The sequence below is a fragment of the Nerophis ophidion genome, linkage group LG10, assembly GCF_033978795.1.
Source record: "Nerophis ophidion isolate RoL-2023_Sa linkage group LG10, RoL_Noph_v1.0, whole genome shotgun sequence".
Classification (NCBI taxonomy): Eukaryota; Metazoa; Chordata; class Actinopteri; order Syngnathiformes; family Syngnathidae; genus Nerophis; species Nerophis ophidion.
The window spans coordinates 16,781,445-16,853,533 of NC_084620.1; the positions used below are offsets into that span (position 1 = coordinate 16,781,445).

Below are 72,089 nucleotides of genomic sequence, written 5' to 3' on the forward strand. Positions count from 1 at the left end.
GGCCATGTTTCGTGAGATTTTGAGCCAAAACCTCCTTCCATCAGTGAGAGCTTTGAATGGTTGACCAAATACTTATTTTCCACCATAATTTACAAATAAATTCTTTAAAATTCATACAATATGAATTCCTGGAATTTTTTTCACATTCTGTCTCTCACAGTTGAAGTGTACCTATGATGAAAATTACAAACCTCTGTCATCATTTTAAGTGGGAGAACTTGCACAATCGGTGGCGGACTAAATACTTTTTTGCCCCACTGTATGTGGCATTGTGCTGTGAAATTAAAAAAAGCATTTTGTCGTGGCCTTTAATTATGACAAAACTGTGCAGTAATCATTCTGTATGGGTTATCTCAGCAAATGAGAAGTGCTCACTGACACACAGACATGTTTGTGAGATAATAGGGCTTTTGGGTGCATAGAAAAAAGTTTTACACTGAGTTCAATTCAAGTTCATGGAAATTCAAACCTGAACATTTTAAATCAAACACAATTCAACTTATTTCTTTCAACAGGGAGTACCTCTGGGAGGTCATAAAAAACAAAGCAGTTGATTAGTTGTTACGATCAGCAAAAAACAAAGTTGATCTCATTAGGAGAACAGATACGCTCTGAGCAAGAAGAAGGAGCTTTCTACTGACGCCGCCGAGACATTATTACCGCGTTTGCATTTCTTTTGTGTTTGGAGGACGGATTCTTATCAAAGTTTGCCATCGAAGCCGCGACAGATCAATACTCATCTATTTAGAGAACTTCTCCACTGAAAGTATTTCCTCCAGGGGGATTGGAAACGCACGCCAATTAGGCAAAGTTCACTCCGCGTGGGAGAGGATTAGAATGAAGCAGATGTTTTACTTGAGTTATTAAAACTTGACGTGACGCATCTTTACCAAAACCTGAGATTTTACGTGACACACGAAAGAAATTAAATGGGTGACAGTCCAATTGAAAATGGGTAAAAAAAGATGGACAGGCAACTCATGTTGTTTGAGATAAACTAGACCGGTCTGACCTAATTTCTTTATTCAACAATAGATTAGACTTAACCCAAACCTTGTTTTGCTCTCAGTTCCTGTAGAAGCCCTTTTAGGCAGGAAACTAGTCAGGCCTGACTTAATTGCACTTTTGCCTAATTAAAATTTAATTTGATTGTATTTCCTATGCTACAACAGATTGGAAACAACCATTTTTTCTGTTTATTTTACTTTCTGTTCTTGCAGCAGCCCTTTTATAAGAAACTAGTCGGGCTTGACTTAATCGCACCCCTTCCTGACGAAAACTTTATTTTATTGTATTTCTTATACTATAACAGGCAACTCATGTTGTTTGAGATAAACTAGACAGGTCTGACTTAATTTCTTCATTCAACAATAGATTAGACTCAACCCAAACCTTGTTTTGCTTTCAGTTCCTGCAGAAGCCCTTTTGGGCACGAAACTAGTCAGGCCTGACTTAATTGCACCCCTTCTTGATTAAAACTTTATTTTATTTTATTTCCCATGCTACAATAGATTGTACTCAACATTTGGGTATTTCACTTTAAATTTCTACAGCAGCCCTTTTAGGCAGGCCTGACTTAATTGCACCCCTTCCTAATGAAAAGTTTATTTTATTTCTTATGCTACAACAAATTGTATTTGTTTGTGTATTTCACTTTCAGTTTCTACAGCAGCCCTTTTATGCAGGAAAATAGTCGGGCCTGACTTAATTGCACCCCATTCCTAATAAAAACTTTGTCTTTCCTACCCAACAACATTGTATTCATCCTTTGTTTATTTCACTTTCAGTTTCTACAGCAGCCCTTTTCTGGTACAAACCATTTTGGACTGACTTAAAATGTGCCGCTGGCTGAGGATAATTTTGTCTTATTGCTCTTACTTCTTATGCTACAACAAATTAGGCATAACCAGGATCGTGTTTATGTTTTTTACATTTCCGACAACAACCCTTATATTGTTATATATGTCCTAAAAGGGATTACTGTGCAGTTTTTCTTTTTAATTCCAATACAGCCCGCTTAAGCAACAAACTAGTCAGGCCTGATTTACAGTATGTGTGTCACTCGGTTCCTAATACTACATGTTACTAGGGCTGGGGGATATCGATATACTCGATATATAGCGGGTTTGTCTATGTGCGATTTAGAAAATGACTATCGTGATATTCGAGTATACGTCCTCACGCAGTTGCTTTTAGCTGCGGGCATTACACTGTATGCGTTTTTCACGGTTTCATGTGTCTCCTCACTGAGAGTTAAAACAAGTGTTTTTTTTTTTTTAACATACATCACAAAGTTGACGCGCGCCCAACGTCACTCACCCTCGCCGAGCAGAGAGGTAGCGACTAGGGTAACATTAGCAGTGGTGCTAACAGAGCAGTGTCAGTTGAAATACGAGAGAAAGAAGGTGCGAATTTGGTAACAATGAAGGAAGAATTAATTCCCAAGAAAAACAGCACGTAGTCAATCGTCTGGCGGTGGTTTGGCTTCAAGCGGGAAGATGTTGAACAAGTATGTGGCAAAAGCGTTGCTACAAAAAGTAGCACCACTGCTGATTTGTAGCATCATTTGAAAAGTCACCCGCTAGAGAATGAAGATTGCTTGAAACTCCGCATGTCAACATCTCCGGCCGGTGCAACAGCCAACAAAATGCCCAAGCAACCATTTCCACATGTACACCATATAACAAAAACAGTATAAAACAGAAGGAGATAACGTCCGCAGTAATCTAGCACATAGCGAAGGACATACACTGTTGGATTACCTATTATGCAGGTAATTTTTTTTTTACAGTAATTGTAATATCTTGTGTGACATCATGCACAAAAGTGCACTTTATATGTTTTAAACTATTGTAATGGCATTCTGTACAAAAAGTTAACTTTAATTTAGTGTTGTTTTGATATGTCATCTTTGTGACATCATGCTCAAAAGTGCACTAATAGCTTGTTTTAAAATGTCTGACAATCTTGCACTTTCTGTTTTGGGAATTTATATGAATGTTTGTGCCACTGCTTGATAACTGTTTAATAAATACAGTTTTGGTAAATTGACTTAGTTGTTATTTCCTTCTCTGCATGAAAGTTTAAAATGAGCATATATGAATGCAGTATGAAGAATAATGTTTTAATGTAGACACATAGAATCATCATACTGGTTCAAGGCTAAGAAAAAAATATCTAGATATATATCGTGTATCGTGACATGGCCTAAGAATATTGAGATATTATTAAAAGGCCATATCGCCCAGCCCTTTATGTTACTTTACTGTAGTTTAATTCTAAGGTTTCAGCAAGGTTCACTTTTGTTTTGATTTTACTGTCATTTCCTACAACAGCCTTTTTAGGCAGCAACTTAGACATAAATGATAAATGAATAAGTCAAAGTCAACCAAAGAGATGATACCCTGTGGCAGGAAATAGTGTGACATACTCAGGGGAGCTCCTGGCTAAATTTGGGTCCTAATCATATGTTATTTAAAACAGAATATGAAAATAAATGAACATAAAATTCCATTTAATTTTCCAAATTATTATTTAATTGAATGTATTTAAAATGGCAACTATCCAAATGAGTTATTTGTATATGCAACATCAAAGGAGAACAACGCTCTCTAGTGGCAGTAGAATATACAGCAGGAAAAGTGGCATTTATATGCGATACATCCATCCATTCATCCATTTTCTACCGGGCGTGTCCTGACTTGTGCATATAAATAATCTAGTCCATCATCAATAGAGCTGCAGCCCATCAAGTCATAACCCCAGGCTAAAATAAACAGAGTGCAATAAAACCTACAATGGCCTTGTTGTTGCCTTCAGTCACGGCTGGGAATGAAAAAGTGCAGGGAAGCCTTTCGCCAGCAGATGGAGCCAAACACCATGACTTGCTGCTGTTGGAAGTGTACTTTATAGTCTTTTAGGACAGTGGTTCTCAACCTGATGTACCCTCCTGTGAACATTTTTTTAATTCAAGTACCCCCTTATCAGAGCAAAGCATTTTTGGTTGAAAAAAAAGAGATAAAGAAGTAAAATACAGCACTATGTCATCAGTTTCTGAATTGTTAAATTGTATAACAGTGCAAAATATTGTTAATTTGTAGTGGTCTTTCTTGAATTATTTGGAAAAAAGATATAAAAATAACTAGTGATTCAATTATAAATAAACATTTCTATACATAGAATAAATCATCAACATAAAGTGCCCTCTTTGGGGATTGTAATAGAGATCCATCTGTTTCATGAACTTAATTCTTAACATTTCTTCCCAAAAAAAGAAATCTTTAACATCAATATTTATGGAACATGTCCACAAAAAATCTAGCTGTCAACACTGAATATTGCATTGTTGCATTTCTTTTCACAGTTTATGAACTTACAATCATATTTTGTTGTAGTATTATTCAATAAATATATTTATAAAGGATTTTTGAATTGTTGTTATTTTTAGGATATTTAAAAAAAAAATCTCAAGTAGCCCTTGGCATTTATTATTTTTTTTTTTAACCTTCAAGTACCCCCAGGGGTACGCATACCCCCATTTGAGATCCACTGTTTTAGGACATGGAGGACTTCATGCGGTTTACTTTCTATTCTGGACCACGTTTCTCTTTAGTTGACGCTTTTTGTTTCCTTCTAGGACTTCAAATGTAATTTCTTTCATGGCTTATTGACATGTTGTGTAACTTCATGTTTTATTGCACATGTTTTAGGTAAGGGGACACATTAAGAGTCAAGGTATCTCCCTCATATTCTAATTATTCACTAAATTATAACACAGTCAACTTGTGTATTACATCATCAAATATGTTTTTTTCATTTATTACATACTGTGATCCCTCATTACATTACTTTTATCTTGATTTTTCATGAACAACATCGTCTTCATTGTAACATATCACCTGGTACATGACAACAGCAACAACAAAATTGATGAATCTGACAAAATCTCACATTTAGACATCTTGTGTAACAAACAGGTTGTGGAGAGGCGCAGCCGACGGGCCGACAGCGGGCAGAGAGAGACAGCCCTGGCTAGGATGAAGGCCAGGAGGCTGGGCGTGCGGCGGGGAGGAGAGCACGCGGAGCTGCACGAGAGCGGCAATTTAAGTCAGGTGCGTACACCACCCACACACCTGCTCACAATCTCTCCATCTGCTGCTAGACTATAAGAGAGCCGAAGGGGGGCACGAGCGAGAGGCAGCACGGTGGAGGAAACCACGGGCAGCAGACCAAGAGCGCGACAATCCATACCACGAGCGAGATGATGCACCCCTGCAGCGGACGCAAGCCCCAGACGCCAAAAGGCATGCAACGGCGACAAGCAGACACAACGCGCGCACTGAAAAGTGGCGTGACCGGCGCACTAGAAATGGGCGCGCCCGACTGGCCCGAAGACAGACTTAACGAAGCAATAATGCTGACTCAAACCTGCTATGATGCGTCCTGTGTCAAGTGTCCCCGCAACCCACACGGTGATGGCAGGAAGTCTGTCACACAGGTTATGTAAAATCTGCTCTTGTTATTCATTTTTAAACGCACCATTCTTTTTGAAGCAACTACAATTGGACATTTATGCTTTTTGCTGAGAGCCCTAAATAAATAACATACTCCCCTCTGAAAACTAAATTTTTTACTTTGAAATTACCAAGCGAGGGAAGAAAAAAGTTTCTCGCCGATAGGAAAAGAACTGTCACATATCTGGGAAAGTTTGACGACTGATGCCATCCAATGATGTCGTTGCCAAGCAGGCACAAGACATTGAAACAACGTTGTGAACTGGTTGACATAGGTCCTGACGTTGAGCAACGTTGAGACAACATGTTTTTTGACTACCTTTAATCAATGTTGGGTTCTGATGATGATTTAACCATTGAATTTTGGTAATTTCCCAACCAATATTCAACAACATAAATATAACGTTGAAACAACATACTTTTTGAAAACGTTTCTTCAATATCAGGTTGTGACGTCGATTTGACCATCGATATTTGGTCATTTCCCAACCAACAAAGTGGATCCAACATTAGACATCATCGTTTTCTCAATTACAACTATTTTGCAACGTTTTTTTAAAAGACATAATAATAATAATGGATTAGATTTATATCGCGCTTTTGTATTGTTAGATACTCAAAGCGCTCACAGAGAAGTGGGAACCCATTATTCATTAACACCTGGTGGTGGTAAGCTACATCTGTAGCTACAGCTGCCCTGGGGTAGACTGACGGAAGCGTGGCTGCCAGTTTGCGCCTACGGCCCCTCCGACCACCACCTATCATTCATTCATCATTCATTCACCAGTGTGAGCGGCACCGGGGGCAAAGGGTGAAGTGTCCTGCCCAAAGACACAACGGCAGCGATGTCAATAGGTGGGAAGCGAACCTGCAACCCTCAGGTTTCTGGCACAGCCGCTCTACCCACTACGCCATTCCCCCTGTATGTGTAATCAACGTAAACCAGAAGCGCTCTACTCCCGACACTACAGTTTTTGACCCCCCCAAAAAAAATTTCCGACTACTGATTGCATGTTAACATATTCGACTTCAACTCTGCCCAGCGGCAGGAACAGATTCGCTAAAATAAGCAAACCAAAAGTGCCAGAGAGCTTGGGGTTAACTAACTAAATGCTATCTCAAAGCCGTTGCCTAGTAACCCAATGCTAAACAACAAAAAGGAAGGAATTGGACATTGTTAAAAGTGTAACTGTTAATAATTATAATTGGTTTTATTTCTCTAAAAACAGAAAAAGTTAAATTCATAAAAAGGGAATTTAAATCAAAATGTATAAAAGTTCATAACAAGGCTTTATTTAAGTTAGTATGGTTAAAAATGTAATTTCATGCCTTTTTGTCGGGTTTGTGGGCATGCGTTTGTTTTGAAGTGTCTCGATTGGTCTGTGAACGGATATAAGGAAGCTACTTCCGGGTATGAGTGAACATCTGTTTGATGCAATGAGAAGGGATGTAGAGAGCGACTGATGGTTACAAGGACTAAAAAGTGTCACAAGGACTTTCAGCGTTTGGGCTACAAGAGCCAGAAGATCACAATTTCCTCCTAAAAGAAGCATGCAGGCCAACGAGGTATTTGTCATTTCTGTTTGTATTTTACTTCGGTAAAATGTTTGAGCCACATGCTGTGCATGTTATGTTTACGTTTGTAACGTGCTTTATTTTATTAACAGTTTACACGATGAATTGAAGAGAAAGGAAGCCTTCAATAAATCAGTCAAAGAAAGCCATTGTGTCAGTGCTATGTGGAGGGAGTTACAAAAAGCTTCTGACCACACACGTGATCTAAAAGAAAGGTGGACATGCAAAATTACGTGGGAAAAACCTCCAAAAAACCCCCCAAAAAACACAATATAGCAGCAGCCTGCCGCAGAAGTGGACAACACCAACACCACTTCGCTGCTGAGCAACCATGAGCACAACAAAAAGCCGCCAATGGGGCGATACACCGTTACCAGGGGTGGAACCCGACTTGAAAGAGTCAGTAGGAACTCTACAAAGCAAGGTCAACACTCTCCAGGAACAGATGATCAACAGTGTACAAAAAGATGTTGCAGATATCCAAGAACAGATAATCAAAGTCAGAAAAGAAAATGGTAAAGACATGGAGAAATGTATAATGTTCAGAGAATAAATGAATGCATCAAAACAGCCGGTGGAGAAGCTGAACGAGGAGAATGCATTGTTGTGCCAACATTTGCAAGCCATACAACAAGATAACACCCCTTGGGACAATAGCAGTGTTGTGGACACCATTAAAATGGAGATAGCAGCAACAGCAGCAGCAGCAGCAGCAGCAGCGCGCCAACACTGGCATGCCAAGCAACAAGATAACACTGATTTCAAGAACTTCAGAGCGGAGATGGCTGCATTGAGCCAACAGACCCAATGCCAGACAACAAGATGTCACTGTGGAGGGGTGTGGTCGACGTGTGCCCTGCGGGCGGGGCACACGTGAGGAGGTGAGGAGATTTCTCAGCTGGAACGAGTTGTCTAATCAACTGTCTCTTATCAGGGGCGCTGGAGACCATGAGAGGGGCGAGATTCCACGACGGAGAGACGCTGGCCAGAAAGCGTGACTAAAGATACTGCTGAAAAGCAAAAGCAATCAAACCGAAAAAACTTTGAGAGAAAGAAGAATCTTTTGTTGGAAAGAATAAAAGACTTGTAAACTTGGAACCAGCCTGGCTGTGCTCTGTCGTGCCAACAACGCAACTCCACGGCTCCAGACCTTCCACAGTCACCAATCTGGGGAATATCACTGTTTTGGAAAACTTCAAAGAGGAAATGGATCAGTTAACACAACAGAATGACATCATCATTGCAGGGCTACACATCAGTCCTATGCAAGAGCAGTTGAAACAGATGAGAACCAGAAAACATGGATGCTGCTTCAACGGAGCAACAAGTGGTCAACTTTCTGCAATCAAAAGGAATTGATATGGATATTAACTCCATTGATCCATGTATTCCATATACATCCATCCATCCATCCATTTCCTACCGCTTATTCCCTTTGGGGTCGCGTGGGTCGCTGGTGCCTATCTCAGCATAAATAATTAATAATAATAATAACAATAATAATTAATCTCACCAATAAGAAAACCAAAATGGCAATACTGGCAATTTTTATTGAAATTAGTAAAAAAAAAAAAAACATTCGTGTGAGCAGACTTCAACATTGACTTCTTGAACCCTAGCAAACAAAAGCCCATTGATGACATTATAGACACAATCTATAGCCTGAGTTTATATCTGATAATCACAAGGCTAAGCAGAATCTCAGGATACAGTGCTGCACCTATTGATAATATTTTTACTAATGGTTTTGATAACAATACCACAAGTGGTCTGCTAATATCCGACATCAATGGTAAATGGGTTGCACAAACCCCATTTCCATATGATTTGGGAAATTGTGTTAAATGTAAATATAAACGGAATACAATGATCTGCAAATCCTTTTTAACCCATATTCAATTGAATGTACAACAACGACAAGATATTTGATGTTCAAACTCAAAAACTCATAAACACTTGCCAAAGTAGTTGGGAAAGGGCATGTTCACCACGGTGTTACATCACCTTTTCTTTTAACAACACTCAATAAATGTTTGGGAACGGAGGAGACACATTTTTTAAGCTTTTCAGGTGGAATTCTTTCCCATTCTTGCTTGATGTACAGCTTAAGTTATTTAACAGTTCGGGGTCTCTGCTGTCGTATTTTAGGCTTCAACATTTTCAATGGGAGACAGGTCTGGACTACAGGCAGGCCAGTCTAGTACCCGCACTCTTTTACTATGAAGCCGCGCTGTTGTAACACGAGGTGTGGTATTGTCTTGCTGAAATAAGAAGGGGCGTCCATGATAACGTTGCTTGATTGGCAGCATATGTTGCTCCAAAACCTGTATGTACCTTTCAGCCTTAATGGTGCCTTCACAGATATGTAAGTTACCCATGCCTTGGGCACTAACACACACCCATACCATCACAGATGCTGGCTTTTGAACTTTGCGCCTATAACAATCCGGATGGTGCATTTCCTCTTTGTTCCCGAGGACACAAATGTCCACAGTTTCCAAAAACAATTTGAAATGTGGACTCGTCAGACCACAGAACACTTTTCCACTTTGCATCAGTCCATCTTAGATGATCTCGGGCCCAGAGAAGCCGGAGGCGTTTCTGAATGTTGTTGATAAATGGCTTTCGCTTTGCATAGTAGAGCTTTAACTTGTACTTACAGATGTAGCGACAAACTGTATATAATGACAGTGGTTTTCTGAAGTGTTCCTGAGCCCATGTGGTGATATCCTTTAGAGATTGACGTCGGTTTTTGATACAGTGCCGTCTGAGGGATCGAAGGTCACGGTCAATCCATGTTGGTTTCCGGCCATGCCGCTTACGTGGAGTGATTTCTCCAGATTCTCTGAACCTTTTGATGAAATTATGGACCGGAGATGTTGAAATCCCTAAATTTCTTGCAATTGCACTTTGAGAAACCTTGTTCTTAAACTGTTTGACTATTTGCTCACGCAGTTGTGAACAAAAAGGTGTACCTCGCCCCATCCTTTCTTGTGAAGGACTGAGCACTTTTTGGGAAGCTGTTTTTATACCCAATCATGGCACCCACCTGTTCCCAAATAGCCTGCACACCTGTGGGATGTTCCAAATAAGTGTTTGATGAGCATTCCTCAACTTTATCAGTATTTATTGCCACTTTTCCCAACTTCTTTGTCACGTGTTGCTGGCATCAAATTGTAAAGTTAATAATTATTTGCAAAAAAAAAATGTTTATCAGTTTGAACATCAAATATGTTGTCTTTGTAGCATATTCAACTGAGTATGGGTTGAAAATGATTCGCAAATCATTGTATTCTGTTTATATTTACATCTAACACAATTTCCCAACTCACATGGAAACGGGGTTTGTACTTGTATAGTGCTTTTCTACCCCTTTTAAAAGGAGCCCAAAGCGCTTTAACAGTATTTCCAAATTCACCCATTCACAGACACATTCACACACTGACGGCGGGAGCTGCGATGCAAGGCGCTCACCAGGACCCATCAGGAGCAAGGGTGAAGTGTCTTGCCCAAGGGCACAACGGACGTGACTAGGATGGTAGAAGGTGGGGATTGAACCAGTAACCCTCAGATTGCTGGCACTGCCACTCTACCAACTTTGCCACGCCCTCCCCAATTACATCAGTAATTAATCTGCCAGTTTTCATAACTTTTCAAAGAATATGTACTGAACAAAGAATGACAGCTTTCAAAAATAATCTGAGAAAACGGAGTTGGCACAATGTCTACAGTAAAAATTATGTAGAAGATGCATACGTATATTTTTTTTTTAAAAGAAAGAAAAACATGAAAGACCCAAAAAAGACAATAAGTGTCGTGACCTGCATATAAGATGACCCCACATTTCCAAGACACTTTAAAGTACCAATGATTGTCTCACACACACAAACACACACACACACACTAGGTGTGGCAAAATTTGTCCTCTGCATTTGACCCATTCCCTTATTCACCCCCAGGAAGGTAAAGGGAGCAGTGAGCAGCAGCGGTGGCCGCGCCCGGAAATAAAATTTTTGGTGACCCAACCCCCAATTCCAACCCTTGATGCTGAATGCCAAACAGGGAGGTAATGGGTCCCAATTTTATAGTCTTTGGTATTACTCGGCCGGGGTTTGAACTCACAATCTACCGATTTCAGGGCGGACACTCTGACCACTAGGCCACTGAGTAGGTCGGAATATTTTTGGGCAAAATCAAAGACAACAAAAATACTGACTAGTATAAGACGCCGTCTGTTTTTCAAGCCCTGAAAAATACTTTTAAAGCCAAAATTATCATATTGACTTGAACGCTAAGATGACATTTTAAGACTTTTTTGCAAGGGGAAAAAACACTCTTACATTTACTTATACTACGTCATATATTGGGGTTTACGCGTCTCAAGTAAGAATAAATACAAGTGAGCCAACCTTTCATGTTTATCGACACACCAACAAAAAACAAAAGTCAGCATCTTTGACGCAACCTTTAACATAAATGTTACTCCTGCCTGGCTTTTTGAAGATAAACGCACCTTTATTGCTGATACGTGCGAGGCGAGCGCACGTATCAGTCCCACATCGTTTAAATATCTCGTCTCGTCCATCACAGTACGAGGCAAAATTCCCATTGGCTGCTCATCTCTCTGGTCTTCTTTGTTCATGGATGGATGCGGAGGGGGGGGGGCGCTTCAAAGACATGTTAATGGGGCGCTGTGTGGAGATGCCAGGAGGCCAATTACGCGTGTGAGGCTACACTTCAGCACATTGCTCACATGTGCTTAGTAATAACTCACATTTCTTCAGCTGACCTTAAAGGGGATTGGCACTTTTTTTTTAAAGCTTGCCCATCGTTCACAATCTTTATGTAAGAAAAGAACACATTTGTTTTGTTTTCTTATGCATTCTAACTTGTAAGTAAACGGGAGCAAAAGTTATCTAACAATGGAGCCAACACAAGTTTCTCCATTCTGCCTCTAAAGCAGGGGCGTCGCCAGAGATATTTTACTGGGGCACGTGCCCCACTGTTGATCTGCAGTGCCCCAGTAAAAATTTCACCAATAAAAAAAAAACGCTTCAGAGTTTTAAGTCTACATAACATAGACAACAGCGCACATACTACTTAGTATGGTAATTGATTGCTACTGTATTCACTCCACGAAACAGTGAGCATGTGGCTACTTAATATGGTCATTTATTCACGTGTGGATCGAGACTTCTGTTGAGAGAGAGAGAGAGAGAGAGAGAGAGGAGGGATTCAAATCACTGCGTGAGGTAGGTAACGTTAGCCAAAAACAATTTGCTAATTACAATATTTTGATTTTGATTTGACTCAAACTGTAACTCCTAGATGGATTTAAGAATTTTATTCACCCGCAGCAGAGAAGAAGCGAGGAATGAGAGATGTAAGTGAAGTCCTAGCTAGCTAGGCAACATCATTGTCTTAAGTTGATGCTAAGTTAGCTAACGTTATTCCTTGTATCAAGACAAACATATTCATTTGCTGTACGAGCTGTCGGGGGAATTTCCAATGAACATGAAACATAATGTTGGTTATTGTCTGCTGGTTCTGCATCAATGATGATTTGGAGTAAGCATGTGTGAGTTGAGTGCTTCTCAAATGGTTTATCTTCAGGAAGAAAAACATCTTTCCATATCATCAAGTCGTGAGCCAAATTTTTAAATCATTCAAGTTTATTTCACAGAAAAATAGCACAGTAGACTTGTCTTGTTAATCGGTGCGACTTTGACTAAAATAATTTTGTTTTGTCACCAGAAAAATGGCTACAGCTAAAGCATCTGGTTTTGTTTCCAGAAAAAATAGTAACATTTCCGTATTTGTTTTCAGAAAGATGGGTGAAAATATCAGGGTTTGTTGCCCCATTAAGATTTTTTTTAAATATATTTCCATGTCTGTCCTGAGTCCTCCTCCAACTTGTTAGTCAGTTTGCCTTTTGCTAAAATACTCACTAATAGTCACTGGAAAAAAGGCTAAAATAATCTGGTTTTGTTGCCACATTTTGATTTTTTCAACCCTAAACTTTTTTTTTTTCATGCACACATCTGACTGCGACTCACTGAAAATGACACACAATCCACTTTTATGTCACGACCCGGCAGTTGGGAACCACTGGTCAACTGTATAACAGTTACTGTAATATTTCCATGTCTGTCCAGAGTGATTGACCACTTTGCAAAAATGAAAACGAGACATTACAGTTTACTTCTCAGAAAATGATTCCCTGAACAGACACACAACAGTTGTTCATTTATTCTACTACTGTGGCTTTATTGTTTTGTGTATATTTTATAGTTTTGTGTATCTGAAATAGGATTAGCCACATTGCCATAAATGGAAATTAAATAATATAAAAGAACCCAGAGATGTAGGGGTGCTTTATTTTTTGTTTTACTTTTGTGGATGTTAAATTTGCAGATTATTACTGCAATATATATTTCAAAAAGATTCATTGCTCTTCCTTTTTGCTTTTACCAGTAGCAGTTTAGAAGTCTGGAGTAAAAAAGTGCACAAGTAGGTCAAATGCATTAGTTAATTTCAGGTGGTTAATCAAAGATCCATACAACATAATCTAATATGATTTCATAGTTTAAAGCACTATTTATGTATTTTTTATGATAAATAAGTGCTAAAAATGTTTTTGCTTGCACACTTTGCACGCTCACATGAATTATTTGTGCCCCAGGTGTGCCTCAGTACAGTATTAGGTCTAGTGACGCCCCTGCTCTAAAGCACACTAAAGAATATCCAAATCCTCCATCATCGTTTTATATACACGCTGTAACTACATGTAATGTAGTAACAAGCACATTCATAAGAATATTTTGGTGATTTTAGGCATATGGTGCATATTGATTTCACAGACTCATTACAATATTCGCTTTTCAGTAACAACAACCCGAGTGTGCATCAAGCTTAAGAATCAGGCAGCCGTATTAAAGGCCCACTGAAATGAGATTTTCTTATTTAAACGGGGATAGCAGGTCCATTCTATGTGTCATACTTGATCATTTCGCGATATTGACATATTTTTGCTGAAAGGATTCAGTAGAGAACATCGACGATAAAGTTTGCAACTTTTAATCGCTAATAAAAAAGCCCTGCCTTTACCGGAAGTCGCAGACGATGATGTCACCCACTGATGGCTCCTCACATCCTCACATTGTTTTTAATGGGAGCCTCCAACAATAAGCTATTCGAACCGAGAAAACGAAAATGTTTCCATTAATTTGAGCGAGGATGAAAGATTCGTGCTTGAGGATCTTGATAGCGACGGACTTGAAAAAAAAATAAGAACAATAAAAAATCAAGTTAAAAAAAACAACACGATTGCATTGGGACGGATTCAGATGTTTTTAGACACATTTACTTGGATAATTCTGGGAAATCCCTTATCTTTCTATTGTGTTGCTAGTGTTTAGTGAGTTTAATAGTACCTGATAGTCGGAGGGGTTTGTCCACGGGTGTCTTGAGGCCAGTGTCTGATGGAAGTCGACGGCAGCTGTATGGACGGCACAAACTCAGCTGATCTCCGGTAAGTGGCGATTTTTTACCACAATTTTTTCACCGAAAACTGCTGGTTGACATTTGGTCGGGATCCATGTTTGCTTGACCGCTCTGATCCATAGTAAAGCTTCACCTCCGTGAATTTTAAACAAGGAATCACCGTGTGTTTGTGTGGCTAAAGCTTCCCAACTCCATCTTTCTACTTTGACTTCTCCATTATTAATTGAACAAATTGCAAAAGATTCATTAACACAGATGTCCAAAATACTTTGTAATTTTGCGGTTAAAGCAGATGACTTTTAGCAGAGTGTGTGCGCAGCGCTAATATTTCCTAACAGTCCGTGACGTCACGCGTACACGTCATCATTCCGCGATGTTTTCAACAAGAAACTCCCGGGAAATTTAAAATTGCAATTTAGTAAACTAAAAAGGCCGTATTGGCATGTGTTGCAATGTTAATATTTCATCATTGATATATAAACTATCAGACTGCGTGGTGGGTAGTAGTGAGTTTCAGCAGGCCTTTAAGTGCTAGCGCAATTAAACAATCACTTACTGTACAATGTCTGCCCTCACTAGGTTGAATGTCAAGGTTAATTAACTTTGCGGTTTATGGCTACATCCTTCTACTATACAGGATTCATTATGTAGAATTAACTTTTTACCAATTGAGAGGCTATACAGCAGCAGCATCAGCTTGGTACAGTATAGCTAGTTAGCTCTCTGAGGTGCCGCAAAAAATTGTTTATGACTGCGTAAGCGCTTACAGTATTAATAACACTTGGTTATTATTCACGTCACAAAGTTTAAATGGAGTATTGTTGGCGCTTTTGAATTTTTATTTCAGAAGGCTTTACGGGCTGAATAGTGGAGCTTCCATTGGCTTCATTGTTAGCCACCTCGTACTATCCATATATTACAAATTAGAATGCTTAAAAAAATAAATTTCACGAACACGCATGGCTGCCGTAATTATGACCCCAAGTTGCAAGAGACAGGAGGACAAGGTGCAGGTAAGACAAGTATTTTTAATTTGAACACAGGATGCCTAGTAAATCAAAACAACACATGCAGCCAACAGTCAGTAACATAAATTCAACCCTCGAGCCCTGACTAAAGGGCAAGGCAGGGATTTATAGCAGCCTGATTGGCAACCAGCCAATTAGCGACAGTTTAGGGTAAAAAAGCGCTAAGGGAGACAGAGAGTGAAACTAAAATAAGAGCACTGACCAGGAAGTAAACCCCAAAACAACAGAACACGTGACACCAGACGTCACAAGAAAAACATGCGTTCGTGTCTTACATAGCGATTGTGAACATGAGGCAAAATTTCCTGTAGGAAATCATGTCAAGTAATTAATTTTTCCATCACGAATCCTTGATTAACTCTGCAGGTGATGTTTCAAGTAAAATTTTAGCATCCCTTACTGTCATACAACAGTGAAGAGTCAAGTTACACGCTGAACCCAAAGTCAAGTAAACTGAAGTAAAACTGTAATGTATTATATGGTGTATTATATGACTCTGCTCATAAATATGCCTGTAGAAGGGTGGTACTGACACTTAGGGCCTGATTTACTAAGCTGCAAATACCACGTGCTGAACAGCATGTGCAAAAATATAACAGCGTATACTCTGACTGGCTGTGTTGCATTTGATTTACTAACACTGCTTGTGCAATTGTAAGGTGGTGCAGACCGCTTTTTTTAAATGAGGATTTTGTGGACATACAGGCTTTTTCCTCAGGGATACCAACTTGATAATTTTTCTGCACAGCGCACATTCGTGTTGTCATGCTCGTGCCTGTCTGCGACGTCTTAAACCAGCGGCGCACGTCTAAAATCCCTTACACCTTTTCAGTCTTCACAACAGAAACATACACACGCTGACACTTATTGTGGGCGAGGCTGTGGATCACATCACCAGCGCATTCGTGTATCTGGAATGACATAAACGCAAGAAAATACACAATGAAAGAAGTATTTTTGTGTTGGAGATGTATTATAGTAATACATTTCTTAATGAGAAAAAAAATAACCAGCCATCAGAGACCAAAATGCATCAATTGATTTCAGTTTAATCAGCCCCTTAAGTCATCCAGCAGCAATAAAATTACAAAATGAAATTGCTATATCGAGGGTGTGTCTAATATGTTTATTTCTGTCAGTATAAAATGTTGACACACACAAATAGGACAGAAAAAAAATAGGACCATCGTGCATACTTGCCAACTTTGAGACCTCCGATTTCGGGAGGTGGGGGGTGGGGTTGTGGGGGGAGTGGTTAAGAGGGAAGGAGTATATTTACAGCTAGATTCACAAAGTAAAGTATTTCATATAAATATATATATAAAATACTTTAATTTCAGTGTTCATTTATTTACACGTTTACACACAGATAACACTCATCTACTCATTGTTGAGTTAAGGGTTGAATTGTCCATCCTTGTTTTTCTAACCATATGCATGTACAGTAGATGGCAGTATTGTCCTGTTTAAGACTGTCACAACATTGCTGTTTACGGCAGACTAACTGCTTTACGGTAGACGAAAACGGAATGCTGTTGTTGTGTGTTGTTTTTTTCCGCGCTGGGAGGACGTTAATGAAACTGCCTAACAATAAACCCACATAAGAAACCAAGAACTCGCCCTCGATCATTCTACACTTATAACGTCATTGGGCAGACACGCTCTGTATATGGTGGTAAAGCGGACGTGAAAACAGACTGTCGATACGTCACTCGGGTCCGTATGGAGCTGGAGGGGGTGTGGCCTCCAGCTCTGCCTGAATTTCAGGAGATTTTCGGGAGAAAATTTGTCCTGGGAGGTTTTTGGGAGAGGCGCTGAATTTTGTGAGTCTCCCGGAAAATCCGGGAGGGTTGGCAAGTATGCCATCGTGTCTTTCCATCACTAGCACTGATCCTGCAGCCGTGTGTGGAACAGTCAGTTTGCACATCCGTCTGACAACTGCTAAATAAAAAGCTAAATAGTGCTGGCAAAGCAGTGATGAGTGTTGATAAATCAGACTGTGCGTGTTAAATATTTAAATGTTCTCCTCCCAGTATTGTAGATGTTTTGATGATCAGAACATATTTTGCATATTAAGGAAGACAGACGCAAAACCACTCACACGCCTCACTCATTGTGCTCACTTAAAGGATGCAATCCAATTTGCACATGTTTGGAACAGCTCTGCGTGTGCCATCAGGTTTTTACATGTCTTAGTACACGCAAATATTAAGGAAATCAGGCCCTAAGTGGTGTAACATTTTGATACCCATCACAAATACACAAAAATGAGGATAAACACTGTGCGATAAACCTAACTAGAATAAAATAAAACTCATGCTATGAAATATGCAATTCAGAACAATATACATTCTCCTTGTTGCGCAGCATTTTAATAACTAATTGTCCCAAAAGGGTAAAAAGCAAAGTTAAACACTGTACAGTAAAACTAAATAAAACTAAAATGAAGTACAGTAAAACAGTTTACGCCATGAAATATACAATTTACAACAAGAGGGTCTCTTTGTAAATGGGTTGTACTTGTATAGCACTTTTCTACTGTCAAGGTACTCAAAGCGCTTTGACACTACTTCCACATTCCCCCATTCACACACTGATGGCGGGAGCTGCCAGGCAAGGCGTTAACCATGACCCATCAGGAGCAAGGGTGGAGTGTCTTGCTCAAGGACACAACGGACGTGACAAGGTTGGTAGAAGGTGGGGATCGAACCAGGAACCCTCAGGTTGCTCAAGGACACAACGGACGTGACAAGGTTGGTAGAAGGTGGGGATCGAACCAGGAACCCTAAAGTTGCTGGCACGGCCACGCTACCAACCGCGCCACGCCGTTTGTGGTGTTGCATTTCAATACTTCTCAAAACATTGTAAAAAATTAAGGAAACCAGTAAACTAAAACAAAGTAAAGCAACACTGCCTTTGAAGACACTTGTAATGGAAAGCGATGCTGCTGTTGTCAAGTCTAATCGGGATGTTGTATGGCGATACTACCCTGAGCATCCCTGATCTTGTTTGCTCACAAAGCTAAGCAGTGTCTGTTCTGGTTAGGACTTGGATGGGAGACTACCTAAGAATACCAGGTGCTGTTTGACCTTTGGACTCTTTAAGTTCCTGTTTTTTTTCCACTTCCTTGTTTTGTTTCCATGGTTACCCATTGGTTTCACCTGTTGCTCATTTGGACACACGCACCTGTGTAATCATGTCGCTGTTACTTAAGCGTGTCTTTTTCTGTTGGTCGGCCTGGCGTCGTTGTGACCTTTTCTTGCTCCGTGCTGACTTTAGTCCTGCCTTGCCATAGTTTTCTGCTTCATGCCATGCCAAGTAAGTTTTGTTTGATTTATGTTCATAGTCTGTTTATGCCCTAGTTTTGTTCTTTAGCCCAAGTTGTGCCTCCGCTGTGAACGCTTTTTTGTTTGTAACTTTTTGTAGTTAAAATTAAATCATGTTTTTACCAAAACAGTCCGTCTGCCTTCCTGGGAGAACGACCCCGCAGTAAGCCGAGACCCCCCCCACCATTGTGACAGCTCTAAGAAATTAATATTACTAACTATCACAGAAGTGTAAAAGGTGGAGTTAATCTCTGTATAATACAAACATTACAACAAAAAATACAAATAAAGAAAAACTACTCTTACTTGAAATATCCTTCTAATGCACCCAGTATTAGTAGTTGTAGCATCCATCCATTCAAATTCTACAGCTTGTCCCTTTCAATAAAAGCGTAAAAAGCAATACTTTCCAATATTTAAAACGACTCACACCATCAAATATGCGTTGCAGAGCGATTTGAGGTTCTGCTGGTGAACATTTTTAGATTTCTCATTGTAAAAGTGAAGTTAAACACTAAAATAAAGCTTAAAACACCAAAAATAAAGTAAAAAAAAAAATACTCTGCCTGTGAAAATGTAGAGTGATAGTGTTACCTAATACCACCAATGTACCATTTAGAACTGTTACACAAGTGTATAAAGTAAATTTAGAAACTTACTGATAGGAAATAAAACATAACTAAAGCAGTACTTTGAAGATCTTTGTAATGTAGAGCTATATTATCATCTGGTGGTGTTAACAGTTTAACATTACTAACTGTCGTCAGGTGTAAAAAGCAGAGTTAATTGCTGTAAAATGAAAATAAATACAACACAAATAGAGTAAAACTACTTTGCCATTAAAGATGCTTATAATATAGAACAATATTGTTACCTATTACCACCACCTTATCATGTCTAACTGTGATAAAAGTATAAATGTGAAAGCAAACACTTTACACTATTAAATAAAACTGAACTAAAGTAAAACAACTCACACCATCAAATATGTAATGCGGTCTTCCTATAGTGTAATATTCCTAACTGTCAGACGAAATTTAAAAAGTAAAGTTGAACACTGTAAAATAGAGCTAAAATCAACATAAATGAAGTAAAACTACTCAACCTTTGAAGACGCGTGTATTATAGAGCGATGCAATCCCCTAGTAGTGGAAAATATTAAAATTACCAGCTGTCAAAATAGTGTAAAAAAATTTAGATAATTTCTGTAAAATTAGGCTAAACACAACACAAATAAAGTAAAACTATACTTACGAGATGCCCGGAAGTGAAGTTTGACAGTTTATGATTAATAAAGTAAAACTTCTGTCTTGAAAGATTGACGTTTTTGTCATGGCAGCGCATGTTGCCTTACGTCTTGACCCTAGGATGCAGAGACGGAAGGTGACATGTGGGTAAAAATATTTTTCAATATTGGAAAAATAGAATGAAAAACAGGTATCATCAGCATCAATGGAGCAGAGGAGCACAGGTACACGAAAAACTTGGCAAGATACAAAATAAATCCTAGCCTGTCATGTTGGAAGGTAACACCGTTTTTTTTGGCAAATTGTAATGCTTGTTTTCAGCAATTTGCAACCAAATTTGGGATTTACCAATTTGAAAATTTCATGTCATGGTTACTGTGACCAAAATGATCATGATTATAATTCTCAAGAAATTGTTGAATGTGCTCAAAAAATACTTATACACACACTGAAGTTTTTTCTAACACAAAATATTTTCCTTGACAGAAGGAAAATTTAAATATTCTGGCGTTTTGATTTGTCACTTCAGAATCAGAATCTTAAATAATCTTATACTTTATTAATCCCGGACGGGAAATTAAGATTTTCAGCACAATCCCATTCAAGATCAAACGTTTCATTTTCATTTTCTTTCATTTACCCAAGTAAAAAATTACTTGTGATTTACCAGAAAAAAAAATAAACAGGTTTTGTAAATAAATACAACAAAAAAACAGGAGCAGTCACACGCACAATAGTTAAGAGGAATAATTACTTACAGCATAAACATAAAACCCATTTGAATAAAAACAAGTTAAACCAAATACAGTGGCCAATCGAGACAGCTTCTCAATCCTTTTAAAATAGCCTGAAATTCACCCAAAGTGATCAGTTCAGGTGGCCTCAAATCCTTTTGTATTTCATTCCATGACCATGGAGCAGCAAATCTGGCTTTTTTTATCTGTAGAGTCTTATGTTGGCTCTAGGAACCAACACACCAAGGATGTTGTAGCTGCCAACAGATAGTTTTGAAGTGTTGTGTTTATATACACATTTTGTGAAGTGTAAAAATAATTCTATTCGCAATACATTGTTTTTGTATAACTTTGTAAATATACGGTATGTGGGTTCATTCGGTGGCGGAACAAATGTTTGCTCTGTACGTGTTGGGGTGTGGAACATTAATGATTGATGCACAATGTTACACTGTCACAGGAAAACAAAATCCCTCTCAAGTTGCCAACATAACGACCCAAAAGGATGTATTCACCCTCCCAGTGAATGCAGCCAATCAGGCAACGTTATAGCAGTCCTTTTTTGTACTCCTTGACTGTGATTTTAATTTGACGTTTTTCAAAGCTAATATGCTAAGTGTTAGCTCATTTGCATGTTAACAGTTAGCCTGTTAGATGATATATGTGCGCCGTACGATATTTGGTTAAGTCAAAAGTTATTTGAGTAGCAAATATGAGTTTTATGTCCCTCCTAGGCTTCACGGTGGCAGAGGGGTTAGTGCGTCTGCCTCACAATACGAAGTTCCTGGAGTCCTGGGTTCAAATCCAGGCTTGGGATCATTCTGTGTGGAGTTTGCATGTTCTCCCCGTGAATGCGTGGGTTCCCTCCGGGTACTCCGGCTTCCTCCCACTTCCAAAGACATGCACCTGGGGATAGGTTGATTGGCAACACTAAATTGGCCCTAGTGTGTGAATGTGAGTGTGAATGTTGTCTGTATCTGTGTTGGCCCTGCGATGAGGTGGCGACTTGTCCAGGGTGTACCCTGCCTTCCGCCCGATTGTAGCTGAGATAGGCGCCAGCGCCCCCCGCGACCCCAAAAGGGAATAAGCAGTAGAAAAATGGATGGATGGATGTCCCTCCTATGAGAATCATCTTGTGTTGTATTGTGTTCTAATAGTATATTTTGTACTGTTCTCACAGCAGGCTCAACATCAACAAATGCCTGTTGAAAAAAGGAACATTTGGTCTGGTACTTTTGACTGGAGGGAGTAACAGTGAGAACTCAAGCCAGCTCAACGCGCGGTGAGAAGACATGTTCTACGCCAGGTTGGACTGAGCTCCAAGCAAGTTTCTCAGGTGTCATCACATTACACCAAGGACAAGTTATTAACTCAAGTAGCAACTGGAGATAAAACAAACATTGTGTGGTTATTCCAATAAGAACAAATTAATTTACACAAGTTAAATGTTGTAAGTGAAATAGCTTTAACAAGGTTATAAGAGTCTCCATCAGTGTGAAAGAGTGAAATGTTCTTGTGTAAAAATGAGTGAATTTAAAGTTAGTATATATTTAATCAGCTATTTACAATTAGGATACTTCAAACATAAGTGACTACTTGATGTCTAACTGTCGCAGGAACTGACTACATGTTATTGCACAATATTATCCATCCATCCATTTTCTACCGCTTATCCCCTTTTGGGTTCTCGGGGGGCGCCGGCGCCTATCTCAGCTACAATCGGGCGGAAGGCGATGTACACCCTGGACAAGTCACCACCTCATCGCAGTGCACGTTATTACTTGAATGTAAAAAAGTGTTGCACTGTGAATGGGCTTTTAACAATCTAATAAGGGTGTGCTTAAAATGTCAAATTCTGATAGTAATGCTAATAGGCCACGTACTCAGTGGCCTAGTGGTTAGAGTGTCCGCTCTGAGATCGGTAGGTTGTGAGTTCAAACCCAGGCCGAGTCATACCAAAGACTTTAAAAATGGGACTCATTACCTCCCTGCTTGGCACTCAGCATCAAGGGTTGGAATTGGGGGTTAAATCACCAAAAATGATTCCTGGGCGTGGCACTGCTGCTGCCTACTGCTCCCCTCACCTCCCAGGGGGTGATCAAGGGTGATGGGTCAAATGCAGAGAATAATTTCGCCACACCAAGAGTGCGTGTGACAATCATTGGTACTTTACTTTAATGATGGGGTGCAAAAACACTGTGACAAACATTCAGTTGCAAGCTCAGCAAAGGACACTGAGCTTGCAAAATCTGCTATCAAAGAGGAATTGCGAAAATGCCATAGGACCTGAAGACTCATCGAAAAGGGTCAAGAGCTCCACAACGAAAAGTCAAAGAAGCTTCACGATTAATTACAAAATATGGAAGGCTCTTGCTAAAGAAATAAAGGGAACACTCGACCAAACTCTTTCTCAAGAAGAAGCACAAGTTTGTCAGGGCAAAATAGACACTGCTTCAGCAAATGTTGAACGAGCTATGACATCACGAGCGATTTGATGCAGAGACAAGACGCAGAGTTGACACTTGTCACGTTGTCTCCACACGGTTTTTGCAGTATCTATGGAATTGGCCTCAAGGTGGAGCCAAACATTCCATCAACAAACTAGGTAACTGGAGAAATGCTAGCTCAGTTATCTTGTCTTCATCATTCTATAGGTCCAATAGAGGCTCAGGACATTCAAGTCTGTCTTTTACAGGGAAAAAAGAAGCAGTAGCAGACTTTAAAGATGTTAGAATAAATGGAGCGTGATAAGCAGAAGCTTGACTATCTTGAAGCTGAGAATAAAAGGACATTTGCACTACAAAAAGCAGAAAATGTTGTAAAACAAAATGCTTCAGAAGAAAAGCGCAGACAAATCGAGCGCTCAGAGACAATTAAGAAGATAAATGCTGCAAAGGCACCACTGCAAGTTTATGAACAAGTAAATTCTGATGACGATATATCAGATATTCTGTGTAATTGGAAGCCATCGCAGAGGAAATCTTCACTCAAACTGGATGAGCTTTCAGAGCATAACATGCCACGATCACGGGGTTCCACAAACATACAAGCACCTAGGGCCTCTAGTGTTGCAAAGTTTGACTATATCAAAACCCGAGAGAACAGCACTAACACTTGCAGAAGCAATAGCAGAATCCATCAATGCAAGTCGTTTGCCGGTATCTGAGCTATCTTTGTTCAATGGAGAGCCATCCACTCAGGTACAAGGACTGAAAGATTTAATTTCAAACACTGATAGGAAGGAAACATTTTCCAGTTAATGAGAAGATCTATTACCTCCATAAATACATTGGTGGACCAGCGAGGACAGCAGTGGAAAGCTATTTCCTCTAAGGCACAGATTTAAGTTTCCAATGCAGCATGGGACCTACTTGAAGAGCAGTACAGAAGCTCATTCGTTATTGCCAAAGCCTTCAGGGACAATTTCATGTTGTGGCCTAAGATAGGACCACTAGACAATGTCCAGATTGAGTTTTCAGACTTCCATCGAGGTTGTCTAGCTACAATGTCAACGATCAAGAGAATGACTGTGGAGAAAATAAAAAAATGCTGTCCAAGCTTTTCCGATTGGTTAACCATCAAATGGAACAGAAAAGTCATCGAAACTGAAGAAGACACCAATGCTTTTTCTAACTTCAATCATTTTGTTCGGTTTGTCGTTCAGGAAGCTAAAATTGCCTGTCATCCAGTGACCTCTCTTCATGCACTAAAGTTAAATGAACATGACAAGGACAAGCAACCCAAGACCCGAAACATTGGCACAAAGGTGTTGGCAAGCAGCTCTGAAGTTAAGACAGATACTGCCAAGGTGTGTGTGTTTTGTAAAAAGTCAGGTCAAAAAATTCTCACATGTTACAAAGTCATGGACAAGACGATAACTGAACTAATTAAGTTTGTTCACTCTAAGTGGTTGTGTTTTGGTTGCTTGAAACCAGGAGGCTATTAACAGAGCTGTGAAAGGAAATGTTTGTGACCTGTGCAAGGGCAAGCATCCTACATGCTTGCATGAAGAGCGCGGTAAGGTGGGAGGAAGAAAACCACGTCAGGCAGATTAACTAAAACAGAGCCCGCAACCAATAAAGGGAATTTGATATTCCATGAAAACCTCAAATGAAGCAAAATCCAACCAAGTCGTAGGAGACAGGAACAGTACACATACATCTACAGTTATGCCAGTGTAGTTGTCAACTATAAGCCATCCAGAAAATGAACTGGTCGCATATGCACTCTTGGACAATCAAAGTGACAGCACATTTGTTTATCAAGACAAGGCGAAAGGTTTGGACACTCAGAAAGAGCTTGCACAGTCAAAACATTCAAAGTTGTCTTCTAAAAGCACAATCATTTCAAGTCAAAGGTTAACTGGACTACAAGTTGGATGCTTTTATTCCACAACACGGATACAAGTACATATACATACATACACTCATGCACATAATCACGTTTCATCAAACATATATCAACGTTGTTTCCCTAGGGTAAACTGGGTAACACATGGCATATTGACAAAGCTTAACCCATTGTTACTATAACAATCTACAAGATTAATATAGGTTGCCTCTCTCTCTTCCCTTTCATCTTTCGGTATTTTTATTTTTTATTTTTATTTCATTTATTTTATTATTTTTTTATCATCTTTCTAGCTATCGTTATGTATACGTATTGTTGCATTTGAACAACTGTATTGTTGATAATAGAGGTAAACTATTGGTTTTGTTCATGATCAATAGCGCTTTTTCTATTGGTATTTACATTGCTCCAGTTTTAGTGTAAAAATGCTCATTGTCATTACTATATTATTATTTATTTCGCTAACTGCTTATTTGCTATCACTTTTACGATCATATTTGTACATATTGTATGTGCTGGTGTTGTTCTATTGTTGTTGTTGTTATTGTTGTGTTTGCTGTTGTTGTTTTTGTCTCTCCGTCTAATCCCCCTCTTATCCCCACAATTCCCCCCTCTGTCTTCCTTTTTCCTCTTTCTATCCATTCCTGCTCCGGCCCGGCTGCACCAAATAATATAAATACATTTAATAAAGTCAAATTGAAATAAGGCAAAAAGAGAAGTATCCTACACTTCTCTTTTGTAAAGTAAATCTGAACAGCCGATATGGGCATCTACATCAACTATATGATTTGCCTGAGAAGCTGGACAGGACAAAAAAAATAAATAAAATGCCATGTTTGTTTTAGATACAGTGAAAAGAAAAAAATGCTCTCTTCCGCAGGAGAGACCTGTGTCTGCTAGCTTGAGCGCCCCCACTTCTCCCAGTGTGACGAGTCGGAGTACTGCTGAGGTGTGGAACTGCAATTTGACAATATATGGCCCCCTACCTTGAGGCAGAGGTACTTTGTGCCTCAAGACCTGCCTTTTCCACGTGGCAACAAGCACGCGCCCCCTCGCACACACGCCAAATACACACTGTGTGTAGCCGTGGAGGCACCGCCTGTGTCTGCCTCACTTCTGATGCATTGTTTTGATCAGGAAACATGGAATTTCCGTGATTTTGACCATGAAAATTATCAAAATATGCAGGAACCACACCAAATTCACATAGAAAGCATAAACCAAAAGAGAAATATTAAAACTTATTTTATTTTATTACTTCGTTTTGGAACATCTCATGGTTAAGCCACCTGGTGGCAGGTGAGGCACTGCCTCCCTTGCCTCCCCTGACAGGACGTCACTGGACTGCTCATAGGCTTTAACTGCTCTCAAGCTCTTCTGCCCAGAGAGGTTTTATCAGGAAAAGATGATGAGCCAGTTGCTGTAAGAACAGACCTTGGATGGAGCATTATCGACCGTCATTTCCAGTGTTGATTATGGTGATGCAATTGAAAGTAGCCATACTGTTGTTGTCAAACAAGTGACACCGTGCTCATCATCAAGTCCTGACCTAACAAGTGAAGTGAAGTACATATGTCGAAGGCATGTCAAAGAATGATTTACTCCTGCAGATGCGACAAAGGTGCTTGAATCTGACTTCTGCGAAAGAAAGGTAGAGGATGCACACTGTTCCCAAGACGACCTGCGCTTCACATCAATAATGGAAAATGGAATAAGGATCTATGCTGAAGGTCATTGTGAAATGCCTTTACCATTCAAAGAAAATAAACCAAGTCTGTCAAACAAGGGAAAATGTGCAGAACATCGTCTCAAGTGCTTTAAAGGAAGATTTGAGAGAGATGAACAATATCATAAGGATAATGCAGAGTTCATGCAACAAACAATAGCACTTGGAGATGCTAAGAAAGTTCCAGAAGAAGAAGTTAACAAAGTTCCTGCTTGGTATATCCCTCACCACAGAGTGTATCATGCACACAAGCCAGGAAAGATAAGAGTCGTGTTCGACTGTTCAGTGAAGTTCCAAGGCATGTCATTGAATAACCATCTGCTCACAGGGCCAGAACTGACAAACACCTTGCTATTTGTACTCTGTTGTTTTCGCAAGGGTCCAGTCGCAGTAATATGTGACATTGAACGTATGATTCACCAGTTTCATGTTTCAAAAGAGCAAGATTACTTTAGGTTTCTCTGCTGGAACAATGGGGACTTTCATTCAGAACCATCTATCTACCGAATGAGAGTGCACTTATTTGGAGCAGCTTCCTCACCTGGCTGTGCAAACTTTTGTCCAAGACACATTGCCCCTCAAGGACAAGGTCTCTTCAATGAAGCATCCATCCGCTTTATTAAAATAAACTTTTATGTGAATGGTGGTCTGGTAAACATGGCAACCGAAGAAGAAGCAATACAGCTCGTCAGTGAAGTAAGACAGATTTGTAGCTCTGGCAGGTTATGTCTACACAAGTTTGTTTCAAACTCTCGAAGACTTCTTGAATCAATTACAGAAGAAGAGCACGCTAAAGTTTTGCAAATTCAAGACTTGGCTTTTGGTGAGCCACAGATTGAAAGAGCCTGAGATGTCAAATGGTGTGTCGCTTCAGATATTTTCCTGTTTAAGGTCGTCATGAATGAGCATCCGTTCTCAAGAAGAGGAGTCTTATCGATCGTAAGTTCCATCTTTGACCCACTTGGGTTTGTGGCGCCCTTCAGTTTGGTTGGAAAGCAATTAGTTCAACAGATGTGTCGTGACAAGATGCGCTGGGATGAGCCACTCCCTGTGGATCTTGGGATACAATGCTAGGCCTGGCTTTTAGAAATGCAACACCTAGCTGATGTCAAAGTTCACCAATGTTATCTCCCAGCAGATTTTAAGAAAATGACAAGCTTTCAACTTCATTACTTCTGCGGTGCAAGTACTACAGGTTATGGACTATGTGTTTACCTCAGAGCAATTAATACATTACAACAAATCCACTGTTCGTTTGTATTAGGCAAGGCTCGAGTTTCTCCAACCCAGATCACCACAGTACCACGACTTGAATTGTCAGCAGCAGTTGTTGCTGTACATACAAGTGAGCTACCTCGAAAAGAGTTGGAAATAAATGCCCAGGATTTTTTCTGGATGAACTCAAAGGTTGACCTTGTAAATGTCAGCAATGATGCCATAAGATTTCACTTCTTTGTAGCAGATTGTGCATTCCGAGGTCTCAAAGCAAAAGAGCTCATTAGATCTGACTGGTTTACTGGTCCAGAGTTTCTGTGGGGTGACAATCTTCCCTGTGAAGACATCAGGGTGGGAAATTTAATTGAAGACCCAGAAGTTCGTAAAGCTGTGACACACTAGACTTCCACGGTGGAAAATTAATTACTTAATCGTTTTTTAAAGTTATCCAGCTGGGATAAAGTAACCAAAGCTGTCGCGAGACTCAGGCGATGTGTTAAGGAGTTTAAAGGCTTGATAACACCATCCAATGAAGCCACAATTCTGCAAGAAAGAAAGGAGGCAAAAGTAACCATTATAAGACTTGTTTAAAGGGAACCATTTCCTGATTAAATTCTCACTCTCCAAAGCAAGAAAAAAATGAAGATAAAGGATAAAACCAGCAAACTGCACCAACTGAATCCTTTTTTGGACGATCAAGGTATTCTTAGAGTAGGAGGTAGGCCAAAGAATGCTGATTTGCACCCACGTGTTAAAACATCCAGCAATTTTACCAAGAACAAGTAACATATCATTGATTTTTAATATTATCATCAGCACGTGCGTCACCAAGGGCGTGACACAACAAATGAACTATGAGCTAATGGCTTCTAGATACTTGGATGCAGTCACACGGTGTCATCTCACATTTACAAGTGTGTGAAGTGTCGAAGATTCAGGAGATGTTCTGAATCACTAAAGATGGCAGACTTACCTCCGGAAAGTTTGGAGTCAGCCCGTTCTTTTACATATTGTGGAATGGACTGCTTTGGCACATTTCACGTTAAAGAAGGAAGGAGAAGGAAGGAGAGAGCTAAAGCGCTATCCCCTTTTATTCACCTGTTTGTGTTCTCGCCTGTTAAAATGCAACTGCTTGACGACATGTCGACTGATGCTTTTATCAATACCTTTTGTGCATTAATTTCCACACGTGGTAATGTTCGTCAACTTTGATCAGACCTTGGTACCAACTTTTTTTGTGCGAAAAATGAGTTTTTTGAAGCGATGAAGATGATGGATCAAGAACGTTTAAAATAAACTCTGCTGTAAATTTGTTATAAACCCACCATCTGCAAGCCATATGGGAGAAGTCTGGCAAAGACAAATATGATCAATAAGGAGTGTTTTGACATCTATCTTGGATCATTCATCCTAAAGACTTGATGGATCATCGTTGCTTACCTATCTTTGTGAAGTCATGGATATCATAAACAGCAGGCCTTTAACAGTTCACTCCCTAAATGATTCCATGGTCACATTATGACCATGAAGTCCTCAATTGTCTTACCACCATCAGCAGAGTTTGTGAAGGAAGACATTTATCTTCGCAACAGATGGCGTAAAGTGCAGTATATGGCAAACAAGTTCTGGTCTAGAGGGAAGGAGGAGTATCTGTTGAACTTGCAACAGAGGAAAAAATGGACTAAGACACAGAGAAATGCAAAGGTAAATGACATTGTGAATGTAGAGGACACTGCACCTCAGACGGAATGGAAACTGGCTAAAGTAACCAAGGTGTTTACGGTTGAAGATGGATATGTGAGAAAACTGTAACTCAACCATCAGTGTCCAAGGAAAGTGTCTTTCTAAGCAAGTTTACCTTGAGAGGTCCATCTACAAAACAGTATATACAGTACCCAGTTTTTTTTTCAAATAAGTGTCGGGTGCATTCATAAAAAGCAAGTTCCCATAATCTAGCAAAGGCATACAATTGTTTGAAGGAAAAACTGGACTGTTTTTAAAAGGAAAAACCCAATTTAATTGTAAGTTTAGCCACTAGTTTTTCTATGTTTGATTTAAGACAATTTCTCATCAATAGCAATCTCCAATATGTCGTGACCATTTTTAAGTTCACCCTTAAGAGCAGTTGATGTTTTTGAAATATTCAATGGCAGTCGTTTTGCCATTTGAAAATAACGTCACCTTAGATTTATCTGCATTTAGATCTCGTCTCAGCTAGATTAGCTGGGACTGAACAACATCAAACACAGACTGCAGGAGGTCAAAGGTTTGCGTTACAGCAGGGGATGAACACTATATTGCCACGTAATTTGCATGAAAATGGAATGTATCATCCAACACCTTATCACAGAGATTATTTACATCCATCCATCTCCATCCATCTTCTTCCGCTTATCCGAGGTCGGGTCGCGGGGGCGACGGCCTAAGCAGGGAAACCCAGACTTCCCAACTGTATTTACTATCTGCAAAGTATGTAAAAACATCATTTAAACATCACAAAATGCCACAAATTCAGTCAGCCATTCAGAATGTTCTTTTCCAAATATCTTCGGCTATTTCCGTAGATGGACGTCATTAGAGTAATATTTCTGTACTCTGACCATAGTATCAGATCAGTCATACTGGAAGTACGCAAAAATTATACAGATGTGCTGTTTATCATTCACAATCTCTATATAAGACATGACCACATATGTTCTCCTTTCTTTTAATGCATTCGAAGTCGGAAATGAATAAATACATAAAGTCTGCTTACAATGTAGTCAATGGGGGCTCTCTATTTTGCCCACAAAAACCTCTAAATCAGTAGTTCTCAACCTTTTTTCAGTGATGTACCCCCTGTGAACATTTTTTTAATTCAAGTACCCCTAATCAGAGCAAAGCATTTTTGGTTGAAATAAAGAGATAAAGAAGTCAAACACAGCACTATGTCATCAGTTTCTGATTTATTACATTGCAAAATATTGCTCATCTGTAGTGGTCTTTCTTGAACTATTTAAAAAAAAAAAGAAAAGTGATTCATTTATAAATAAATATTTCTACACATAGAAGTAATCATCAACTTAAAGTGCCCTCTTTGGGGATTGTAATAGAGATCCATCTGGATTCATGAACTTAATTCCAAACATTTCTTCACCAAAAATGAAATCTTTAACATCAATATTTATTAAACATGTCTACTAAAAATCTAGCTGTCAACACTGAATATTGCATTGTTGAATTTCTTTTCACGATTTATGAACTTACATTCATATTTTCTTGAAATATTATTAAATAAATATATTTATAAAGGATTTTTTAATTGTTGCTATTTTCAGAATATTTAAAAAAAAATCTCACGTACTCCTTGGCATACCTTCACGTATCCCCAGGGGTACGCGTACCCCTATTTGAGAACCACTGCTCTAAATAACTACCCAAAACCTGTCCACATTACCCTTTATACATATTGTGACCTGAATATTAACCAAATATTAACAATGTTTTTATTAAAAGCGCTGACACAGACAAATAAGGTTTTTTAGCGGCGCAATGAGAAGTTGTTCATCTGTGAAATTCACGTTATACAAGAAGATGGGAGGCCAACACACACAACCGAAGAGGGTGTCTGCAGGGAAACTTTTCCTTGTTAAACTTTATCGTGGCTGAAGATGAATTATTCATCTAAACGGGAACATATGGACATTCTGTCAGTCCTCATCGAAGTAAGAAAAGGCATGCTGGTGAAGTCTGCGGAAGTTCAGTGCAGAGGTCCCCTCTCCAGGTCTGGAGTCCGGCAGCCACCCATCCGAGCCTTCATGGACGACCTGACAGTGACCACTACATCCGTCCCAGGTTGCAGGTGGATCTTGAATGGCCTTCAGGAGGTGATTTCCTGGGCTCGCATGAACTTCAAGCCGGCCAAGTCGAGGGTCCTAGTGCTAAAGAAAGGAAAGGTTACTGGCAAGTTCTGCTTCTCACTTGGCACCACCAAAATACCATCACTCACCGAGGAACCTGTGAAGAGCTTGGGAAAGGTGTTTAATTGCAGCCTGAGAGACGCAGCCTCCACAAGATCGACCAACCAAGACCTGGAGACCTGGCTGACCGTGGTGGATAAGTCTGGCCTTCCTGGCAAGTTCAAGGCCTGGATTTACCAGCACGGGATTCTCCCTCGGATACTCTGGCCCCTCATGGTGTACGAAGTCCCCATTTCAACGGTGGAAGGCTTTGAGATGAGGGTCAGTAGGTTCCTGCGCAGGTGGCTAGGACTGCCGCGAAGCCTGAGCAGCATTGCTCTATACGGGCATAACAACAAACTGAAGCTCCCCATCAGCAGCCTGAGCGAGGAGTTCATGGTGACACGGTCCAGGGAGCTCCTACAGTATCGGGAGTCCAGTGACCCAAAGGTTGCACAGGCTGGGATTGAAGTCAGGACGGGGCGGAAGTGGAGAGCTGTCGAGGCTGTGGATGTTGCAGAGGCAAGGCTACGGCAAAAGGTTTTGGTGGGAACAGTGGCGCAGGGGAGATCTGGCTTAGGTAGCAGAAGAACACCTCGCTATGACAAGGCGCAGGGGAAAGAGAAGAGGTCACTGATCCTCGAGGAAGTGCGAGCAGGAGTTGAGGAAAGGCGAGCCTGCCAGATGGCGGGAATGCGGCAACAGGGCGCCTGGACGAGATGGGAACAAGTATCAGAGCGTAAGGTCACATGGACCGAGCTCTGGAAAGCCGAACCCCATCGAATAAAGTTCTTGATCCAGGCGGTCTACGATGTGCTGCCAAGTCCATCCAACCTCTTCACCTGGGGCAAGGTGGAGACACCAGGGTGCCCCCTCTGCCAGAGGAGAGGAACCTTGGAGCACATCCTAAGCTGTTGTCCAAAAGCCCTGGGTGAAGGGCGGTACCGCTGGCGACATGACCAGGTCCTGAAGGCCATAGCTGATGCCATCTGCAGGGGAGTCAGTCACAGCAAGAGCCTCCGCCCAGTGAAGAGTACTGCTTTCATCAGAGCTGGGGAGAAGTCAACACCGGCTGCCCGGAACACCTCGTCTGGCCTGTTGGCAACAGCACGCGACTGGGAGCTGTCAGTTGATCTGGGAAAGCAGTTGAAGTTCCCTGACGTGGTTGCTAAAACAACACTAAGGCCAGATATTGTGCTCACCTCAGTGGCCTCCAAGCAGGTAATCCTCTTGGAGCTCACAGTGCCTTGGGAGGACCGTATGGAGGAGGCCAATGAGAGGAAGAGTGCAAAGTACTCTCAGCTTGTGGAGGAGTGTCGGAGCAATGGGTGGCGAGCGATGTGCCGGCCGGTTGAAGTGGGGTGTCGAGGGTTTGTGGGCAAATCTCTCTGCAGGGCCTACAGAATGCTTGGCATCACAGGGGCCAGCCAGCAAAGGGCCATGAAGTTAGTCACAGATGCAGCAGAAGTGGCATCAAGGTGGCTGTGGATCAGGAGGGGAGAGGCGTGGCATGTAGGGCAGTAGCGCTACCTGGACACAGGCTGGGGCCTGATCAACCCTGGCTGGGTCGCCTAGGGGAGGGGGTCTGATTGTTGAAAGACCCGAAACCCCCTGTGATCCTAGGTTACATCACTGAGGATGTGTCCAGTTGCACCATTGGTGTATTTAAAAAGTTGCTTTTCTGGGACAACCAGTGACTACCAGGAACAGTCTGGTTGACCACCAAGTATAGATTGGTGACAGCTGGAGAGACAGCGGACAGCCCGGAAAGACGGCACCGGGGCAGTGAGGGGTAGCATCCCGAGCTGCACCTTCTGAGAGGAAGGAACCCACAACAAGCTACGAATCGACCTACAGGAAATATACCCCCAGGGATTCCCGAGAGGGGGGGCGGAAGAGAATCCCACTGGACGGATCAAAGGTTGACGACACATGGCAATGGTAACACGACGACGACTATGGAATGCATATGTGGGAAGGTATGCAAGAACCGACATGGCCTGCGGATCCACCAGGCCAGGATGAAGTGTATGCAGAAGGTGGTAGAATCACAGCGCACAGGAACTACGCCTGGTGAGACGCAGGAGGAGCCAGGCCCGGAGTCACCCCACAGTGCCCGGAGCCTCCAGGTGATGCAACCACCAGAAGCACACAGGACATCAGAACATCGTCGGGTAAAGTGGCCCCAAGCTAGCAAGGAGAAAGAGTGGCTCCAGTTTGATGAAGATGCTGATACCATCTTGGAAACAACAGCCAAAGGGGACGCTGATCGACGCCTCAAGACGATGACCACGATCATCATCAGCCTCGCTGCAGGGAGGTTTGGACTTGAGGAGAAGCGGGCAGCGAAGCCCCCCTACATCATGAACAATAGAGCGAGTAAAATCCATCAGCTCAGGCAGGAACTGAAGTGTTTAAGACAGCAGTTCAAGGTTGCACGTGAAGAGGATAGGGGGCCTCTTGCGGAACTACGTTGTATAATCCGCAAGAAGCTAATAACCTTGAGGAGAGCGGAGTGGCATAGGAGGAGGAGGAAGGAAAGGTCCAGGAGGAGAGCTGCCTTTCTGGCGAATCCCTTTGGAGTCACAAAACAGCTGCTAGGACAGAAGCGAAGCGGTAGACTGGCCTGCTCCAAAGCTGAGGTCGACCACCACCTCAAGCAAATTTACAGCGATGGATGCAGAGAACAAGACCTAGGCCCCTGCAGGTCCTTGATCAATCCACCAACACCAACGCTTGACATCGATGGGAAAGAGCCCGGCTGGAAGGAAATCCAGGAGGTGGTCCGCAGGGCAAGGACGAGCTCTGCTCCAGGGCCCAGTGGAGTACCTTATAAGGTCTATAAGAACTGTCCAAGACTACTCCACAGACTCTGGAGAATCTTGAAGGTGATCTGGAGGAGGGGCAAGGTAGCAGACCAGTGGAGACAGGCAGAGGGTGTGTGGATCCCAAAGGAGGAGAAGTCTAAGAACATCAATCAGTTCCGAACCATCTCGTTGCTGAGTGTTGAAGGGAAGATCTTCTTCAGCCTCATGGCCAGGCGACTGACAGACTACCTCCTGAAGAACTCCTACATTGATACATCGGTCCAGAAAGGAGGGATCCCAGAGGTATCTGGATGTCTGGAGCACACAGGCGTGGTCACTCAGCTCATCAGGGAAGCCAGGGAGAATAAGGGGGACCTGGCTGTTCTGTGGCTGGACCTCGAAAATGCCTATGGATCCATACCCCACAAGCTGGTCGAAGAGGCACTGAATCGGCATCACATTCCAAAGAAGTTCAGAGACCTCATTCTGGACTACTATGCCAACTTCCATCTAAGAGTCTCCTCCGGAAAAACAACCTCCGACTGGCACAGGCTTGAAAAGGGGATCATCACTGGCTGTACGATCTCAGTCATCCTCTTTGCGCTCGCCATGAACATGCTGGTGAAGTCTGCGGAAGTTCAGTGCAGAGGTCCCCTCTCCAGGTCTGGAGTCCGGCAGCCACCCATCCGAGCCTTCATGGACGACCTGACAGTGACCACTACATCCGTCCCAGGTTGCAGGTGGATCTTGAATGGCCTTCAGGAGGTGATTTCCTGGGCTCGCATGAACTTCAAGCCGGCCAAGTCGAGGGTCCTAGTGCTAAAGAAAGGAAAGGTTACTGGCAAGTTCTGCTTCTCACTTGGCACCACCAAAATACCATCACTCACCGAGGAACCTGTGAAGAGCTTGGGAAAGGTGTTTAATTGCAGCCTGAGAGACGCAGCCTCCACAAGATCGACCAACCAAGACCTGGAGACCTGGCTGACCGTGGTGGATAAGTCTGGCCTTCCTGGCAAGTTCAAGGCCTGGATTTACCAGCACGGGATTCTCCCTCGGATACTCTGGCCCCTCATGGTGTACGAAGTCCCCATTTCAACGGTGGAAGGCTTTGAGATGAGGGTCAGTAGGTTCCTGCGCAGGTGGCTAGGACTGCCGCGAAGCCTGAGCAGCATTGCTCTATACGGGCATAACAACAAACTGAAGCTCCCCATCAGCAGCCTGAGCGAGGAGTTCATGGTGACACGGTCCAGGGAGCTCCTACAGTATCGGGAGTCCAGTGACCCAAAGGTTGCACAGGCTGGGATTGAAGTCAGGACGGGGCGGAAGTGGAGAGCTGTCGAGGCTGTGGATGTTGCAGAGGCAAGGCTACGGCAAAAGGTTTTGGTGGGAACAGTGGCGCAGGGGAGATCTGGCTTAGGTAGCAGAAGAACACCTCGCTATGACAAGGCGCAGGGGAAAGAGAAGAGGTCACTGATCCTCGAGGAAGTGCGAGCAGGAGTTGAGGAAAGGCGAGCCTGCCAGATGGCGGGAATGCGGCAACAGGGCGCCTGGACGAGATGGGAACAAGTATCAGAGCGTAAGGTCACATGGACCGAGCTCTGGAAAGCCGAACCCCATCGAATAAAGTTCTTGATCCAGGCGGTCTACGATGTGCTGCCAAGTCCATCCAACCTCTTCACCTGGGGAAAGGTGGAGACACCAGGGTGCCCCCTCTGCCAGAGGAGAGGAACCTTGGAGCACATCCTAAGCTGTTGTCCAAAAGCCCTGGGTGAAGGGCGGTACCGCTGGCGACATGACCAGGTCCTGAAGGCCATAGCTGATGCCATCTGCAGGGGAGTCAGTCACAGCAAGAGCCTCCGCCCAGTGAAGAGTACTGCTTTCATCAGAGCTGGGGAGAAGTCAACACCGGCTGCCCGGAACACCTCGTCTGGCCTGTTGGCAACAGCACGCGACTGGGAGCTGTCAGTTGATCTGGGAAAGCAGTTGAAGTTCCCTGACGTGGTTGCTAAAACAACACTAAGGCCAGATATTGTGCTCACCTCAGTGGCCTCCAAGCAGGTAATCCTCTTGGAGCTCACAGTGCCTTGGGAGGACCGTATGGAGGAGGCCAATGAGAGGAAGAGTGCAAAGTACTCTCAGCTTGTGGAGGAGTGTCGGAGCAATGGGTGGCGAGCGATGTGCCGGCCGGTTGAAGTGGGGTGTCGAGGGTTTGTGGGCAAATCTCTCTGCAGGGCCTACAGAATGCTTGGCATCACAGGGGCCAGCCAGCAAAGGGCCATGAAGTTAGTCACAGATGCAGCAGAAGTGGCATCAAGGTGGCTGTGGATCAGGAGGGGAGAGGCGTGGCATGTAGGGCAGTAGCGCTACCTGGACACAGGCTGGGGCCTGATCAACCCTGGCTGGGTCGCCTAGGGGAGGGGGTCTGATTGTTGAAAGACCCGAAACCCCCTGTGATCCTAGGTTACATCACTGAGGATGTGTCCAGTTGCACCATTGGTGTATTTAAAAAGTCATTTTATTATGTTTGTAGTTTTATATTTATTGTCTAGCACTTAGCAATACTGCTACTAAAGCTGGATTTGTTTAGCAGAGCTTCTAAAACTTGAACTCATCCGTCTTATATTCAGGATCAACATTATATGGTTCTAGATCATCATTTTGTCCAAATTAATGGTTGTTGGCTCTCACAAAGTCTGCCCGATTTGCATTGTTTTTGGTGGAGAAGGGATCTGCGGTCCCGACCACTGCATCACTGGCTTCATCATTATCCGTCAAAGTAGCAGGGGAATCTCTGTGAGATTGATACTATTTTGATCATATCTATTTATTCTCAAATGTTAAGTCTTTGGGTGTTATAGATCAGATATATATGGTAATAGCTTAAATATAGAGGCAACTTACAAACCTAAATGAAGGAAGAAGTGTAAAAAAATTAAACTAAAGAAGGAAAAATTATTTAAAAAAAGTTACATCAATCCTCAACAAAACGTCTGGAGCTTCTGTTTTTTCATGCTGTTAACCATCTATCTGCACAAACTGGAAACGAGTAGCAAGTGCAGAATAATACATTTATTGACAGTTCAGTGTGAAAGACAATGTGTTGACTTTGAAATTAAGTAAAAGGAATATAACCTGCGAAGCACTTTCTTGTGAAAAATCTAAATTTCGATGGCCTTAGGCTCTTGAAACTGCGAACCTCTTCATTATGTAGTTGAATAGACCTGCCATAGTGAATGACATTAAAATGATGAGCAAGACCACGTTAAATGTTGTGGCAGACCACATTAAAAAATGTGGCTGGCCACATTGAATGACGTGGCTGGAAATATAGAACCACATTGACATTAAATAATGGGCCGGCCCACACTGAAAGACACGGCGGACCATGTTGAATTAAGTAGTGGGCCATATAAAAGATTGTAGCGGCCACATTTGAAATGTGCCGGGCCACTTTAAATGATGTGACAGGCAATATTGAATGATGTAACAGACCACATTGAATGATGTGGCAGGCAATGTTAAATAATGTGGCGGGCCACATAACTGATGTGCGGACAACATTGAATGACGTTTCAGATCACATTAAATCAATCAATCAATCAATGATTATTTATATAGCCCTAAATCACTAGTGTCTCAAAGGGTTGCACAAACCACAACGACATCCTCTGTAGAACCCAAATAAGGGCAAGGAAAACTCACACCCAGTGGGACGTCGGTGAGAATGATGACTATGAGAAATCTTGGAGAGCTAAAGAGAGGAAGGCACAGCAAAGCTTAGTGGAAGTTAGGCCTCGTGGTTGGAGTGTCCGCCCTGAGATCGGTAGATTGTGAGGTCAAACCATTCCAAAGACTTTAAAAATGGGACCCATTACCTCCCTGCTTGGCACTCTGCATTAAGGGTTGGGAGTTCAATCACCAAAATGCTTCCCAGGCGCAGCCACCGCTATTGGCCGCTGCTCCCCACACCTCCCAGGGGGTGAACAAGGAGATGGGTCAAATGCAGAGGACAAATTTCAGCACACCTAGTGTGTGTGTCACAATCATTGGTACTTTAACTTTACATTTTGAGGGTATTATTGCGTTATGGGGTCATGGAGGTAAATACTTAGGAACAAGGATGGCAGGGGACTAGGGTATAATCAGCCTATGTACAACTACAGTCCTGTAGCGTGGGTTAATCGTCCTTATTTGTAAGTCTATCATGTTCGTGTGATTATTAGGCCATTTCATATGTTAAAAAAAAACAAGACAAAACGCAGACTTTTTTTCCCCTTTTACTAAACACATTATATAACCACGTTATTACATCTGCGTTTTTTAAAGGCAAATTGAAAATGATTTGAGCAGTCTTGGCTGCTGCATTTCTTGTCAGTTACATCACATTTGGAAGAAGAAAAACGCAAACAAAAAACAAAAAACGCTACAAGCTAACTTTGAATTTAACGTGATTCAATTTTTTTTTCCAGTGTAACACATCCATGACAACACAACAGGTCCTATGTAGGTCTACTTAATATAGAATATTTCAAAAAGCAGGAAGGATCTAGATCACATCATTAGATCACATCCCTCCCATCTCACGCCTGCTCGGAAACAGATCAAGGCAAGAAGAAAAATGAGGCGCCATCCATCTGAAATCCATTTATTTTTGATCTCAGAACAAAGAGGGTAAACAATTAAGGAATCGCAGTCCTCAAAAACAGCAGTATGCTCCCATGCCAACCGGAGGATCATTGACTAAAAGTCGCTTCTTTAAAACAGCAGCACTGTACTGTCACACAGAAGATCATTTGATTACAAAAAATAGCAGATTACTCTCTGATCTTTTAATAACATCGTTTTTAAAAACAGCACAGAGTATCTCTTATCATCTAGAGCAAAGATTCTCAAACTGTGGTAAGTGTACTACTATTGGTACGCAGGCTCCATCTCGCAGTACACGAAAGAATCACATGAATAAAGTACAGTGTTTTTTCCCCCTATTTTTAAACACAGTCTTTCTGTTCAAACTGTGTGTAATGTTACAGTGGCCATAAATATTACATCTACTTTGTCTTTTTTGATGAATACTTACTACTACCCTACTGTGTTTTACCTGCTCAGTGGCCTTGTGGTTAGAGTGTCCGCCCTGAGATTGGTAGGTCGTGAGTTCAAACCCGGGCCAGGTCAAATGGGACCCATAACCTCCCTGCTTGGCACTCAACATCAAGGACTGGAATTGGGGGTTAAAACACCAAAATGATTTCCGGGCGCGGCCAACGCAGCTGCTCACACCTCCCCCGACTTCACCCTCACCTCATTGGCACGTTAAGTTTTTAACTTTTTTTCTAATGTTGGTCATTATGGTGGCACTTGGAGAGACCATTTTTTTCTCAAGTGGTACTTGGAGAAATTAGTTTGAGAACCACTGATCGAGAGTATATATATTTTTTTAATAAAAAGGTTCCAGTGATATTTTAGGAAACTAATGATGCAACTGAACAATGCTAGCTTTGTGCAGTGAAAGTGGGATTTTGTGATATGTTTTTTGTATTAGATTTTACATTTATAAAAGACGAAAATATCTTTATTGACCAAGGTTTTTTTATTTTATTTTATTTATTTTTTTTTTTTTATAAAACAATGCGGTATCGTGTTTGCAACACACAAGCTTTAGAACAGAGACAATACACACTTTATTGTTATTGGTTGAAAAGTAGAGAATCTGCCATAATACTTCCAGATGGCCTTCTGTCGTTTTAAAGCTATTCTTTCTCAAACACAGCAAAAATGAAAGCATGTGGGTGTTCAGGCTCTCCACACTTTATGTATATTTTTAAGCGTGCGTTGCCGTGGCCTTCGGAGGATTAGTCACACGGCTGTGAGCATTAGAAACCCTGCTGTGTTTGCTAGCGCACCAAGAAAAGACAATCATCGCAAACAAAGACAGTGGGAGGAGGAGATGTTACCTGCGCCAAGCAGCACGTCGCAAATAGAATAAAATTAGCAATATGTTTACACTAGTCAAAAATCTTCTATGTGCCAGGAGGGCTGTGATGTTGTTAACCTACCACAAACACTAGTTTAAGATTCTCGATAAAACAAGGGTGCTCTGTTTGTGGTAGGAATGTCCTGCAAAAAGTATTTATTTGACAAGACCACGGCCACTGTTTTGGGGGACAAACTGCAAAATATTCTAGTCGAATATGCTCTATTTAACAAAAATACGCCTCTGCCTTCAGGAATCTGCAGGATAATCACAAGTCAAACATCCTGTGACGTGGGAAAGGTTGTCTGCAGGTTTTCTAAGGGGCCGGCTCACTGCGAAATGGTTAGTCAAATATACTCTTATAAAACAAAAGTGATTTGCTGTTTTTAGTCATCTGCAGCAGAAATTTGAGTCAAAGATCCTTTGTATGACAAGACCACACTTTCTGTTTTTAAGGGCAAACTGCAGAAATGCAACTCAAAATAGACACTGCTATCAATGGTCTGCTGTTTTTAAGAATCTACTGGAAAATCAGAAGCAAACCCACCCTATTTGTGCTCTGCTGTTTTTGAGGACATACTACAAAAATGGTGGTCAACGATTCAATTTGACGCAAGCTCTCTGCGGTTTTGTATCTGCATACAAGCTAGTCAAACATACTTTGCTTTGCTGATTTTAGGAGTTTGTTGCATGACAAAAGCGCTCTGCTGTTTTCAGTCATTTACAGGAAAAATTGTAGTCAAAGATTCTTTACATGACAAGAACACATCTTCTGTTTTTAAAGGCCAATTGCCAAAATGCGAGTCAAATATGCTCTATAAACAAAAATTATCTTCTGTTTTTAAGGTCTTTGAGACAACCACAAGTCAAACATTCTTTATGCAATAAATGCTCTGCAGGTTTTTTGAGGACATCATACAAAAAGTGTGTTCAATGATCCTATATTACGCAAGCTCTCTGCAGTTTTTTAAGGAGCGTGCAGCGAAACTGCTAGTCAAATATACTTTTATAAAACAAAAATACAGCGCTTTTTTAGGAATCTGCTGCAAAAAAAGTCAAAGCTCCTCTATGCTTCAGGAGCGCACTGCTGTTTTTAGGAATATATTGCAAACATTTTAGCGAAAGATCCTCTACATGACAAGACCACAACTGCTGTGTTTAAGGGCAAACTGTACAAAAATGCTGGTCAAATATGCTCTATTTAACAAGAATGATCTGCCGTTTTTTGGAAATATACTGGTCAATCACTAGCCAAAAATCCTCCGCAGTTTTTAGAACACAATACAAAAATGCAAATCCACGATCCTATGTGACACAAGCTTACTGCTGTTTTTTACGGGACTTTCTGCGAAAAGGTTGGTCAAATATACGTTATCTTATAAAAAAAAAAAGTGTCCTGCTGTTTTTAGTAATCTACTGCAGAATCACAAGTGCTCTGCAGTTTTTGAGGACATATTACAAAAATTTTAGTGTACAATGTTATATGGCACAAGTTCTGCTGTTTTTAAGAGACTTTAAAAAGGCCAGTCAAATATACTTTATCTTAAAAAAAAAACAGCTGGTTGCTGTTTTTAGAAAAACTAGTCAAAGATATGACATGAGCGCTGATTAAATCTAAGTCATCATCATTGTTAGTATGTTTGATTATATCATTAGATACAGTATACATTTTTTTGCCATGTTTCATGTTAATCTAACTTTGTATCAGCCATTGGCTCAGGTCGGGGCGGCTTATGCTGGAGTGATAGATTTGAAAGCAGGCATCAATCAATGTCTCGACGTGATTGGTTGTTTGTGTGTGAGGCTGCAAGGTAGCGGTGGGCCCTCCATCTCTCTGGGAAGGTTGGCTGATTGCTCCTTCTGCCGCTCTACATTCATTGCAGCAACCTGACAACTTACATCTTATAAACCCAAAGAGGAAAATTCTTATTTACACTTTGGACAATACTCCGCTTCGTCTGGCCTGGAACGGGAACATTTGTTCTGTAGTCTGGTTAAGCCTTTGCTACTTTCGTTATAAATGTATCTTTTCCAACGCAGCAACTTCTATTTTATGTCTAATTTTGAAATGAAAACGTTGGAATCGCCTTCTATTTTGTAAATGTTTATTTACATATCTTAATGTAACACGGCATTAAAACGGATGATCTAACAAAACAGAAGTCATCGTCATGGACCCACCAGCTGCAGTAGCTCTCCAATTCGCTAAACAGACTCAATAACTCCACATTTTGTCAAGGAAAACAAGTTTTTCCCTTATTGTAGAAATGTCTTAGAATAGTTGATAATTTGACTATATATATTGTGTGTGTATGTATATATGTACGTATACATATACGTATATATGTATAATTATTTCTATATATGTATGTATGTATGTATATATATATATATATATATATATATATATATATATGTACATGTATGTATGTATGTATGTATACAGTATATATGTGTGTACTGTATCTATATATGATTATGTATACACTATGTGTATATATATATATATATTAGTGTATATATATATATATATATATATATATATATATACACTAAGCTCGATAAGCTTCAAGACGTAGTCACCTGGAATGGTTTTCCCTGAGCACAAAATAATTTTACTTATGAGTGTAAAAATCCACTTCATCCCATTTGAACTATTTGTTTTAAATGTGGGGCAGCACGGTGGGAGAAGGGTGTGTGTGTCTGCCTCACAATACTAAGGTCCTGAGTAGTCCTATGTTCAATCCCAGGCTCAGGATCTTTCTGTGTGGAGTTTGCATGTTCTTCCCGTGAATGCGTGGGTTCCCTCCGGGTACTCCGGCTTCCTCCCACTTCCAAAGACATGCACCTGGGGATACGTATACTTATATATGTATAATTATTTCTATCTATGTATGTATATATATATATATATATATATATATATATATATATATATATATATATATACATACATATGTGTGTGTATAAATAGCCACCCTTTGCTCTGTTTACGGCTTTGCAGAGTCTTGGCATTCTCTCGATAAGCTTCAAGACGTAGTCACCTGAAATGGTTTTCCCTGAGCACAAAATAATTTTACTTGTGAGTGTAAAAATCCACTTCATCCCATTTGAACTATTTGTTTTAAATGTGCCGCAGCACGGTGGGAGATGGGGTTTGTGTGTCTGCCTCGCAATACTAAGGTCCTGAGTAGTCCTATGTTCAATCCCAGGCTCGGGATCTTTCTGTGTGGAGTTTGCATGTTCTCCCGTGACTGCGTGGGTTCCCTCCGGGTACTCCGGCTTCCTCCCACCTACAAAGACATGCACCTGGGGATAGGTTGATTGGCAACACTCAATCGGCCCTAGTGTGTGAATGTGAGTTTGAATGTTGTCTGTCTATCTGTGTTGGCCCTGTGATGAGGTGGCGACTTGTCCAGGGTGTAAACTGCCTTCCGTCCGATTGTAGCTGACATAGGCACCAGCGCCCGCCGTGACCCCAAAGGGAATAAGCGGTAGAAAATTAATGGATGCATGGATGGATGGATGTTTTAAAGGTAGCGTATATATTTCAAAATACGGCCAAATTTGCACTGATGTGGGTTTCCAAGCAATAGACCACAAAATATAAAAAAGACAACCCTGTGTTTTATTGAGAAAAACATAAACGTACCAGGATGAACCTGTGAAGTAACGCAAAAAAAATGAATGTCTTATTAGTAAAACTGTTTTTTTGATGAAGAACAAAAAGGATATAGTAATGGTAGAACAAATGCGATAAAGTTAGCAATTTAAAACTCTCAAATTTCCCACATGAGTGTCACATTTTGACATTTTAGCTTATCTTTTCTAAAGTCTATATTGTTAAAAATGACACACCCAGAATCCTCTCTTCCATCCTTATAGCAGTAATTGATAGCATTTCCCAAATGGACAGTCTGGGGTCTTCTTGAGGTTACTTGTCTGTCACTACTTGGGAGCCTTTCAGCCACTTTCAACTCTCAAAAGATACTCTTCCTGGATTTTCCAAAGTCTTGTCTGTCCACTTTGCGGAATTAAAGACATTATGGCTGTCTCTTAGGATCTAAGTCTTTAGAATCAGACATTAAATTGTCCGGTGTATGCCTGCAGACACATTTAAAGACTGCAAACTTTTTTTTTTAGGTTGGTTCATATGATTTTTATTTCTTCCTCAGTAATACTTAAAGATTTGTTTGCAAAGTATGAGCCTCTTTACTATGTAGGCCAACTGTAAATCGCTTGCCTTGTTGTTGTTTTTGTGTCTTCTCCATGTGTTACGGCCATAATTAGCCTAGATTAACGAGGAGGCCACTCGGCGAAAAAAAGAATGCATGAATAATAATAAAGGTGGCAAACATTGTTTCATCTTTCGGCGTAATCCAAGGAAAACGATAACATGTAAATGAGATGGATAAGAAACAAAAAAAATGGCGCTCATTCCAAATACTTTGACGTTGAGATGCATGAGATTGATTGCCGTCATCAAACCCCAAATCACTTCAACCTCTCCAAATGGACAATTTTCAACCTTCTGCTTGAATAACTCGCAGGAGATCTGGACTAGCTTGTATCCAACAATTTCCCGCACCTTCGTGAGTTGACTCGCAGGTACTAACAAAGACACTTCATGTATTTGGCAGCATGGGCCCCCTCGGGCGTGGGGGGGGGGGCTTTGGCAATTGAGGCCTGTTTGATCTATCGAGAATGCGGTGTGGGATGTCAGCACAGGGGGATGCTTATTTCCCCTGGGGACACAGCCGCAATCGGTGAGCCTAAAAATATAGATGTGTGATGGAGAAAGAGGCGATTACAGGTATAACGTCAGATGTGAACTACGGAATTGCTTTGAAATACTAAATTAGTGTCTGCTCACCACTCGTCACACGTGTTTCATCAGTGATGGGTTAGGCTAGATGCTTTATCTTCCTTCTATATGGACATTTAAGCACCATTGTCTGCTTATATCACTATGGAAACCGCAGCCTCCTTCACAACTTTAGGAAAGGCTGTTTTATAACAAATAAGGCACATGCGTTTGCGGGAGGAGCAGGACACGTGATGACTTCCGGTTGAGGAGTGCAGTGCCATCCCACAGCATTGTGTGACCAGCCTATGGATTTACTGGCTATGTATTTGCTGATGCACTATGCACTGATGCATTCAGGGCAGGGCTATTCAATCCACCAAACCTGCTCTCGAGGTCAGTTGAAAACATGGGAGACAAGCATTTTTGCAGCACATTCCTAAAAACATTAGAGTGCTCATGTTGTGTGTAGGAACTTAGACCACTGTAAATACGTTGCTAGATCCATGCATTAACATTTTACATTTGCTGGCAACTCTAAGGTCCAAACCTGTGATTTACATAAATGAGGCGTTCCTGCAAAAACTTCCTTGTAATGGTGGTTCTTTGGCCAACATTTGCGAAGATTGTTTTACAGTTAGTCAGGATCAGTGGGGGAAAAAGTCAGGCCACCTAACCAGGCCTTCTACACCCAGATAATAAAGCTCATCCTAACATCATTTTTACAACATACACATGCCTCTCTGGGTTTACCATCGACAAGCTTTAACCAGGTTTTGAAAAGTTAGCCAACCAGCCACTTTTGCTGAAATTGGCATGTTTCCCAATATGTATTCATTTTCTTGCTTTCGCCACAGCATCAGCATGTTCATAGGATGTAGAACACTTATGGAAGGGCATCTGAACTTCTCTTTTAATCTGGCCAATCATTCACAATCTTTACGTAAGACAAGAACGTGTATTTGTTTTATATGAATTCTAAGTCATAAATAAATGTTATCAAAATTCCAATTATCCTATTTCTAACAATGGAGCCAGTAGTAGTAGCGCCTCTATTCCGCCCAAAAAATAATTAGTTGATCAATATAATATACCCAGAAGTCATTATTTAAATGTTAATCAATCTCTATAAAACATGTTGTAAAAGTGCATATTGTCAGAAAATATGACTTGTAATGGACACAAATAAGAGGATATTTTTAAATTAGGATAACATTTGAAAAATAATAGTTAAAAGCCTTTTATGGAATAATAAATAAATATCATACCAGGACTGCTAATTGCTATGCATGTGTTTGAAAATGGATGACTGATTTAAATTAGAGATGTCTGATAATGGCTTTTTTGCCGATTTTGATACTCCGAGAATGTCCAACTCGTAATTCCCGGATCCGATATCAACCGATATACAATATAAAGTTGTGGAATTAACACAGTATTATGCCTAATTTTGTTGTGATGCCCCGCTGGATACATTAAAGAATGTAACAAAGTTTTCCAAAATAAGAGAACAACTTCAAGTGAGGTTATGGAAAAAAAGTGCCAACATGGCACTGCCATATTTATTATTGAAGTCACAAAATGCATTTTTTTTAACATGCTTTAAAACAACAGGTTGGAATTCGGGACAAGCTCTCACTGAGATAATCCAGATACCCACTACAACTATGGAAAATACTTTACTTTGACTTTCACTAACATGCCTCAAAACAACAGTTATACACACAGCTTCAGTCCAGAGTATACTAGAGTAATAAAATAAACAATAACATAGTCATCATTTAGTGCAAGACTGCCTGGTATACTGTATAAAAGAAAATTCGAAACTGGGCTCAATCTGCCCTGCTCTAACGTATTTGTATGAATAACCCACTGTGCTGCAAACTAGTGGTGAGTGCTTGAAGTGGCCTACCAGTCAGCCAGAGCTTCCCAAAAGCTGCGTTGAGACAGGGCACCTTGTTCACTGCAAGCTGCAAAGTGTAAGCCGTGCAGGGCAGACTAGCCACACCAAACTCCATTGTAGCTTTTGCCATATTGCGTGCGTTGTCCCTGACCACAACGTGGGCTTTCGCCCTGGGGTGTTTTTAGTTGTGTTTTTGTTTTTTCTCGGTGGAGTCTTTAAGCGACAACTGTGTGGCACTACTTTTTTCCGTGTTTGCTTCTCATCCATCTTCTGCTTGTATTCATCGTGTATCTCCTTATGATTCTGGAAGAGGTGGGAGATCAAATTGATCATAATAAAAGAAGACGTCTTGGTTCCTCATCGCATACCCAACTTTTTACTGTCATTGCAAATTGCCAGTTTTTTATGCGTCAGACACACTTTTTAAAATAATCCCAAACCATAGACATGGTGTCTTTAGTCAGTCACCGAGCGAGTACGGCTATAGCACCGGCAACAACACACTCTTGTTGTTGTTATGCTACGCTCGCGGTGCTTTGATGAGGTCATCAAGAGTCGCCAGTAAATCTCTCATGCTGCAGTCGTGCTGCAACTCCTGTGTTGTGTTTGGGGAGAGTGGAGAGGGGAGGGGCGGATGACTTGGAGACGCAACATCCGCGTTTTACCGACTGTGTACCACTTCGTACAGCGGCGTTTTAAAAAGTCATTAATTTTACTCTTTGATACCGATGATTTCCGATATTACATTTTAATGCATTTATTGGCTGATATAATCGGCAGGCCGATATCATCGGCCTTCTCTAATTTAAATATTTTGCAAAATGTAGAAGAAGACATCATAGAATATTTGCATCCTTTGATGCATTAAGAAAAAGGCTGAGTCAAATTAACATTTTGAATATGTATTCTATACCCTCTCAGTTGTTTAAAATGGGTAGAGGTGTTGTATAAGGTGTTAGGCATCCGAAGGAACTGTTATCCATGTACTGTGGGAAGTCAGGGAATAAAGAGTTGTGGTCGGTTGTGAGAATCGTCTTGCTTGTTCATCCTAAGCCACCGTAGGTCATGTGAGGTGCGTCACTAAAGTTGTTAATGTTAGCTAAGTTAGCTCATGTGTGTTGAACTGGAGACGACGGAAATAAAGGAGTTGTGTATGAAACAAGCTCAGGTTCCTCAGACATGATGTTACAGTTAAGGCCTACTCGCCTACAGTAACCAAAGAATGCCAAAGTTTGGGTCCCAGAACCGTTTAATTTTGCCTTATTGAGGCAGCCCTTTTTATGCTTTCAGATCTGACCAGACCTCTTTCTTCAGTTTGAAAGCCAGAGATGATGAAAAGAAACCCAAAGACTGAAATAGCAATTTATTGAGGCAGTTCTTTTCACGCTTTTGGACCTCAACACAATCTGCAAGTGTCTCCAGATGAAGTTTACTGTGCCGCCACTTTTTCTTCTTCTCTTAGTTCTCTGTTGGGTCCATACTCTGGCACTCTTTCTTCAATTGTTCTTATTTCTTCGTGTCTTCTTCTGGACGGGATTCATGATGCGCACTGCCACCTAGTGAATGGCTTTGTAACTACAATCTTCAATCACAGGCCATTAAAAATTGATGAGCGACTATGGCAAAACATACATGTGGTGACACACATTTTACTTGTGGCGGCCCAATTTGCTCTAGGCTCACCATCAACAAATAGTCCACTAAACTCCTGACAGACCCAAAGTGTAAGTTAAAACAATGTTGTTAAAGTGAATGGAGTGTAACGGTATATTACTTCACTACAGGCAAGGCCTTATGTGTACATTTGATAACCTTTTCTTGTACACAGCAAAAAGAAAGCATCCTAATGAAGAATATTCGATGGAGGAAGAAGACACGGCATTAAGAATCTACCACATTGCAAGTATGTTTAGTTTATATTAAGACAAACTAAAGTAATACTCGAATAAAACCATTTTAATGAATGTGTTTTCACACACAATGTTCCTGTGTTAACATTAATTTTGAACTTTTTTCCCCATTTCAAATATTCAGGTTAATACAGGGATATTGTGGGTTAAATTGTGTGCAGTGTGCCTTAAATTCTTCTTTGAGGAGTAAAATTAGCACGTACACATTTAACAACAGTATAAAAACAAAATCAAAACATAGATAAATGGTTACTCCTTCAGTGACGCTCTAATGGGGGCTGCTTTGCAATTATTTTCATTGTCAGACATAAGAATATAATTAAAAAATAACATATTAGCTTGTAAATAGTAACCACTAGCTGGAGTTATGGAACATTTTGCCGGCCTCAAGAGACACAAAACAAAAAAAATTGACATTGTAACCAAGTGAGGAATTTTAAAAGGGCCTGTCTATCTATGTTGGCCGTGTGACTTGTCCAGGGTGTACCGCGCCTTCCGCCCAAGTGCAGCTGAGATAGGCTCCAGCACCACCCTCCGCACCAAGAGGGACAAGCGGTAGCGATGAGGTGGCGACTTGTCCAGGGTGTACGCTGCCTTCCGGCCAAGTGCAGCTGAGATAGGCTCCAGCAGCCCCCTCCGCACCAAGACGGACAAGCGGTAGAAAATGGATGGATGGATGTAAAATCCCGCCCTCTTATGGCTTTCTCGTAACGACGCACGCACGTAACACATGCACGTGTATTAGCTTTGGGTGTTGTTGCATAATTATAGTGATTTGGAAAGTTAGTGCCTGCTGTAATTGAACGTATATTCTATCATAACAACACCATACCTGCAAATTGTTTGTTGCTTCTCTTGGACTGCTTTTGTATGTTTGCAGGCGCTCCTGACGCGTACTTGAGGACGAGACTGGGTGAGTGTCGACCGTAAATACCTATCATTTTATTTGGGTCGGTAAACTTTTTTTTTTTTTTTTTTTACACAAACTTAGTAATTGTGAAATACTTATTCAGATTTCACACAAATGTGTTTTGTTAAACCATTAATACGTTCTATGTGATTAGAGTGTCCGCATTGAGACTGGAAGGTTGTGAGTTCAAACCCCGGCCGAGTCATACCAAAGACTATAAAAGTGGAACCCATTACTTCCCTGCTTGACACTCAGCATCAAAGGTTGGAATTGTGGGTTAAATCACCAAAATGATTCCCGAGCACGGCCACCGCTGCTGCTCACTGCTTCCCTCACCTCCCAGGGAGTGAACATGGGGATGGGTCGAATGCAGAGGATAATTCCACCACACTTAGTGTGTGTGTGACTATCAGTGGTACTTTAACTTTATTATTTTTTGATTGGGAACTCGTGTAGAGCCAAGTGAAGTCCAAAATCGGTTCAACTCTGACTTTGAACTTAATCTACCCTGGCACCAAAGGTTGCTGCAGTGAAAAAGTGGTCGTGGTGAAGGAAGAAGTCTGGCACCCAAACACTTTAGCTGAATATGATCGACGAGTTCACAAATCTACTAAATGCCAAAGAGATGTTTTTATTGCCACCATTTAGCATACTTGCCAACCTTGAGACCTCCAATTTCGGGGGATGTGGGCTGTGGGGCGTGTTTGGGGGCGTGGTTAAGAGGGGAGTAGTATATTTACAGCGCTTGTGTGAGCAGTTGTACACTGCTCTTTCTAAAGTACATGTTATTGTCACAAATGCATGATTGATTGATTGAAACTTTTATTAGTAGATTGCACAGTACAGTACATATTCCGTACAATTGACCACTAAAGGGTAACACCGCAATACGTTTTTCAACTTGTTTAAGTTGGGGTCCACGTTAATCAATTCATGGTACAAATATATACTATCAGCCTAATACAGTCATCACACAAGTTAATCATCATAGTATATACATTGAATTATTTACAATCCGGGGAGTGGGATGAGGAGCTTTGGTTGGTATCAGTACTTCAGGCATCAACAATTGCATCAACAGAGAAATGGACATTGAAACAGGGTAGGTGTGACTTAGTAGGATATGTAAAGGCAAGCAGAGAACATAGTGAGTTCAGATAGCATAAGAACAAGTATATACATTAGAAATACATTTAGTGAATTTTTGTGAATTATATTTATATAGCGCTTTTCTCTAGTGACTCAAAGCGCTTTACATAGTGAAACCCAATATCTAAGTTACATTTAAACCAGTGTGGGTGGCACTGGGAGCAGGTGGGTAAAGTGCCTTGCCCAAGGACACAACGGCAGTGACTAGGATGGCGGAAGTGGGAATCGAACCTGCAACCCTCAAGTTGCTGGCACGGCCACTCTACCAACCGAGCTATGCCGCCCCTGATTATTTACAATGGTTATTTACAATGCGGGGAGATGGGATGTGACTGGAGGAGGATTAAAGGGTTGAAGTTGCCTGGAGGTGTTGTGGTGCATCATGTACAGTAGATGGCAGTATTGTCCCGTTTAAGAGTCACATGCTGTTTACGGCAGACGAACTGCCTTACAGTAGAGTGTTAGACGTAAACCTGACTGTTGTTGTTGTGTGTTGTTACTGCGCTGGGAGGACGTTAATGAAACTGCCTAAAATTAAATCCACATAAGAAACCAATAACTCGCCCTCGATCATTCTACAGTTATAACGTCATTGGGCAGACACGTCACTCAGGTCCTCATGGAGCTAGGGGGGCGTGGCCTCCAGCTCCGCCTGAATTTCGGGAGATTTTCGGGAGAAAATTTGTCCCGAGAGGTTTTCGGGAGAGGCGCTGAATTTCGGGAGTCTCGCGGAAAATCTGGGAGGGTTGGCAAGTATGCCATTTAGGACTGGGCAATGTGGCCTTCTTTTAATATCGCGATATTTTAGGCCATATCGCGATACACGATATATATCTCGATATTTTGCCTTAGCTTTGAATGAACACTTGATAGATATAATCACAGCAGTGTGATGATTCTATGTGTCTACATTAAAACATTCTTCTTCATACTGCAATAATATATGCTCATTTTAAACTTTCATGCAGAGAAGGACATCACAAATAAGCCAATTGACCAAAACTGTATTTATTAAACAGTTATTAGCAGGTGACTTTTCAAATGATGCTACATATTAGCAGTAATGCTACTTCTGGTAGCAACGCTTGTGCCCCACACTTGACAAATTAAAGTTTTCTATTCGACATATGTCCACTTGAAGCCAAACCACCGTCAGACGATGGACCCCCCGCTGTTTTTCTTGGGAATTATTTCTTCCTTCATTTGCACCTTCTTTCTCTCGTATTACAACTCGCACGGCTCTGCTAGCATCACAGCTAATGTTACACAGCTACCTCTCTGCTGGGCGAGGGCGTAAACGTAATTGACGTATGACGTGACAGTATGTGACGTGTGTAAGAAAGTGCGCTTGTCTGTGAGAAGGAGAGTCAGGAAAAAGAGAGAAGGGCCTGTATTGTAATGCTTGCAGCTAAAAGCAACTGCGTGAGAACGTATACTCGAATATCACGATATAGTCATTTTCTATATAGCACAGAGACAAACTATATCGCGTATATCGATATATCGCCCAGCCCTACTACTATTTGCAATGTGACGTGATGTGGTTCTGCTACTTTTACCAGCACACATACATCCCCTTCCATATTTTACGAAACAAAGAGCAGTAATTCTTATTATGGGCCTGCTGCAATGCAAGCAAGCAACCGTTTACACCAGAGTTGTATAACTTGGTATGTGACATTTGTTACCTGTTAGCATGCAAACGATAGCATGCTAGCAAGCTAACTTAGTTGCCAACTTTTTCATCTAATTGTACACATTTTTTGTATTTATTTTCGCAGCCATACACCTTTGAGTCATTTCACTTGGTATATGAAACATGCTGACTGTTTTCATGCTATCGTTAGCACACATGGTATGTGTTAGCATTGTTTTGTAAACGTGCTACTGTTTTTGGCTACCTCTGTAGCTCATTTTGTACAGTTAAACCTTATACTCAAGCATTCAGACACTCGGCACCATCTATTGAGTACGGCGGCTTTTTAATTTTCTAGTTAAGCTACTTATTGTGCACATTTGGGGATTACAAATGAATAAAATAAAACATTTACAAAAAGTTATTCTTTTATTAGGCATATTTCTCAACACTAAGTGCAGGGATGCTTATTTCGCTGTAGATTGTGCATATTTGTGGGGTCAAAAATCAACAAAAACGAGATTCAGATGTTTAAAAAGTAAGCTTGGAAAGCCACATCTCACAAAGTAAGGCAAAAAAAGGCGGTATGTGCTGTGGCCTGTTCTACATTTCCCACATAAGACAGGGAATAAAAATCCGGTATGTCAGCAAGAAAAGTCCAGGTGGGATCGAGAGGAGAAGAAGGGGAGGAAAAAGGGGGAAGATGCTAAGAAAAGAGGCGGCAGAGGAAAGTGCTAATGAATGGCTATTGGAAACTCAGGGTGTTGAAATGCTTACTGGTTTTTGATTAATGACTACCAGGCGGCTGTAATGGGGACCACAGGGACGCCAGTCACTGGAACCTTTTATAGAATAGTTCCCAAAAGAAGCAGAATGCATGAAGCCTCTGTTACAGGACTAGGAAGCAACACAATGGAGGTTAGACATGTAAAAGAGATGCTGTTTCACTGCAGTGTGACATGTAATAACGCTCTTGAAACATGTGAAGAGCGATTTGGAAAGTAACCACAAAGCATCCACTAATAAATTATTCATCCTGTCTTTTGTCCTACATTACCTAATCCTTGGACAGAGTGCAGGATTACAATCCATTTGACTTTGACAGCAAAAGACAATGTCTGGAGCTAAACATCTTAGATATATCCTTTATTACTGTTATTTAAATCTTTTACTTTTATAGTCTGAACATTACAGATTTTGTTTTTCAAATAGTTAGACTATTTACTTCAAAATGAATATATGTATTTCTTTACTTATTTCACGAAACATGCATTTCATCCCGCACAATTATGACTTCAATAATTATTATGATAATAATTATACAGTTAAAATTGTATTTGCTTAAAATGATGGACTTTTTCCTCCAAAATAAACGTTTACATTTTCTTGAAAATAACTTTTTTCACGTGACCTTCCAAATTAGATTTTTAAGATTCCAATGTTGTTAGATTGACAACTTATTTAAATTTAAGGCCGACAAAGTCTTACTACGACTTTCCTTTTCTAGTAAGTTTTATCTCTTTATTCTCTTAGATCACGACATATTTTTCATATGGTAAGGCATAATATTACATGTAATGTTATAATAACATAGTATGATAACATTAATCTCATAAAATTACATCTTTAGAATGACAGACTTTCCCCAGTAAAAACAGTGGAACTGTTTTTCTCTAAACTAATTAGCCCATTTTTCTAAAAAAAACATTTTCTTTAACATAACGTTTGAACATTTGTCTTGCAATATTACAATTTTAACATTGCGACATTTTTCTGGTAAAATTAAAACTTCATTGCATATTTAAATTATGTATATATCCAATATTGATATTACTTACATACATATTTTCTCTGATCTCTACTGCAAAATGTATAAACCCACACCCAGCCCTCCGAAAACGAATGGACCACATGCAGTCAGGCACAGAAAGGAATTAATCCCATGCACACTTCCGTCTTGTTTGCATTTCCCAAGGTTGTTTTGTGACCACCATGCAAGGATGATTTACAATTACTGAAAACTATCTGTTTGGTCTGCTTGAAATTGGGAAAGCAAGCAAAGTGAAACATTTAATATAATTAAATTATTGATGCATGTTTTTACACAAACTAAAAATATTTTCAATGTCGTATATGCACATTAAATATACAGTATATAGTCAATACCTGTTATATAATGCAAAGTAAACCAAAAAAACCAATGATACATCTTTTAAAGTCTTAAAAAACAGTAATTGAAAATACTAATCAGTGCTAAACCATTTTTTTTTTTGATAAGTGAAATATGTTCAGAGAGATTAAGATTACATATTAAAAGAACATTTTTAGTTTTGTACATTATTTTTATTAACAGTATTATTCAAAAGTTTTGAGACTTTTGCTTGTGCTATTTATTGGGGGGATGGGTCCTAACTTTGACATATACTGTATATCCTATATATTGCAGCAGGTACGTGCGGGCAGGTGAGGCAGGTGAGGCAGAGCCTCACTTATAATGAAAAACAAACAAACAAAAAAAAATCAAATTGATAAGGTTTCCAACATTTTCTACTGTAATAATCTCTAAATTTGCACATTTTTCATAGACAGTGCAATAAGTTGTTGCCTTTGACGTTCCTGTCTGCTTTAGTGCATATGCAAATTTACGAGATTTTGTTGTTATATATATATATATATATATATATATATATAAATAAAAATAATCCCAAAAACGTCTCCAAACTGAACTTTTACCCAAAACGGAAGGTAATCAGACTTTGAAAATCAAAGTTAAAATCTTTTCAGGTGTGAGTATGTACTCCTTTTACACTAAAATATAAGACCCCAAATTATTTTAAATTTCATAAATGTAAATACATGTGACTAAGAAGTAATGATAACATTATTATGACAGTGAATTGTTCTTTTCTTTTTTTTGTTATCCTCTTAATGAGCATCCTGTAACATTGATGATAGCATAGAAAATTAAATTGCCTCACCTGCCTTGAACCTCACCGCACACCACTGCATTGCAGTATTATTTTGTAGTGCTTTCAGATTTGTTTCTTATTAATGTTTTTGTATTGGTCAAAGTCAAAATACAGATTTTGTAACTAAATTATTCTTTAAAAACTTAGAAATATAGCTGGAAAAGCACTTATAGAGCGCAGACCTTCTGCCAACAGTGGAAACAGCCCTGAATCCAGACGGTTATCCAGATCACCACCAAAATGTAATCATTTGTTACTTATCTCGTTCTTAAAATTTCATCCAAGTTCAATCAAAATGTGGTCATTAGTTTTTGAGTTATCTGTAACGGAAAGAAAGAAATGGAATGAATTGCCTGTTGTTAGTCATTCACTGTCTTTGTTTAAAGCTCATGGCGTAAACGTAAGGTATTAGAGCTGGACAATATGGCCTTTTTTTAATATCTCGATATTTTTAGGCCATATCGCAATACACGATATATGTACATCTTGATATTTTGCCTTAATCTTGAATTAATACTTGATACATATAATCACAGCAGTATGATGATTCTATGTGTCTACATTAAAACATTCTTCTTCATACTGCATTAATATATGCTCATTTTAAACTTTCATGCAGAGAGGGAAATCACAACTAAGTCAATTGACCAAAACTGTATTTATTAAACAGTTATTAGCAGATGAATTTTCCAATTATGCTACATATTAGCAGTAATGCTACTTCTGGTAGCAACGCTTGTGTCCCACACTTGACAAATTAAAGTTGTCTATTTGACATCTTCCTGCTTGAAGCCGAACCACCGCCAGACGATGAACCCCCTGCTGTTTTTCTAGGGAATTAATTCTTCCCTCATTTGTTACCAGATTGGCACCTTCTTTCTCTCATATTACCACTCGAACGGCTTCGCTAGCATCACAGCTAATGTTCCCCATGTCGCTACCTCTCTGCTCGGGGAGGGCGTATGAGGTTGCACGCGTGACTTAGGTAAGAAGGAGCGCTTGTTTTAAGTCTCTGTGAGAAGGAGAGACAATAAAGAGGGAGAGACCCATGCAGTTTAATGCCCGCAGCTAAAAGCAACTGCGTGAGAACGTATACTCGAATATCACGATATAGTCATTTTCTACATCGCACATAGACAAACCCGCGATATATCGCCCAGCCCTATGAGGTAACATTGTGAAGACTCTTCTTCGGCATGGTAATGCCGGTGTGGTTTTCCCGTGGATGCGTCGAAGCAGAACACAGCATAGGTAAGATAAAGGGTATTTAATAACAAAAGTCTATGAACAAAATACTGGTGTAAAGAGAAAAAGTAAACAAAAGATGCTAGCGTGAAAGCTAGGATAAAACAAGGAAAACTAAAACTTGGTACGAGGACACAAAGGAGTAAACAAAACATTTAGCATGAAAGCTAGACAATAAAGTGGCTTGGCGTGAGAGCTAGCGAGAAAATACATACGAATGATGAGAGTCGTCACTGATGCGCGTGGGCAAATTAGGATCCGAGAATGAGTGAACAGAAAAGGTGAGCTTAAATAGGAGGGTGATAATTATTAGCAGGTGTGCGGGGCGAGACTAGCAGGTGGACTGATGTGTAACCATAGTGATGGATAAAAACAGGAAATAAACGGGTCAGACAGAGAATGAAAAAACAAACACGTGAAGATCTGAGCAGCAGATCGCAACAGTATTCCCCCCCAACAAAAGACAGATACCAGATGTCTTAAAAAACAAAACAAAAACTTGAACCCCCTCCCCAAAACCAGAAAGTTCACAAACGAAGGGAGGGCGGAGGGAGTCCACGGTGGAGGGTCGCCAGATCGCATGTCCCCGAATCCACCGAGGACACATCATGTGGCGGCGGCGGGTGGAACGCTGCTGCCGAAAAAGTCTTGGCGGGCGACCTCGAAAAGGCCACATTAGTGGCCGCCTCGCAGGATGAGGTGCCCGGCGAGGCGGACGACCCGGGCACGGCCACATCCGTGGCCGACATGGAGGAGGGAGTATCTGGCGAGGAGGATGACCTCGCAGAGGCCACGCCCGTGGTCGACGCCTCAGCACCGAAATCCCAGCAGGCTTGGAAGCAGCAGACGAGGGTGCGGGGACTGCAGCCAAAGCAGGCCCGAGTGCAGCTGGCGAGGATGGTGCGGGTGCTGCAGCCGCAGGAGTCGTCGGAGGCGGCCTGGGAGCCGCAGGAGTCGTCGGAGGCGGCCTGGGAGCCGCAGGAGTCGTCGGAGGCGGCCTGGGAGCCGCAGGAGTCGTCGGAGGCGGCCTGGGAGCCGCAGGAGTCGTCGGAGGCGGCCTGGGAGCCGCAGGAGTCGTCGGAGGCGGCCTGGGAGCCGCAGGAGTCGTCATCGACGTGAATGCAGGCGTAGTCGTCGGTGGTGCTGGTGTGGGTTCCAGCCCCGTCGTCGACGCTGGTGTGGGCTCCAGCCCCGTCGTCGACGCTGGTGTGGGTTCCAGCCCCGTCGTCGACGCTGGTGTGGGCTCCAGCCCCGTCGTCGACGCTGGTGTGGGCTCCAGCCCCGTCGTCGACGCTGGTGTGGGCTCCAGCCCCGTCGTCGGCGCTGGTGTGGGCTCCAGCCCCGTCGTCGGCGCTGGTGTGGGCTCCAGCCCCGTCGTCGGCGCTGGTGTGGGCTCCAGCCCCGTCGTCGGCGGTGCTTGGCGGCGCGGAGCTGGCACCGGTGCTTGGCGGCACGGAGCTGGCACCGGTACCTGTCGTGGTGCTGGTACCGGAGTGGGCTCCAGCTTAGGAACTGGTGCTAGAGTGGGCTCCAGCCTTGGAGTTTGTGCTGGCGTGAGAACAAGGCTAGAAACATTTTCTGGCGTGAAAACCAGGTCAGAGTCATGTGCTGGTGTGAGAACCAGACTGGGAGCAGGTGTCGGCTTCAGCCGAGGAGCAGGTGTCGGCTTCAGCCGAGGAGCAGGTGTCGGCTTCAGCCGAGGAGCAGGTGTCGGCTTCAGCCGAGGAGCAGGTGTCGGCTTCAGCCGAGGAGCAGGTGTCGGCTTCAGCCGAGGAGCAGGTGTCGGCTTCAGCCGAGGAGCAGGTGTCGGCTTCAGCCGAGGAGCAGGTGTCGGCTTCAGCCGAGGAGCAGGTGTCGGCTTCAGCCGAGGAGCAGGAGTCGGCTTCAGCCGAGGAGCAGGAGTCGGCTTCAGCCGAGGAGCAGGAGTCGGCTTCAGCCGAGGAGCAGGAGTCGGCTTCAGCCGAGGAGCAGGCACAGGGGTCTGCCGAGGAGAACTAGGGGACTGGCTGTGAGCAGGACTAGGACTATGATGAGTGATAAGACAAACACTAGGACTCGGGCAAGGACTTGAGAGAGGACCAGGACTTACAATCACACTAGTGCTTTGAGAAGGGCTTGGGCAACGACCAGGACTTACAGTCATACCAGGGCTTGGGCAAGAACTAGGACAAACGGTCAAACTAGGGCTTGGGCAAGGACTGGGACTAACAATCAAACTGGTGCTCGGGCAAGGACTAGGACAAAGACTAGGACTTACAGTAACACTGGGGCTCGGACAAGAACTTGGGTAAGGACTAGGGTTCGGACTAAGACCACGAGGGGAATCAGTACTAATATTACAAAGGCAAGAAACAAGACTCGGGACCGGACTCGAAACAGGACTCGGACTACGGATCAGTCTACGAGTGGAACTAGGACTACGACGACTACGAGAAAGACTAGGACTACAACTAGAATCAGAACGGAAACTCGGACCAGGACTTGGACTACGACTCAGTCTACAAGTCGGTCTACGAGTAGGACTAGAACATGGGCTACGAAGAAGGCTGGGACTCGAACTCTGAGAGAGACTGTGACTAAAACTAGAACTAGGGCACAGACGGAACACAGGTGGAGGAGGTCTAAGAGGGCGTGACTTGACCGGGGAGAACACCGGTGGAGGAGGTCTACAAGGCCGTTGAGATTTGGCCGGGGGAAAAACAGGTGGAGGAGGTCTACAAGGCCCTTGAGACTTGGCCGGGGGAAACACAGGTGGAGGAGGTCTACTAGGAGGAGCTAAGCGTTTAGCGGGCCGAAAAACAGGTAAAGGTGGCCTACATGGAGGTTTAAACGGTGGGTTAGAAGAAAAACTAGGTGACTGAGGTTGACTAGAATAATAAGAAAAAATATCCTGATACTTTTGTATCTTATTATTAATGTTATTGTCATTTGAAAATGGCTGAGAAAACGAATCTTCCCCAAAAAATTCCTTGTTGATGACGTCATCATCGGAAGACGGGTTTGCGTTACCGGGGGGCGTCGACGAAATGACGTCATCTGCGCGGGACACAAGTTGGGAATTTGCCCAGTCGGTAAAACTGTTAGCAAAGTGTGTTATTGGGTCCCCAAACAATGGTGTAGGGGTTTTGTGTGCTGACTGTAGGTTGCTGTGTTCGTGAGGAGGGAGACATGGAGTGGGCAAGTCACTGTCGCCCGACGAAGCCATACTTCGCGGCTTCCGCCTACGCGGACGAGCGCGAGCGCTGCGGGAGGGAAACTCACCGCTCCCGGAAGCATCGATCGGAACCAGTTTTCCCTCCAGGTCCCACATCATGCTTTCGTCTGGATTGCATCGGAGAGTTTCAGCCTCCATCGCTCGGAATACCCTCCATGTGCCTTCGTCGAAGGTCTCCTCGTGGTTGCCAGACGCGGAAAAACTTTTTAATGCTCGGATCCTACTGTGAAGACTCTTCTTCGGCATGGTAATGCCGGTGTGGTTTTCCCGTGGATGCGTCGAAGCAGAACACAGCATAGGTAAGATAAAGGGTATTTAATAACAAAAGTCTATGAACAAAATACTGGTGTAAAGAGAAAAAGTAAACAAAAGATGCTAGCGTGAAAGCTAGGATAAAACAAGGAAAACTAAAACTTGGTACGAGGACACAAAGGAGTAAACAAAACATTTAGCATGAAAGCTAGACAATAAAGTGGCTTGGCGTGAGAGCTAGCGAGAAAATACATACGAATGATGAGAGTCGTCACTGATGCGCGTGGGCAAATTAGGATCCGAGAATGAGTGAACAGAAAAGGTGAGCTTAAATAGGAGGGTGATAATTATTAGCAGGTGTGCGGGGCGAGACTAGCAGGTGGACTGATGTGTAACCATAGTGATGGATAAAAACAGGAAATAAACGGGTCAGACAGAGAATGAAAAAACAAACACGTGAAGATCTGAGCAGCAGATCGCAACAAACATAGTAGAAATGATTCAGATCAGGCCCCAAAAGTAATCACTTGGCCCTTATCCTATTTTAGACATTTTCTGAAATGTTCAATAAAATCCGCAATTTTTTAGCCATGTTGTTAACTAATCAACTGACCAATCTCATTGCAAAGTAAATATATAAATGTATGCTGTATAAACATTTATTATGTTTTGTAGTTTAAACACAAAAAAATACATTATATATTTATACCAGTAAGAAGTTGTACTGTAACAGGTTGTAGTTTATTTTTGAAACCTACTGCACTGTTAAAGGTGTTCAACAACACAGAAATGTTTCCTTTCTTCTACCGTCAAACATTGTTCAATGTAGTGGCCAGAGGGGAAATAATAGGCTTTATTAATGGTCTCCAACATACCAGAGGGCCTTTCCATTGTAATTATTGACTTTTTCCCTCTGTTGTCTGGAATGCTTTTCCATTAAATTATAGGCAAGTCAGCACCTTGAGCTGCAGACAAAATTATTGTTCAGCTTATGTGGTTTGTCTAATGATTATACAACTTTGAGGCTATCTGTATTCAATTCATGATAGCATGTCTGCCAATGGACCACAACCCATAGCGGGCACCATGAAAACTAGACTGACCAGTAGTTTAAAAATTTGTACTCGTACAAAAATGTCTTCTCATTCCTATACTTCTCAATTATCTTCTTGTCAGACATTATTTTTGGTGGTATTTTCCATCCTTTCCATCGATTGTACTGAAAATATTGTATGACTAGGAGATAATTGAAAAGTAGACTGGCCATTGTTTGCATAAAACATTTATATAATTACAACTGAATAAATGGCTAATGATTGAAATGTCGGTTCTAAAGTAAATGGACTATAGAAATTCAACTTTTTTTTTATTTTTTTAGATAAAAAAGCCACAATCTTGTGAGTATTAAACCATGAAGTCACAATAAAACTATCTCATCATTGGTATTGTACCTGGAAACATTAAGTGTTTGGGTCTTTCAACATCATACACCCTAACCAGGTGACCAAGACATGGCTGATCCAACCCCGGCTTGTGACCCGATGGTTAGCTAGCTCCCATGATTCCATGGATCTGCTCTCTTGAGCCACAGCCATCTTAAATTTCTCTCTGCCGTTTCAAAAGTACTGCGGATGGTTCCTACAAAGCTGGAACCAAATGATTTGGAAAGTAACCACATTACTTCATTACTCTTCATTACTTATTCACATACTGCCTGCTGACGCTTGCTGACCAGTTTCGTGCACCTGAAGAGTGTCCTCTCAAAGGCTTCTTCCAGGCCTTCCTATTACAGGGCTGTAAGCTCCAATAGCAGGACTCAGACACAATGACGATGTCTGGTCACAGGTTAGTAGCAGCAATGTGACTGGGGTACTTCAGCTGTTTCTCAAGGTCCACTAACAGCTGCCAGTCTTTTTCATAGATCAGGATGCCTGCTGGTTTTCTTCTGATGGGGGTTGCCTGTTCCCACCTTTTAAAAAAGGTGATGATTTTCTTGGTAGGACTTGGCTGATTTGCCCATTCGAGTCCAATGCTGATGGCTTCAGTGATGGTCTTAATGACTAGGTCATGCCTCCACCGGTACAGTCCTTTGACCTCTTCCAAGTGCTGTTGCAGCAACGGTGGATGTGCTTGAGGGTTCTTTGCTGGAAACACACTGGGCATGCTGATGACTTTATTATGCCCGTGTGTGCAGGTTAGACAGGCTTGGAAGCACATCATATACTTCCTGGATTAGGAATTAGATGTGATGAGGCTCGGCTTTCCAGAAGTCAGTCCAGTTCACTTACCTCTAAATTGTTTTCTCTCTTGTTTCCCTTTTGAGTCATCCTCATGGCCTTGCATGTTCTTATTTTCTCCATTGCTGCTCTCATCTCCTGTTGACCCAAGAGCTGCCTCTCTCCTTACAGCTGGTGTTCAATCAGTGAGTTGTAACACTGCACAGCCTCGTGTGACCACCCCCCACAAGGTTCTTGTGATGTCCCCTTGCCTCTGCCTCCTTAACAGCATTCTCCGCTCTCCATTTTCTGCCAGTCCTTACTTGGATTCTATCTTTGGCTACTTTCAAATCACTTGAGTCCATGTACTGCAAGTCTTTTCTTGCTCTTGTTACCTTGAATTACACCTCCTGGGGCTTGAAGGGAGCAAGCTTTTGTGGAATGGAGTCTAATGCAGAGTGCAAGGAAAGAACCAGCGCTGCAAAGGGGCGTTCAACCTCTGGAAAGGCCTTCTCTGCTGCAACAACCACTTCCAGCACCTGTAGCGCTCCAAAACTGCCTCCTCCTTCTCTCAGATTGGTGGACGGCCTATCCGGCATTTTCGGTTAAATACATTTTGGATGTGAAATGGAGAGGCAATGGTTTCCAGTTCCTGGTTGACAAGGAGGAGGTACGCCCCTGAAAACAGTTCCTGGATTTCTCGCTCACTTAACCTCAATCCTACACTTCTTGCTAACTTCTTTATAGTTGCCATGGCACCCATGGATGGTGGAAGGGCTGCGCACACCTGATCATTGCCACCACTTTTAAGATGATTGCATGCACCTGTGCAGCACTGATTCGATCCTCTTGTCCTCCGCCACAGACCATACCGAACCAATTTTTCACTTTTTTTTTTTTTTTTTACCTTTTGCTAACTGCTGTCCATTTTATACTTTGTATTCTTTCTTTTTGCTTAGCTTTTCCAGTTATTCCCCAGCTCATCTTTAGTTGTATTTTTGTCCGAGACCTATTTTTTGGAAATAATTTCACACTGTGGTCACACAAGCAGCAAGATTGTTGTTCTGTAGGTTACAGCACAGTTCAATACGGCATGACGATTTACAGTAATTATCGACAGAAACACTGATACCGATCCGATCCAATATTACATTTTGAGGCCAATATTTTCAATAGTCAATATCGCTAGTTAGAGTAATATTTTGCTGAGAAAAATATTGTGCACTAACATGAACAAGTTAAGCCAACTGTTTTGTAACACCTTTTAAACATAGCAACTAATGACCAAAATGCTTAACAAGTAAAAAAGAAAATACGAAAAACGCACATTAATAAATAAGTGGAATGTACAGGGGAAAAAAATAAAATAAAAAAGACTTGTAAAACAGGTAACACCCCCTTCGCCCACACAAAAAAACCCATAAAATCAAGCAATTTAAAGGCCTACTGAAATGAGATTTTCTTATTTAAAGGGGGATAGCAGGTCCATTCTATGTGTCATACTTGATCATTTCGCGGTATTGCCATATTTTTGCTGAAAGGATTTAGTAGAGAACATCGACGATCAAGTTTGCAACTTTTGGTCGCTAATAAAAAAGCCTTGCTTTTACCGGAAGTAGCAGACGATGTGCGCGTGACGTCACCGGTGTGAGGGCTCCTCACATCCTCCCATTGTTTATAATGTGAGCCAACAGCAGTAAGAGCAGTTTGGACCGAGAAAACGACAATTTCCCCATTAATTTGAGCAAGGATGAAAGATTCGTGGATGAGTAAAGTTAGAATGAAGCACTAATAAAAAAAAGAAAAAAAGAAAAGGCAACGGCGTCAGGCGGCGTCAGTGGGAGGGTTTCAGATGTAATTAGACACATTTACTAGGACAACTCTGGAAAATCCCTTATCTGCATATTGTGTCAATAGTGTTTTAGTGAGATTATAAAGTCTTACCTGAAAGTCAGAGGGCTGCAGTGAACGCCAGTGTCTCTGAGAGAAGCCGAGGAGCCAAGATCACAGCTGCCTTTTTGAGCTGCAGGATGAGGTCGTGTAATCCACTCAAGTCTCCGGTAAGAGCCGACTTTATATCACAATTATCCCATCCAAAAACTTGCTTATTGACATGGAGTAACATGTTCGCTTGACCGCTCTGTGTTAAAGCTTCACAACAAACAAAGAAACACCGGCTGTGTTTCGGTGCTAAAGGCAGCTGCAATCCACCGCTTTCCACCAACAGCATTCTTATTTGACGTCTCCATTATTAATTGAACAAAGTGCAAAAGATTCAGGAACACAGATGTCCAAAATACTGTGTAATTGCACGATGAAAGGAGACGACTTTTAGCCGTAAGTGGTGTTGGGCTAAATGTCCCCTCCAACCAATAACGTCATCTTACGTGTCATCATTCATATTTAATGATAATATTATAATAAAGAATAAAAGACAAATCAACATCTGCTGCTGTACACTAAATGAATGCTTAGCTCACATGCTTTATCTTGATTGTACGGTAAATGTATCGGAAATAATTTAAAATGTAAGTACATGAAGAGTATCAGTGCCATTAGTCATCGCCTGGAAGAAAATGAGTCGAGGCCAGTCTGCCATAGCATGCATGAGTAATGCATGGTGCTTGACGCCTGCCAACAGCAGGGTACACTTGCCAATAATTCCCAACTAATATCAAATAGTCTGGCAGCGCAGCAGGAAGGCACCACATTTATGAAAATTGATTTTGATGATGGGGGGTTTGGGGGGCATTGCTATCAGAGTTGATGCATTGTGTGCAAAGACGAGCCAGAGCAGCTGGTGGTCGTTCTTGGGGCTAGCTTGATGCTAAAAGAAAACATTCACTTCAACTTGAAATTCACATTGTTTAAATGTTTTTGCATCTAAAGCGGGTGAAATATATTTATGTATATAGATCGATAGATAGTACTTTATTGATTCCTTCAGGAGAGTTGTGCATATATATATATATATATATATATATATATATATATATATATATATATATATATATATATATATATATATATATATATATATGTATATGTATATATATATATATATATATATATATGTATATATATATATGTATATGTATATATATATATATATATATATATATATATATATGTATATGTATATGTATATATATATATATACATATATATATATATATATATATATATATATATATATATATATATATATATATATATATATATATATATATATATATATATATATATATATATATATATATATATATATATATATATATATATATATATATATATATATATATATATATATATATATATATACATAGTAATATCATCAAAAGGTTCAGAGAATCTGGAGAAATCACTCCACGTAAGCGGCATGGCCGGAAACCAACATTGAATGACAGTGACCTTAAATCCCTCAGCCGGCACTGTATCAAAAACCGACATCAATCTGTAAATGATATCACCACATTGGCTCAGGAACACTTCAGAAAACCACTGTCACTAAATACAGTTCGTCGCTACATCTGTAAGCGCAAGTTAGAAGAAAAACAGCCCCAAAGCATGATGTTTCTCCCCCCTTGCTTCACAGTAGGTGTGGTGTTCTTGGGATGCAACTCAGTATTCTTCTTCCTCCAAACATGACGAGTTGAGTTTTTACCAAAAAGTTATATTTTGGTTTCATCTGACCACATGACATTCTCCCAATCCTCTGCTGTATCATCCATGTATCCATTTTGGTATAAACTCAACTCGCCGTGTTTGGAGGAATAAGTATACTGAGTTGCATCCCAAGAACACCATACCTACTGTGAAGCATGGGGGTGGAAACATCATGCTTTGGGGCTGTTTTTCTGCTAAGGGGACAGGATGATTGATCCGTGTTAAGGAAAGAATGAATGGGGCCATGTATCGTGAGATTTTGAGCCAAAACCTCCTTCCATCAGTGAGAGCTTTGAATGGTTGACCAAATACTTATTTTCCACCATAATTTACAAATTACTTATTTAAAATTCCTACAATGTGAATTCCTGGATTTTTTTTCACATTCTGTCTCTCACAGTTGAAGTGTACCTATGATGAAAATTACAGACCTTTGTCATCATTTTAAGTGGGAGAACTTGCACAATCTGTGGCTGACTATATGCTTTTTTGCCCCCACTGTATATATGTGTGTATATATATATATATATATATATATATATATATATATATATATATATAATTGCCTTGCAAAACCACTACTTGTAGCCCTTTGGGACACTTGTGATTAAGGGCTATACAAATACACTTTGATTAATTGATTGATAACTTCTCATTTCATATTGAAACATTTCCACATGTAATGAAAATAGCATGAATTGTTCTCCTTTACAAAGCTGGCAGCAAACATTTATCCACAAACAAGCAAACTACAGAACCTGTCACAGTACTAACACATTTCTTGAAACACTTTTTGTTTTTGTTTTTTTAGAAATAAGTACTCTACTCACTAAAAACTAGTATGGGTTTAGGGATTTAGATTTCTATTTGGACAATAGAAAATATTATGTCCAACTATAGTTTTAATGCCCGGACATCGTCTGTGGTGTTCCACAGGGGTCAACATTGGGCCCCAAACTGTTTATGTGATACATTATGTCATGACATGTTACAGCTGGCCTGACCCTATTTTGTATTTTTTGTGTTATGTTCCTGAGGTTACTTTTGTTTCCTGTTTAGCGCTCTTGCTATGGTACTGCTTCTCCTCACTTGCCTCTGATTCGCGATCAGGAGACTTACCTGCTTCTGATCGCTAATCAGTGGGCTGTATACACCCTTCAATCGGGGCTGGATCATTGCATTTTTGTCATTATGGCTAACTGTCAATGTGTTTGTATTAGTTACACTTGTTATGTTGCTTGACTTGCTCAGCCTTCCCCATACTTCCTGTGCAGTTTCCAGTTGCACCGGATTGCTATAATTAGAGGGTTCTTACCTGCTTGTCACCTCCTGTCGCCACATCTTGAGATTGACAACTACCGCAGCCGTGTGTGTACGTGACACATCAATGACATATGCATGCAATGTCTACGATGTAAAAACATCTGATTTGTTTGCTGTTGACACCAACATATTTTGGTCGGGTCATGAGCTGAATGAGGTCATTCCTATGGTTAATTTTGATATTCAATAAAATAATACAGAAAAATGACACAAGCAGAAGTTTAAATTTACGGGGTGGATGCTAAAAGGTTGACAGGATCAACGTTTTTTTTTTGAGTAATAATTGATGAAAATCTCACTGAAAACCTGACATTTACAGTTCAAAGTCTCATAGACTTAAAATTTTGTTCAGCTTTCTTCTTTCACCATATTTAACCTAACGTGCTGACATTTGGACTCACACTTTTAAGACATCTCTGCGATCTCTATTCCTTCTTCAAAAAAAGCAGTTAGGGTCACTAACAGAGCAGGTTTTTGGGATCATACGCATCCATTATTTTGGCAGTCAAAAGTGTTAAAGCTCACCGATCAAATAGAGTATCAAACAGCACAGATCTTCTTCAAGGCCAAAAATAAGTCAGTGAGAGGGAAAATGTATTTTAAGGAGATTGTTTTATTTTAAAATGGTAAAAGTGAGAACTACAGCTTTATGCTGTAAAACACTGGAATGGACTTAATGAGGGATTGAAATAACGTCAGAACATGGAGCAGTTAAAAAAAGTATGAAAATATGATTCATGAAAGACAGGAGGATGAGACAGCATAAAGATAACCAGAGGGTAGCATAATTTTGTGTCTTTTCATTCTTCATTTCTCTTTGTTTTAGTACATCATGAGTCACGTGTTGACCCTTTTTATGTAGTTATTATGAGTGTTATTAATATCATTAATATTTGGAAGCAGGAAAAATATGAATTATACATGTAACGCAGGGGTCTTAAACTCAATTTATTTGAGGGCCGCTGGAGGTAGAGGCTGGGTCATAGTCTCTTGAGAAGCTGCTTTAGTGACCTGGTCATGGTTGGCCTCAAGTCATTAGATGTCACGGTTGGGTCGCATTGTAGCGGTGGTCATGATCCCACAATGCAGAAGAAAACAGACGATGTCCCAGTGAAAGTCTGTCAAAAGCAGAAAAAGTGCAGCTAGTGAGTGCAAAACTAAACTTGGACACAAAAACCAGAAGATCTCATCAATCAATCAATCAATCAATGTTTACTTATATAGCCCTAAATCACTAGTGTCTCAAAGGGCTGCACAAACCACTACGACATCCTCGGTAGGCCCACATAAGGGCAAGGAAAACTCACACCCAGTGGGACAGCGTGATGACAGCATCCGAAACATGTCACAATGACATTAACTATGAACCAACACAGAAATTAGCCACTGCCCAACCTAAATATTGATTGTTTATATAAAACATGTGTGGAGCAGCAGGTTAACACATTCAAAACAGGAAGTACAACCAAACTAAGAACACTTAACAAGAACTAAAACACCAAACATAGAAAAACACCAACAAACTTAAAATAAGGCAAAGCCATAACCTTAAAGGCCTACTGAAATGAGATTATCTTATTTAAACGGGGATAGCAGGTTCATTCTATGTGTCATACTTGATCATTTCGCGATATTGCCATATTTTTGCTGAAAGGATTTAGTAGAGAACATCCACGATAGAGTTCGCAACTTTTGTTCGCTAACAGAAAAGCCCTGCCTCTACCGGAAGTCGCAGACAATGACGTCACATGTTGATGGCTCCTCACATCCTCACATTGCTTTTATTGGGAGCCTCCAACAAAAAGAACTATTCGGACCGAGAAAACGGCAATTTTCCCATTAATTTGAGCGAGGATGAAAGATTCTTGCTTGAGGATATCGATAGCGACGGTCTAGAAAAAAAAAAGAAAAAAAAAGTTTAAAAAAATACGCGATTGCATTGTGAGCGATTCATATGTTTTTAGACACATTTACTAGGATAATTCTGGGAAATCCCTTATCTTTCTATTGTGTTGCTAGTGTTTTAGTGAGTTTAACAGTACCTTAAAGTCGGAGGGGTGTGTCCACGGGTGTCTTGACGCCAGTGTCTCAGGGAAGTCGACGGCAGCTTTATGGACGGGGCAAGCTCAGCTGATCTCCAGTAAGAAGCGACTTTTTACCACAATTTTCTCACCGAAACCTGCTGGTTGACATTCGGTCGGGATCCATGTTCGCTTGACCGCTCTGATCCATAGTAAAGTTTCACCTCTGGGAATTTTAAACAAGGAATCACCGTGTGTTTGTGTGGCTAAAAGCTAAAGCTTCCCAACTCCATCTTTCTACTTTGACTTCTCCAATATTAATTGAACAAACTGCAAAAGATTCAGCAACATAGATGTCCAAAATACTGTGTAATTATGCCGTTAAAGCAGACGACTTTTAGCTGTGTGTGTGTGGAGCGCTCGTATTTCCTAACAGTCCGTGACGTCACGCGTACATGTCATCATTATGCAACGTTTTCAAGAAGAAACTCCCGGGAAATTTAAAATTGCAATTTAGTGAACTAAAAAGGCTGTATTGGCATGTGTTGCAATGTTAATATTTCATCATTGATATATAAACTACCAGACTGCGTGGTGGGTAGTAGTGGGTTTCAGTAGGCATTTAAGGTCATGACATTAGAAACATAAAATTTAATGAAAAATCATACATTTTGGCACTGTTAAGTTCCCCAGGAGATGGTTGGAGACACTTTAGTTTGTTTATTGGAAGTTGCTCTTTGTGTTGCCCCATATGTATTTGTTGCCGCAATGTTTGTGTTTTCACCTTAATTGTAGCTGACCAGCACCTCTTGCACCTCTAGGCGAATCCCTCACCTTTTTAACAATCATTTTTGTTGCTTCCATTTCCCTATAACTGATTTAGACCGCCTCCGTCCTCATGCCCAGAAGCCCCCGCTCCTACACATCAAACACCGCCATTAAGTAAAAGACAATCTGATAAAGGAAAAGCTGAACATGAAAACCTGTGAAACACACAAAAACTATACCCGTGCAAAATGTAAAAAGATTTGACATTGAAACACATGTCATGATACAAAAGATATCCATCAAAGATACAGATTTTTTAAATGATTGTTTATATTTGTTTCAATCCAACATGTTACAAAACCAAAACCTGTTTTCAGTGCCAATAACACTTTTTTTACGAAGCCATTTTTTTTCAATAACAAAACTTACCGGCTGTGTTTTGTCTCTGTATATATGTAACATTTTATTTGTATTTTTTAACATTCTATTCCTGTTACAAAAAACCCGCTGTTCAAATGATTGACAGTTCATATCTTTGTAAAAGGGGAAAATTAAATACCCTATTTTCCGGACTATAAGGTGCACTTAAATCCTTTTTTTCCCCTCAAAACTCGACAGTGCGCCTTGTAACCCAGTGCGCCTAATAATTCTGGTTTTGCTTACCGACATCAAAGCTATTTTATTTGGTACGTGGTTTAATGGTAAGTGTGACCAGTAGATGGCAATCAAACATAAGAGATACGTGTAGACTGCAATAAACTGGCAGTCCTACACAAGAGATAGGTGTAGACTGCAATATGACTCAAGTAAAAAACACCAACAATTTATATGTTCCATTGAAAATATAGAACATTACACACGGCGCTCAAAAATATATCAAAATGTTTCAGTACGACTTTGGTAAGCTATGAAGCCACACTGCTTGATGTGCTTCAACATACAATTACTATTATGATGTGTGTATAAGGTAAGACAAATTATCTGGCATTTTGTTTTGCACTATTTTGCAAAAGCAACTTTTATCTTCTTGAGATCTGCGTAAGTCTTGAAAAATTGCGCGGGTCCTCCTTTGTAGTCGATTAGCTTCTTTTTTTTCTCTATCTACTTGTTATGGGAAATTCATCCCACGCTGTTGCCATTTCTTATATAAAGTAGTGTAAACTTCTTACT

At 41.0% G+C, this 72,089-nt stretch overlaps 1 protein-coding gene and 1 long non-coding RNA gene across 3 annotated transcripts; both read left to right on the forward strand.

Annotated features, from left to right (window-relative positions):
• Positions 1-18,833: 18,833 nt before the first annotated feature.
• Positions 18,834-26,036, forward strand: LOC133559853 (uncharacterized). Of its 2 annotated transcripts, XR_009808292.1 has the most exons (4): positions 18,834-18,937; positions 22,107-22,262; positions 24,591-24,734; positions 24,834-26,036. It is a non-coding gene; the product is annotated as an uncharacterized LOC133559853 (long non-coding RNA). The 2 variants fall into 2 exon arrangements; XR_009808293.1 differs by lacking the exon at positions 24,834-26,036 and having other exon boundaries at positions 24,591-24,804.
• Positions 26,037-34,113: 8,077 nt separating this feature from the next.
• On the forward strand, positions 34,114-37,449 carry LOC133560306 (uncharacterized). Its single transcript, XM_061912686.1, has one exon. It carries the CDS (start codon positions 34,114-34,116, stop codon positions 37,321-37,323), a length of 3,210 nt encoding a protein of 1,069 aa, XP_061768670.1. The 3' UTR covers positions 37,324-37,449.
• Positions 37,450-72,089: the final 34,640 nt, after the last annotated feature.

Coding starts and splice junctions, on each gene's coding strand:
- LOC133560306 (XM_061912686.1), top strand. CDS start 34,114: ATGGAATGCATATGTGGGAAGGTATGCAAGAACCGACATGGCCTGCGG.